This window comes from Ambystoma mexicanum, chromosome 6q, assembly GCF_040938575.1.
Source record: "Ambystoma mexicanum isolate Mex_15411 chromosome 6q, UKY_AmexF1_1, whole genome shotgun sequence".
Classification (NCBI taxonomy): domain Eukaryota; kingdom Metazoa; phylum Chordata; class Amphibia; order Caudata; family Ambystomatidae; genus Ambystoma; species Ambystoma mexicanum.
The window spans coordinates 1,327,011,683-1,327,083,771 of record NC_090937.1 but is presented as its reverse complement, the minus strand read 5'-3'; positions in this window follow the sequence as shown (position 1 = coordinate 1,327,083,771).

The window sequence follows — 72,089 nt, the reverse complement described above, 5'->3', positions numbered from 1 at the left end:
AGAGGTACAGCTTACGATAGTTCACCGTTGTAGATTATTGCAGGAAAAACTCCAAAAAAAGGCAGAGGACAGGAAGATATACAAAGTGAAATTGGGGCAGACAAATCTATCTAAGTATGCAATATTAGGGGCGGTACTAACCAGCCCCACAGGGACAAAAGCAGCAGCAACAATAACCATAGCAATTCACACCACCCAGAGGGATGGAGTACCTGCAGACAGGGTTCAGAGGAAAAGGGGGCCAACAGAGAGAGCGCAGGTTTGGACCACAGATGCATCATAAACAAGGGGGCTTTCCAGAAGGGTTTCGGGCATATGGGCAGCAGATGCAGCAAGGCCCAGCGAATTTTTCAGGGGGTTTCCAAGTGCAAGGGAGGGAGCCACCAGAGTGTTGGACATGTGGGCAGGTAGGACACATTTCAAGAGTGTCCAGCAGCAGGGGGATGCCAAGGAATTGGGGAACACAGGGCCAGCAGCCCTATCAAGGGGACCAGGCCGATTACTATACACAGGACCAACAAGAGCAAGAACAGGTGCAGGGCACACATCAACAGATGCCACAAGCACAAGGACCAGCACCACAAGCATAAATGCAGGTACCACAGATGCAAGCACTGATACCACAATATTTGCAATACCGCAGATTTGAGGGAACGCACAGCATTTGGCACAAATACAGAACAATGACGCAGCAGCACACGTGGACTCCATGCTGATGGTTCTTGTCAGACAACTGGGAGGAGTTACCATGGTAGAGAACAACCCCTTTACAGGGAATGGGATGTCCTTATATCCTCAATAGGACAGCCCACAGATAAACTTGATGTGTCCCATCCTGTCGATCACACCCAAGCCTGCAGAGAAACCTCACATAAGGGTGGCGATAGGTGACAACACATTTTCCTTTCTTGTTGACACATGGGCAACTAGGTCCTGCATTAGGGAACAGGCATTTACATTGTCAGGTAATGGCATGAAAATGCAAGGATTCTCTGGGGCTCGGGAAGTGGTTCCTTTCACAGACAACATTTCACTTTCTATAGGAGATCACAATCTATCACTGACTTTACTTTACTCTCGACAGACACCTGAAAACATACAAGGATGATATATTATGAGCAGACCGAACATGACAATTTCACTCGCAGACAAGAGAATAGTGTGCTCTACAACAGGAGTGCACATGTTCAATGTGAGACAGATTGTTCAAGCCTATTGTGAATGCACAATACAGAGAGGGGTTCCAGTGGACACATAAATGTTCCAGTATGGGACTGACATTGCTAAGTGGGCTAAGGGAAGCGGTGGCGGGTTCCAAATGAATACTTATTGAGGCTTGAACTACCAGTGGAGTAGGAGGAGGGAACTATAGTGCTAATAGAAATAGAGGCAGTGGTGGCGAGAGAGGACTGGATAGCTGTACATGGGATGGATGACACAGGACAGGCATGAAGAGCAGTGATCGCAGTGGCAGAGGGGTGAATGTTGACCACAGAGACAGACAAAAGAGCTATTCAGGGGAGGGAGACGAGAAGGTTTTCGAGATGAGTGTGAACTACCGGCTAAGGATATACTACAGGAAAGTACCACAGAGGATTGCAATGGCCCTGGAAGCGCCACTCCCATTCTGGTGGGAGGACATAGCCAAGGTACCCAGCACGCTATGGACAAAAAGTCCCTATGATGTGGGTCACATGAAGAGCATGGGGGAGTGAAGATCAAGCTGAAACCAGGATTCTACCAAGAGTGAAACAGTACCCTTTAACTAAGGAGGCAGATTAAGGCATGTATGAAACAACACAGCACTGATTGAGATAGGCATTCTTGTACAATCAGAGTCCCCATGCAACACCTTGGCGTACCCAGTAAGGAAGGCAAAAGGGGGGTTGTGGCATTTGATACAGTATTTAAGGCCTCTTAACCACATTGCAGAAGCAGAATATCCTTTAGTTGCAAACCCAGCAACAATTTTGTGCAGCAGTCCGGCGGCAGCTGCCTGCTTTGCGGTCATTGATTTGAAGAATGCGTTCTTATCAGTACTGCTACACCCAGACTCACAAGACTTGACTAACTTTGTGTATAGAAACCAGAAGTGGAAACATACAAGGCTTACTCAGGAGTACTGCGAGTCACAATCTATCGTTAACAGAGTGATACAGATGGACTGGAGCAATATACAGATGGAGAGCACAGTCTTGCAATAGATAGATGACATTTTGATTTGCAGTGAGACAGAAGATCAGTGTAGGCAGGACTCAGTGCACATGCTGACTGTGTTAGCTGACAAGGGATACGCGGTGGACAAGGCTAATTTACAGTACTGTCAGAAGAGGTACTATGCATTGGACAGACAATATCCCAAAATGGCCAACAGATCCCTAGAGATTCTTTCCTGGAAGCCATGCAACAGTTCTTAGGGTTATGCAACTACTGCAGAAGAAGGATCTTTGAGTACAGCCCATGCACAAGCCCCCTACTGGGTGTTCTGAAGGAGGCGCAGAGAGTAAACAATACAATAACATGGACCACAGAAATGACTGAGGCATTGGACATGCTGAAGGTGGAAATAAGCACACCATCAGTGCTAGGGGTTCCAGATTATACAAAGGAATTTTCCTTGTTCTCACACACTGATGGTGTAGTGATGAAGGCAGTATTGGCACAAATTACAAGCATGGGACACAAGCCAACAGCTTACTACAGTGGGAAGCTTGACCCAGCAATGAGGGGACACTATCAGTGTGAAGAAGCTTTGGCAGCTGCCACATTTGCAGTGGAGAAGTCAGCAGCAATAGCAATGGGGTGCACTACAACTTTTTATGTGGGGTACACCCTCTTTGCAATACTGCAGAATCCAAGGAGCACACTGATAACACAAAGAGCATCAGGGATACTATTGAATACAGCCCTGAAGATAGTGAGGTGCAGACTTGTCAAACCAGCAATATTCCTAGCAGACATCCTACAGGTAGGAGACTATGCACACAACTGCAGAGCAAACATAGAGATGTTCAGTGACACTCGCAAGGTAGAGGAGGATGCACTTGAGGGGGAGATGTGCTCTACATTGACAGGTCGTCAACAATTGACCAGACAGATGGAGTCTGGTATACAGAAACTGCAGTAGTAAGACTGAAGGGAGATGGGACAAGTGAAGTAGTAGCCAGTTTGTGGCTACCATCCCATTACTCAGCACACGCAGAAGAACTAGTGGCCCTAATACTAGCATTGGAACACAGCAGAGAGAAGGAGGTGACAGTGTACTCTGCCTATGTGATTTCCACAATATACTCAGGAATGTCACGGTGGCTCAAGAGAGGATTCAGGAAGGCTGATGGGACTCCAATTTAGCATGCACTTCTATTGGGCAGATTGATCAAAGTGATTACTTATCCAGCACCAATAGCAATACTGAAGTGCCAATGAGATGTGCCAGCACCTCTCTACACTGCTAGGCATTCAACACAAATTTGCTTGTGCGTACCAAGCGAATGGGATTTTGTGAACGCCTGAATGGCCTCTTGAAGGAGTCCATAGCAAAAACATAGCAGAGCACGAAAAATAATTGGTGTCACTCCTTGCTTTGTTTGCATTGCGAAATAAGCCTGGGTCCGACCACCATTTAACGCCCCATGAGATGGTGACAGGACGATGCATGTATCTCTCAACGGCCCTTCCCACAAGAACACTGAAAGACGGTGAGAATAGTCAGATGTGTTAGGACAAGAAATGCCTGAGTACATCACTTCCGTCATTGCTAGCACTTCTTTTATCTCTCACCTGAGTCTCTCAAAAGACTCAGGATTTAAAAACCCATTGAATATGGGGGAAATTGTCCTCCTGAGTAACTTCATCAGGTGCTGAAATGTGCCATGGTTCATGGGTCCACACGTGGTTGAAAAGGTGGCAGACTCTGCTGTCAAACTCAAGGGTTAGCTGGTCTGGAACCACATGGCAGACATCAAGCCCTACAGAGCAGCGACTTCACCTGGCAACGTGATCACCGTGATCAGCAAGGGCCAACGTCCAGCACCTAGGAGAGCTCCAAGTGCATTCTGAAATTGCACAACCAAGTGGAGGACAACCAATGGTCACGCGCTCGCGGGCAACATAGTTAGGGACAGGTCTGCTCATCGACTTAGAGTGAGGGAGCACAGTGTGTTAAATTACTTTTCTTCATAAAATCGATGACCAAGCCAATGTAACTGTTGATAATTGTTCATGTTGCCCTCCACCCGTCACCCAGATACTTTCTCAAACCAATTTGTCCATACTGTGAGAAGACCCAGTAGATTTCAAGCATGATTCCCCAGAGTATACTATCTTGCCTTTATAGAATACTTGGCCTAAACATACCCTCAACATGAGCATGGCAATCACCCTATCCTTGCCACACTGAGAGACCCACCCGTAAGAAAAGTGTGGGAAGAAGTATTTGCATTTTTTATAAGTGATTACTTGGTTTGTGGAGCATAAGAGTATTTACACTACTAACACACTAATGCATTTCTTAGCGCATTTCAGGTGGGCAACTATATCTTCAAGCTTCAAGGATCAAGCAGCGTAAGGGAAAATGAATGACATATTAAAAAATGTAATTTTTCTGTTGGTCTTACTTATTCCTAGGGTGTTTTTGTTTTTGTATTTTGGAAAATTACCTACATTGCTAGCGCTACCGCTGTACCCTCCACTTACATTCCCCCGACCCAAACAGGTGCAACGACCATGTCAGGTGAACAGGAGAGCACTGCAGTAATGGTAAAGAAAGGTAAGCACAGTGTTGACACAGACATGAAAGGGGTAGACATGTATCTCACCGACACTGCTCGAGTGTCTAACAACATATGGTATAAGCACATGACCAAAGTAGCTAAGCAAACCTCCAGGGAGAGCTAATATGTCTGCTCATTAATCCCCTATGCCATGAGTGCCTCCCATTCATAGCAACTAACATACCAGCAGCAAGAATACAATGCTTAATGTATCTATCAATCTATCAATGGTGACCGCTCAAGGAAGGTATACAGGGGAAGACAGCAACATTGAGATGGATGTCCAGAGGCATGTTCCTATATGAAGATAATTATATTAAAACATTAGACATGGTGAACAAATATTGGCAGCTAGATGAAGCTATACAGTACATAACTGATGGGCCTGACAAGGGAGAAACAAAGACTATCACACTGAAGGAATTGCCAAGTCCATGGACGAGAGGAAAGGAGCCAGGAGGAGAACCTGGCTGCTGGGAGAGCCCGTAGATACTTTTGTATGGCTGGGTATACACTAGAGATGGATGGAAGGATGGAGTGGTGGGGAGCAAAGCACTGACACCAGCACAATCCCCAGTGTAACAAGCTACAAGAAGAAAACGACAAGTGCCTGAAGGAATGGGAGGCGAGTGCAAAGTTACTGACATGGATAGAAAATTAAGCTGGACTGATGCCAATAATACCCCTGAAGATACCAGTACTGTGCTATCAGAACAAAACTGAAGTTGACGTTGGTGCGAATGTCGGATGCAGGAGCATTGAAAACATACAGCTATGAAAGCAGGAATAGCAGTACTGATGGACCACTACTGGGCTTGCGGATCGAAGGCACACGAGAAGCTACCGCCTGACCGGTGAGGAGTTTGCTCATTGGTACACATCAACATGCCTTTGTTGGTCGTGCCAAAAAAAGATGTGAAGCTTTGTGAGTTCCTGAAGATGGACAATAACAAAAGGAAGAAGAGGTGGATTGAAGGGGTACCAACAGCCAAGGCAGAGAAGCCAGCTGGATTGAGCAGAGTAAAGAGAGGTGGAAATTACTGCTCAGACGCATCAGAAACAGCACTAGATGAAGTGCCAGCAGAACACAGATTGCTCAGTAGGACGCAGATCTTCTTTGCTTCATTAATGCCATCCATACAGATGTACACAAATGCAAAGTAGTTACAAATTACCTGTTGGGAGCTGATGGTGACAATTAATTCCACAGTGGGTTGAACGTGATAAAAGAAGAGCGCCGAGCGGTATGGTTGGTGGTGCTCCAGAATAGGTACGTTCTGGATCAGCTCACAGCTATGATAGGAGGAGTTTGCTAAAAAAATGGGATTTTCTGTTGCATGTACACACCTGCCTACAACAAAGACAATGGTACCCTGTCAGAAGCAGTACTCCAGCTATCGCAGATGCATGCTAAAATGGAGGAAGAAGCCAATGGGACAGGGAATGACCAGAACTGGATAGCATACATTTGGTCATGGATGCCATCATGGCTATTAGACGGACTAAAGGTGATAATGGGCGCATCAAAACTAGTAGCAATTTCAATGTGTGGGATAAAAATATGTGTGGCAAGGTGCGAGAAAACGGCAGAGGAGGCTTTTAGAAGGCTGATCCTGATGGATGTAAATATAGGAGGAGCAAAGGATAAGATTGTGGCAGAAAGGAACAAGATCACAAAGAGAATTGTGCAATGTGAACTGTTCCCACTTAAAGCAATGAAGGTGGACAACCCATTTGATGCAAAGTACTATGAAGGAAAGTGGGTGTGGTGTAACCCCGAAGGAGTATGCTGTTACATGAACTGGTCATTCGATGAACATACAAACTACTATGGGCACGTCGGAGGAATAACGAAGATAGGGCAGCCAAGAGCAAAAGGACTGTCATATAAGGATGTGGTTGGCAGGTCTACCAGAGGAGGGACTGAAGAGGGAGTCGGGATCCTGCCACAACCCCCCTCCCATCGAGTTCATGACAAGACGAAAGGCCAAAAAACACTGCAATCATCAATTCCATTTTGGACGAATTCCTAACGGACCAATAATTGACAGATATGTTGAGGGGTATCCCCTCAGCCAGCCATAAAGAACAGGTGTGGTACAGATCTATTCATGTGTGGATGAAGAGCCACAGGCCATGGTCAGAGAAACCTGTATGGACAGCCTAAACTAGAGCACCAAGAAGCCATATTGCTGACATTGATAGAGACACCATGACATAGCAGCGGTAGACATGGAGCACACGTGCCATCCGTACTTCGGGACACAAACACACACTAGAATACATTAAGAACATGAGTGTACAGTTCTATAGTTAGAGGACAGATACATATACATACTGTCATTGCTTTTATTATTTGTGCCATTAGCCAAGTACAGCAACACAGAAACTGCAAGGAACAAGAGATCCTGAGCAAAGCTTGCAGTTGATTAAATGCAAATAACCCTATTGAACTGCAAGGAAACCTATGGGACCTGGCAAAGCCAAGTGTGACAACCCATGGTGAATGTAGTATAGCATAGACAATGTAGAAACCGCATTATAAAGTTTAGGAAAACTACAGCAGGCCTCAGGCCTGTGAGCAAGGGACGAGCTGAACTGATTCAGGCTGAACAGAGTGCAAGATGTGTGAGACAGGACCCGGAGTTAAGGTCAAGAGATACGGATGATATTCCAATCCCCAGATGACAAAGGGGCCAGCTGCAGAAAATGGGAATAATTGCTCATAATTCATAGCTGCAGAGCTCAATTTCGTTGTCTCCAAACACGTGATACAGCTAAAGCAGAGAATGGACAGTGATCGGTGGTGAGAAAGGAGAACGGATCTCAGGCAGGCAGACACAGACTGCAACAAGTATACAACAGTATACAAGTGTTGTGCCAAGCAGCGGAATATCTCATAAGGCAAAGGTGGTGCACACAAGTTACCACACAGACACATAATCATTCTCATCACCTTGAAAAGGTACACAGTGAGCTGAGAACCATTTCGGGTCCTAGGCCTGGGTATGTCAGCTCTAGCCAATCACAGTTTAGTACCCTAGGGGTGGGTAGCAACGGGCAAGAGCCAATGGTCGGTCCACTATTCTGCAACAATGTAGTAACTTGGATTTTGGGGAGGGGACAGGCCAGCCCCCTGATGCGTAAGAGCCAGTAGAATGAGACATATAGGTTCCTGTATAGGTTATCATGCTCCTGACGGCCAATCCCATGCTGCAATAGGTTTTTGGAGAACGGCCTGAGTAGTGACGGAGTAATGACGAATTTTTGAACAAAAGTGGACTGCGCACCATTTACTGTGTGACATGGTGAAATTTCTTGGAGTACTTGTATCAATCCCTGTTGGTTTTGGCTGTAATAAACCGCAGTTTGAACTTTTCGTTGACTGAATCCTCCCCGTATTCTGGGGGAGGGTGTTGGGCCCTCCAAGTCCGCAAACTTCCAGTATCCCTCTGGCATACCTGGCATACCTGGGAGTTCTCCCCAACAGCTGCCACTCTCACAGTTGGCAGAGTCACCATTTGAACAATGTCCCTCCCCCATGACTGCCACATCCATTCCTGTTATGCTCCATATGTCTGCACAGGTTGACTGCCAGCAGTAGGTACTCCAGCTCCCTAAAATAATCTACAGCCTGCCAAAAAACAGTAGGTCCCTTCATGCTGCATAATCTAGTTCAGGGGATCCAGCCCAAAGATCAATGCTAGTGGTAACACACTACACCAAACTGCTTTCAGGAGCGTCACCTGCAACAGGGGCCTGCCTGTCACTGGCTACAATTGCCAGTGCCACTGGCGTAGACTGAAAGAGTTCATGGTTTTGGACACATTGTTTCTGGTGTTGCCACTGTGCTGCACCCTGGTCTTGGGAAATGCTAGCACCAGCATCACCCCCTCTCCACTGCTGACGGGAGCGGTGGGGCTGAATGGTTGCCAACCGATTCCAAGGACATGTGCACCTGTCAAACGGCCATTAAATCTGTAGCATTACAGGACCTATGATGAGGAGCATCTTTCTTGTGATTGACTGATCTTGTTGCAAACTACTGCCAGACTTCACATTTCTTTAGGTCTTCCAGTAGCATTTTTCCCTTTGCAAGGACACTATTCAACCTAAATCCTTGTAGCAGGGCTAATTGTGTTCTTGCATAATGTACAGAGATGGCATGAATAGGAGATTACACTGCAAATGGACTATTCCACTGCATGATTCTCTCCTGCTATACAGTCAAATATGATATTGCCCACAGTTATGTCACTGTTTGCCATACCAATTGTATTTTCTGTATTATTCTTAGTTTATCTATTGCACATTGTTCAGTGTTTCTCTTTGCTTGATATAGCAGTGTTATATCTCTTGTACATTTCTTTCTATATCTACCGTACATTTCGTAGTACCACTCTGTGTTTGGAACAAAAGTGTGTTGCCATTTTCATTTCTCCTGCAACTAAATTGTTGTGACTCCTATACATTTCTTTGGGGTTTGCATCTGCACTTTGCCCATTGCCTTTCTCTGTTTGGTATAGCAGTGTCTTCTCTCCTGCACACCACAATGCGTCTCTATTGCATAAAACCTCGTGTCACCCTATGTTTTCTACATTAGTGACATATGTCCTGAAATGCTGTGTCTCTCCTGCACTTTTCTGGTGTATGCATGAGTTTGGTACAGTGGTAATGTGTCTCTAGGATTTTGATCTAGGTCTCTTGTTGCACATTACCTATTTTCTGTACCTATTTGGTACAGAAGTGCTATGCCCCCTAAAAATCCCTTGTTGTATCTATTGACAATGGCATGGCATGTCAATGTGTGTGATAAGGCAGTGCTATATCTCCTACAACTTATTCAGTGTCTCTACTGCACACTACTTGATTTCTCTCTGTGAATAATAAAGCTGTGATATGTCTTCAAAACATTAATTTATCTCTCTCTGGCAAATTGCCTGGTATCCCTCTGTGTTTGATACGGAAGTGAGCCACCACCTGTACATTGTTTTGCGTCTCTCCAGCACATTGCCCTGTGTCTTTCATTGTTGGGTAAAGCAGTCCTATGTTCCCCAAACATTGGTGAGTGTCTACCCTGCACACTGCCTGTGTTTTATTCATTTTATTTGGTAAAGCAGCACTTTGTCTCCTAAACATTACCTGTATTCACTTCTCACTTTGTGTTTCTCTTTGTTTTGTACAGCAGTGCTGTATCTCCTGCCCATTGATTGTCTGGACAATGCCTTTTACAACTCTTTGCTCAGTACTGTAAACATACATTACTCAGCAGTAAAAGGCCTGCTGTACATTGTTGTGCTTATCTCCTGCACATTGCTCAGTATTTGAGTTTGGTGCAGCAGTGCTATGTCAACTTTACATTGCTTGGTGTCTCCTCTGAATTGGTGTGTGTTTGTATTCGATTCTGTGGGGTACATTTACCAGCCCAACAAAAATGCCTGCCTCACAAAACTGCCTTTTAGCAGTTACAGAAATAATGGCTGCGCTGTGGCGGCTGAGCAAATATTCCTTTGCATCAAAACTACATTTTTAGCAAGTTACAGAAACCATGGCTGCGCTGTGTCTGCTGTGCACACATGGGGTGAGATGGAGCACAGATACCCTGAGAATGGCTGCAGTTATGTTCTTCATGGGAATACAAAAAGAGAAATTCAAAGACATCCTGGCTCAGTGCTGCTATGTTGTCAGCTCAAAACTTCAAACTGCAAAAGAAAATGTCCTGCATTTAAAAACGACCTTGCACTGCTGCTATACTCGTTTTTGAACATCACCCAGCTTGGGTTTTAGTACAACACAACAATGTTCATCCATATTCAGGTTGTACACCAGCAAATGGGGGCATTCCTCGCAAAATGGCATGTTGTGTCAAGCAAAATCTGTGAAGAGCAGAGAAATCCATTTAAGGCTGCACAAGCTGCGTTCACTATTGCAACAAAGTAACCCAGGCAGAAGACTTGAAAAAGAAAGATTTTTCTCCCTGGCTATATGATAGGTTATTTATAACGCGCTTAATACCCAGAGGTTTCTAAGCGCGGACCCGGGGATCGAACCTTTGTTGCTCCGTAACGTTTTGCTTCCAAGGCATGCACGTTGCCACTGAGCTATCCTCCCGAGACCTATCCTTCAATTACAAAAGAAAACAGACTATTTCCAGCATCTCTCCATGCCCTGAAACTGATCTAATCTGTCAAGGCTTTTCTGAAAATGTGTGTTAAAGAAACCACAACTTGTGAAATCCCCATTTAAAATGAGCATGTGTAAATTTGTTTTGCAAAGGCAGTGAAATAATACTTTTTAAAGCTGGAAATGTGAAATCATCCAAGATACCCGCAGAAAAACAGTATGTTATGGGAGGAACTGCGTTGGTTTAAGTGTATATTATATTTATTTACTAAAGACTTAGTTTCTGTGAAAGAAAGTAAGGAAGGAAAAATGAGTGTTTGAAAACAGAAGAATAAAGGGGACTGGGCAGGAAATTCAAATGCACTAAACCTTCCAGGGAAAGGAATCTCCTCCACAAACTATGAAAGGGTGAAGGTGTGAGAATTTGCGTCCTCGTCAGACTGACTGGCATTTCTCCAGCAAGGGACAATGGACCAAGGGAAATCAGGACTTCACAGAAAAGTGTGAATTCCTTGTGACACCTCTCCTCAGCTGCATCTGCCAGAATCAAAGGGTGCTATTATAACCCTGCTGCCCAGAACTGACACAGAGGGGGCAGGATGGCTGTGGACATTTTAAGGACCACCCTCCAGTGACAGATGCCATCCATTGGATTTAAAAGAAGTAGTAATGTGAAATTATGACCGTTTTAATGTAATGTGTGTACCATTAAAATAAGACCATGTGAGTCTTCTTGACATGTGTTGGGCGCGAACGACAGGAAAAAGACATTTCTGGAGAAAGCGTACATGACACAGTTATGAAAGTTGATGAAGCTATCCCCAACATTGATAGGCTTCTCTGTATCCATTTGTAGATTTTTAGAGGAAATGTTTTCATTAGAAATGGCAAAGGATTGCCAGAAGGACAAAACAGCCTTGCACAAACTGCGAGTTGCAACGGCATGTTCCTTGTAAAATATGGAGTCTGCCCATCTGATTTTCAGGAGGCTAACAATTGTAAATATTGTCTCATAACTGATTTTGGCAAAAGTAACTGTGGTATAACAAAGCACATCATAAAAACACCCACACTAAAACTGATGTCACTTCCCTGGGTCCAAACTGCTTACAGGGAGGTGGCGACATCCACAGGCTGACCTATCCCATCTTAGAGGTATGTGCAGCTTAAGTCTGCCCACATAGTATAAATCCTCTGATGTCATCCGGTTTATAAAAGGAGGAAGTGATGTCATCTGGTTTATAAAAGGAGGAAGCTTAGGGAAAGGGAGGACATTCAAGAAACAGACTTCCAAAAATCAACATCCAGAGATCCAGGCATTTCACATTCACTCTGCAAGACTCCAGAGACAGAGGGAGTAAAGGAGGAAAGGCTGCAGACCATGTGGGAGAATCCAGTGACCAGACCTGTCTTTACCCAGCTGATTCACCCACTGTCCAGTGAGACAAGACCCTGGTTGCTTCGCTGTGTTCCTAGAGGAGAGCCTATCCACTGCACAGTGACCAGACCATTGTCCCGCTGTCCAGAGACCCCGTTAGCTCTCCAAACTATCAAATTTAAGTGCTTCTTTTAAGTATAACCCCTCCCCAATATCAAAAATCTGCATACACCATACTGTTATGTTGCAATTTGTCTAACCCTATAAGAAACCCTATATGAAACCCTATAAGTACCCTAGTAACTTCTTAAATGGTCAGAATTCTCCGTGTGTCCTGTCCTTAAAAGAATCTGTGTTAGTCTCTATGTGTTCGCTCACTTCTTTCCAAATCATTTCAGTATGTTGTGTAAGTCCTTAGTGCCTTCTCAAATAAATTAATTAATTTCCCATAGAGATGAACGTGGGATGGATAGGTTAACCTTGCAAATTAAATTCTCCTTGTACCGTGCCTTTCTTTAAAAAATACCTAGTCACTAAAATATAGTTGCAGTAGAACCAATCATTTTTCTAACAAAACCGAGTTGCCTGTGAGAGTGTTGCCTATTTCCACTAAGTATTTGGTGCAGAAGTGTTGCATGTACTGTGTATTGCCTAGATGCTCTCACTCTCTCTCTCTCCCTCTCTCCCCTTGCCCCTATCTCCCCTCTCTCTCCCCCTCACTCTTTCTCTCTCTCTATCTCTCTCTCTCTGTCTTGCTCCTCCTCTCCCTCTCTCAATCTCTGTCTATCCCTCTTTCACACACTCTATCCCTATCTTCCTCTCTCTTTAACTCTTTCTTTCTCTCTTTCACTCTCTCATTCTCTCACTCTCGCTCCCTCTCACACACTCTATCTCCCTCTTCCTCTCTCTTTCTCTCTTTCTCTCTTTCTCTCTGTCTCTCTCGCCCTCTGTGTGGTACATAAGTGAGTGTTATGGCTATGCTCTTTGCTCAATGAACCTCTATGTGTAGATCAAAAGTGTATTGTCCCTGCTCTTTGCTCAGTGTCTGCCTTTGGTTCAGCAGCGTTATGTATTCTGTACATCTCATTGTGCTTCTAATGCACTATGGAAAGCCTCCCAAGAATAGTCCCAAGAATAGTCTTTGTCCCCTGCACCCAAATTCCTACAATGCTGAATTTGTGCCAGTTATACGAACAAATCTTCGTGCTCCAACGGAAGGTAATTGACCGCATTGACAAACTGCTATATATAAAGTGAGAATTAAACTTCTCATTAAATGTATGTGAAATGTAAGATGTCCATACACTTTTTTTCTGTGGACTGTAAATACCTTACCCACTAAATCATATGAAAACACGGTGGGTGGCACTTGCACACTGAGGTTGAGGCAGTTACAGGACATCCCAATTTTGCAAAGTGATTCAAGCCATCTGGAGTGAATGAGGTGGTAGACAGGAAACATATGTTTTCGTACAATGCTTAACATAGAATATTTGAAGAGCATACATACATTTTACCAATAATTGTTTTACTGCTCTGAGTTAGATTTCATGTGTGTGCAGCATGGCATAAACTGCTATCTGATATTGCTGAATATGCCATTGATCTGTATCAACCTAGATTCCAATGTTTATCACTGGTTAATGTTAAGAGATATACTATTCGACTCCCAATATTTTCAATTCTCAAATTCCTTCAATCATGTATGCTGCTATCCCTTTAACCAATGTTATTTATCATGTATATCAATCCATAAAACCACAGTCAAAATAACATATGATATTAAACAACATTTGCATGTCAACCTAAAACACAAAGTTGCACTGGAAAGATATCAGAGCAAAAACAGCACAGTGTCATCAGTCTCATAATGCTAAACGGATAGAGTGTCTAATGTTTTCAGAAGTAGCACAAAATGCCCCGTTTCCTTCTAGGAGCTATATATTTTAAACTCTTTTCTATCTCACTTCATCAACCCATCTCTAAACAGGTTATGTCCATTGTATTGGCTGTAGAATAAAATTATTGGAACTCTTACCAGTGTTCTGTCAAATTACATTTTAGATGCACTACCCCACCATAAAGCATGCTAATTCTCGAATGCTAGCCTACTTTTGAGTCAGTCCAGCAGCTGTGTGTCAATGAATGCTGTTTGCTACGCTTCAGAGGAAAGTTTTAAGATTTAGATAGGACATCAAGATCTCTGAGCCTATGTAATAAGCAGAGGTGCATATTATCTTTCCTCATCATACTAACCTACTTTCTCCTCATAAGGGGCATAGGGAATCTTACCCGTAGCGCTTTAGATATAATTGAACTTTCGATTCAACTGGTGTTACATCAATAAAGACTATTGTTAAAGGCTTTCAAACGATCTGTAGATCAATATTGTTCTACAATTGACTTCAATGCATGTGAAATTAATTCCTTGCTTTTATCATCTCGTATCAATACCATGCAATGGTGGGTACTAATATTATTTTTAAATCACCATTATCTCAATCCTAAATATTCCAGCTACGTTAAATACGTTTGAACTAAGGGTGTACATCAAAACCTGGTTGGGTGAGAACTGCCTGGAACAGGACCCCATATAATGTCCTGCCCTCACCCGGGATATGTTTGCAACAGTTTGCAGCAGTCTTTTAGCAAGGATATTAAAATACAATCCAATTGATATAGCCCACACTTACTTCCTGATATGAACTTTCAATTGGTGGTGTTACCCACCCCCTCAATAAAGCCATTCAGTGATAGCAGCAAAGACTAAGGCATTACAGAGCACCGAGGTTTGGCTTTTTAAGTGGCCAGCTCCACACCTTGCAAGTAAAGCAAGATAAAGCATCATTTACCAGTTAGTTTGTGATTGTTAACAGGCCGTTATTGTTGGCAATGCCCTACCAATATTTTATTCCCGGATAACCGGAGCCCATGCTAACTATTTACCCTTCAGATTTCTGGACTATCTTTATAGAAAGTGAAGAAGAGCTTTTTCTTCTACGCATGAAACATATCTTTTACTTCACACATTTAACTTCAAGAAATGCATCGGTGTAGTATACATTATAGCCAGTCACCCGTTTTTGGAGTGGATTCTCCGTTCTTGTAACCTTCACTGCATGATAAGTCGACAGAAGATGCAACATTGATCATTTTCCTACTCCATTCCTAAGCCATCATGTCAGCCCTCACATTCCAAACCAGCACACTTAACTGCAAGTTTAAATGAAGATGGGACATAATTCAACCTTTCCCCACCACCCTCTCACTTTAAGAGGATCCATACGCTGGCCTTTTTTGGGCCAAAGTGTATCATGTTCTCTGTATCCAGCGTTTCCAGCAGGTGCAATATTTGTTCTACCTGCCCAATCTCTGAAACCATTGTCCACTTTGCTGTTTAACTGTATCAACAGCTACTCAAGCATCCATACAAGCCAGCTTTAATTGCTCCTTTCGAAGGCTCGTGTCGTTCATAATCAATGTGCCCATATTAAAGCACCAATCCCTTGCCGAGAGACTGCTCTCAATGTCGACTGAATCACAGTCATCAAGCCAGTGCTCTCCACCGAGTCATGCAATGTATCCCACCCTGCGTTCTTGAAATGAAGCAAGCACTTTTGGGCTAGCTTTGTGAAACTGGTGATATGGCCATTTACAAGAAGGGAGCCTCAAAGCATGAAATACCAGATTCTTTGTTGATCAGCCCTATACACGTGCCATAGTGGTCACAGTATTTAGGATTTTATAAAAGAAACGACACTGTCACAGCAATGATTTTCTGATCAATTCATTGAGCGACAGTCTCTTAACATAGCAGGACGTTCTTACTGTAGATGCCTCATGAATGCACTTTATCTGGGGAGAGCATTGTCCTTTTATTTCGAGCACATGGTGCATCCCCGTGCTATGTACATTCTGTCTATATCCGTGAATACTTGGTAAACCCTGCCGGACAGTGCAGAATGTTGTTGCGAGGTATGCTTTACAATAAAGTAGTTACGCTTTATACAAAGAAAATGATTAAAGGTAAATATGTTTTCAGTAATTTCGAGAGAGATGTTCTTTCTTCTAGTAAGGAAGTAGTCGTATTATAGTTAAACCAGAAGCCCAATCATGTATTTGATATGCATGTTATTCAAGTGTTTATACGGCTTGTAACATATCGGCTAAGGAAAGCCTTGTTAATGTACCCATTTCTATTATGCTTAAAAAGCTTGGTTAAAATATCACATAGGGAGATTATGGGATGGGTGTATGAAACGTGTAGAGGAGGAGCCAAGTACCCACACTCCTACTGCCCCGCCTACATTATCTGAAAAGTATGAACCAAAGTATGTGGCGCATACTAAACAATTAAACCACCAAAGAGAAGAGCGTGGACTGTGTGCAGTACCCATAAGGCTACCTATGCCTAAGAGAATATGGGAGGTAAAGGACCCATCGAGGAAACCATACCTGCATACAAGACAATATGATCGCCATTTAAACGAGATTCCTGAAGAAGCAGAGAAACCAAATGGCAAAGATGAATGGTGACATCATACAAAGTGAATCGACTCCCAGATAAAAAGATAACCAGACCAGAGAGGCAGACGATTTATAAGAACAAAGAAGAACCAACGATAAGTGACATCTTGGGATCAAGATGAAGAGACTTATGCTGCAGACCTGATGAAGATACTTAGTTTAAATGTGTACAGATGCAATGAAACGCAAGCAGGAAAGCAATCATGAAGCTAGCCACATGCTTTTTTAATAGATTAGGCCGCGGCAAGCGCCAAAATATATATACACATATATACCTCTATAAAAACATATGGACAAGTAAAGGATGGATGTTTCCACTACGCATATGTGCAGTACTGAACGAAGCACGAAGGCCTCATTTCAGTGTCACAGTTAAGAAAAGCAATTGATTAAACAGAAAAAAAGCTCAGCTAAGGAGTTGGCTGAGCCAAGAAAGCCACGGGGGGTCATTCCAAGGTTGGAGGTAAGGTAAAAACGATACCGGTAAAGGATTACCGGCATCGCTTACCGCTACGGGCTATTCTGACCAACCAGACTGCTATTTACGGCACCGTAAAGTACGATGCCGTAAATAGCGGTCAGGGCACGCGAGCGCCACACACCAAGCCGACATTAGCAGCATGCCGTAACCCGGAGCTGATCCCAAGTAATGCGGTCATACAAATAACGGCCTCCTGAAGGCCGAAAAAGACCTTACCAGCATGGAGAAAATACCGGCCTCTCCGAGAAGGTGTTAAGAACCCTGAGCAGTGTTCACAAGTGCCACAGGTGCACACAATCAGCAAAGGTGGAGGCAATGGAGTCAGGGCCAGTACAAAAGGAGCACACCCACATACCACACACCCTCCCACACCAAGATGATACCAATAGTGGTAGAATTACTGGAGCAGGAGGCCCTGCTTGCAAGACCTCAACAACAACAACAGGCCCCACCACAGAGGAGACACAGGAAGAGAAGGAGGGTGAGACAGGCCCAGCATGCCCTACCAGTTACCATGCCGGCAGCCCCCAATCCCTCGCATCAGAGCCACCCCCTTCAACCTAACACCTGAGCAGATCCACACCCTGTACCGGCTTGACTGTGACACCATCACCACCGTAGCGGACCTGATACACAACGACATAGTGAGCATCATAGAAATACGCACCGCCATCCCCCCTCTACTGAAGGTAGTGTCTGTCCTGCACTTCCTTGCCACAGGCACCTACCAGCACACAGTGGGGCACGTGCATGGCATATCACAACCCCTATTTTCCCGGTTACTGACCCAAGTGCTGGATGCCCTCCTCAAGCACACAAGGGACTACATATCCCTACCACGGACTCCCCAGGAGATATTCGATACAAAAGTTGCCGTCCATGTACTGGCAGGCATGCCAAATTGTGTAGGTGCACTCGACTGCACCCATGTGGAGTTGGTGGTCCCGCATGCCATGGAGGTGGCGGATCGCAACTGCAAGCAATACCACTCATCAACGTGCAGATGGTATGTAACACCTGCAAGACCATCACACATTGCTGTGCCCGATATCCAGGATCAACTCATGACTCTTCGGTACTGCGGGACTCCACGCTACAACGCTATATGAAGCAACATGCTGGACGATGTGCCTGGCTGCTTGGTGACTTGCCTGACCGGGCAATGGCAGTGCATCGGGGTTGTGAGGTGGGTGGCTGCATACTCCACCTGGGTGGGAAGGGGGGTAGATGCATACTCCACCTGGGTGGAAATGTTGAAGCCAGTGCACGATGTGAAACTCACTGAACACTGTGCCCCAAAGCAAGTGAAACGGCACATGACTACCAAATTCCACAGTGAGGAAGTAAGGCCTACACCTAACACTACATGACTAACAGGTAACTTGGCCGCATTCAACAACACATGCACCACTCATCGGCGGCCCTCACACATCGTAAGGGCTTCCATCACTATGCACTGCATATGCATTATGTCGCTGTCTCCAGCATATCACCCCACAGGACAGTCATCCGTGGGAGTGCATTGAGGTGAGCCCAACAGGGATGCCACAGCGTGTCACTGGGTCTGCACACCCATAGGAGTGCTGCAAGTCACCATGGTACGGATCAGTGCAGAATGACGAATATGCTACTGACTACAGCCAACACTCCCTACTACCAAATCTCACAAAACACAGCACATCAATGATGTTACCGCAAGACTGCTGCATGCATATACGATGCACGTGCTACAAGATGTGAGTGCACACCATAAACCATCTTGAAGATGCTACCCCCTCCATCATTCCATTGCACAGGACACATAGTGGGGACAGAAATGGGGTCAATGCATCCAGGGACATGTGCGTATGGGCAGAAATCACCTGCTGACATGTAAGACTAGTTCAGTTGTCCACCATGAATGTACATACACTTACCTTCATTTCCCTCTCATGCAGGTGATGGTGGCTATCCCTTGACGCTGTGGCTCATGACCCCTGTCTGAAACCCACAGAACAGGCACGAGGAGGACTACAATCGTTCCCATACCCGTACATGTGTGGTGATTAAGCAGACCTTTGGCCTGTTGAAGGCACAATTTCATTGCCTCAGCCGGTCGGGTGGGGCACCCATCTGCAGCCATGAGAAGGTGTCCAAGATCCCCATGGCATGTGTAATGCTGCACAATATGTGCATCTGTCGGAACTTGCCCCTGCCCCCTGACATGGAACTGCTACCACCTGATGATGATGATGGGGAGGAGGAGGAAGAAGGGGCAGGACAGCATCATGATGCCGATGCACAGGAGGGACGTGCTGTGCGGCAAGCATTGATTGGATAATATTTTTGACACACAAGTCAGCAGAGGGTGTGGGGATGTGAGGACATTGGGACTGGCTGTGGGGATACATGTACACTATGCACTGTGCAATATTGAATGACACATGCGCAATGATGAATGGCCACTCTGTTTTTTTAGATGAACAACAGGTGTATTGAAATTGAAGGTTCAAACATGAAAAACAAACCCTCCACCACCCTCACCCCCTCCCCCTCCCACCACAACTCCCAAACACACCCTCACTCCCCTCCCCCTCCCAACACAACTCCCAAACACACACTCACCCCCTCCCCGTCCCTCCACAACGACCCCACACTAGTCCCATAAGGACAACATAGGCCACATGTGGATGGCACCATTGTCACTGTGCACTCCCATAGCCAGGGGGAGGCATGTCGTAGCGGCGCATTGTACGTTGCGACCGACGGAGCGGGCTGGTCTGGGTGGAGGACCATAAAGAAGGTGTGTCCTCTTGCTGGGGCTGTCGTGCAGGAGGTGCAGCCTCCAGAGCATCTGCTATCCGGCCAAGGACCTCACAGAGGCGGTTTGTGCTGTCTGTAACGACCTGGCCCAGTGCCCTCAGTTCATTCCGCCACTCCTCCCTGGCCTGCCGATTGTCTTGAATGAAATCATTTATGAGGCCTGTGAGCTGCTGAGCCTGCTCTGCATCAATGGCTGAATTTGTTGGCCCACTGGGAATCGGGCTCACATGTCTTTCCGGCGCTTCACTAAGGGAACTGGCCACAGGACTGGCATGTCCCTGTGTTGCTCCTTGCCCCGTAAACCCAGGTGTGTCACTCTTACCAGAGTCACTATATGAGACCTGGGGTTTGGTTTGGCCATCAGGGGTATGGACAATCTCATATGTGTCCTCCTCAGTTGCTCCGCATATGGATAAGGGGCTGTCGGCAACATCGAGGGGGGCCGTGGCGTAATCTCCCCAGCCACACTAGACTCCTCAGAGCGCGGCGTAGGGCATGTGTCTGCTGCTAGTGCAGGGTGGGGTAGGGGTGGTGGTGGGGATTGTGCACCCTCCACCGGCCTTGCTGTAGCCGGTGGTGTGCCTTCAGGTGTTTTACTGATCGCAGGTAGATGCGGGCCCTGACTTGGCCCCTGGAGGTGCTGGGCTGGTTGCTTGCCTGGTCCTCACTGTCATGCTCGCTGCCTGTGGGGATGGAAGAGAGGGACGGCATGAGTGATGATTTGAGAGGCAGCATTTGGACATGCCTACAATATCACAATCATATTCTAGTGGGTTATCAGCATTTGGGTGGTGAACGGCACATTAATCTATCCTTAGGTGGTAAATGCATGCATATGTCTGTGTCACTCATGTTGGCCGGGTACTGTGCTGGCTCACATGCACACTGTTTACATCAACTGCCCTGTGTGCCTCACGGAATGGGCCTCTTTGTGTGGTATATGTCATATAGGTTACGGCCTCGCACCTGGCACTAGCCTGGGTCGCACTTGTTTCGTCATGATTTAAAGGGGGGGGTGGCCGACCATGCCTTGACACCTTGCTCAGCCCTTAGCAGTGACTTACATAACATTTGCGTTGGCAGTATTGACTTTGGACACTCACCTCCATCAACGGATGATGTTGCCCCGCACTCCATATCTCCAACCCCTTCGATGGCTTTGGGGCCTATCATGGCCGCACACGTCTCCTCCCACGGCATTAATTTCATGGACGCACCTGGCCCTCCTCCTGTCTCCAGGGCCTGGCTTCTATTAGACGAGAGGATGCTCTGCACCCTCAGCCGCAGGTCGTCCCACATTTTTTTGCAGTCCTTAGTGGTGCGCGGGTGTTGCCCACGGCGCTCACCTTCTGTGCTACCATAGCCCAGATCTCTTTTTTTTTATATTACCACCACCCTCCGCATGTCACTGCTGAAAACGGCGTCGGCATGCTCGTTGAGTGTATCCACCATCACTTGGAGCTCATCAGGGCTGAAGCGCTCCTTCCTGAGGCGGGCAGCTCCCTTTTTTGGTGCTTTGGGCATTCCTCCTTGATGATGGGATGTTTCCACAGTGTTGAAAGTTTGCCTGGGGTCCTGTCTGGTGAGGATGGCAATGGATTGTGTTTTTAAAGATGGCCGCCGTATTCCTTCCAGTTCCTGTGCGATGACGCTGTTTCTGGTTCCACAATTTGACGGTGACTGTAAATAACAGTGACTGCTATTTACAGTCACTGCTAATGCCGCGTTATTCTAAGGTGGTAGTGTTCGCTACGGTGCGAATCATGCCGGTAGAGGGTTTTTCAGCCATTTTTTCGGAATGGCGCTAGGTTCATTACCGGCATGGCGCAAAGCTTGTGCCCGCAAACTCGTAATTGAGCGCTTTTAGCGGTCTATTGCCAGCTCAGACACGCTATTTGCACCATGCCGGTATTGAACGGAACTTACATCCAAACTCGGAATGAGGGCCAAGGTCTTATCAGACTGGAATTGGCTGACATTGGATACAATTAATGGAAAAGAACAGAAGCTCCTGTTCAGAGAGGTCAAGCAAAAACAAAGACGTCAGAGGACTATTGAAGAATAAAATCGAATACATGAAAAGGCTCAATTTTATGGTGTCCAGTCATGTGATAGAAGGAAGTTGGACGAACGAGATGATCACACCTACACACGGAGGCCGGCTGGTGCCAATCCTCCTTAAAAATTCCCAGAGAACAGTACAAACTCAAGTCCAATTTCAAAGCACTAATTGACACTGGACCATTGAGGTGATGATGGATGATAGGTGGGGAAGCTGGTACTGAGACAAGCTCACCCTCACCTGGTTATTCAGTCTGCATGCTGTTAACGTAGGTGGAAAAGTACTGACAGGGGTTAGAATTCAACCAATTGTAGGAGACCACGTAGTTGGGGGTCCTATAGCTTGCGTTGCCAATGGGATGTCGTACATTTAGTGACATTCGTAGTGGCAATTTTTAGGGAAGGGCTTAGTTGCCTCACCTGATGTTAATTATCCTACCACCTTCTTTCATTACTCCACATAGACATAGAGCTTATACTTAGTTATTCACTTAGAACCAATCCCACCTCCTGTTAGGTTTGTGTGGTTTGCCACGTAGGATGATGTTGGTAATGACGCAGGTCAAAACGTCAATGATGACCAGTTATAGGTATAAGAGCCCAGGTTTTTATGAAGAAAGTAGAGTCAGAGTATCGAGCAATTGCTGATGTTCGTTGTACTCCCTGTTTTAAATACTTGAAATTAAAACAGACAAACTTTGCCAAACTATTTGTGTTGTCTTGATTATTGATGTATGAATGAAATCTGTATCCCCATCCATCTCCAGTGTATTGCTACTCATTTAAAAGGGCTGTTTGGGAACACCCATCTCAAGCGTATTGTGGAATAATTATATCTGGCCACTAATGCAACCTTGTTCAAAGGGCTACTGGATTGATTGCTATAAGTTGCCACCCATACCTTCTGCCTTAATTATCTTAGTCTTGTTTTTGTTACTCTGTGTGTCAGAAGTTTTTCGACACCTTCCTGAAACAACCATAAACATATTCGGGTGTAGCCACAGTTCACTTTACACCATAATTGCAAGTATTAATCACACAATAATTGGCAAAATATGTGTCTCCAGCACTATATGGAAGGTCCATGTTCCCTGAAGATTATAGGGATTGGTATTTGAAGGAGCACATCCAAGGGTTCAGGTTGCTGGTAGCATGTCCACGAAGAGCTTTCAATGACTACTAGTTGATTTCTTCTGAGTTAGAGCACCATGGATAAGAAAACACCATGTCCCAGAATGCAGTAGCATCTAAGTACTCCATTACTTGGATTTCATTGTGACCATCTCTGGTTCCACTCTGCTGACTCTGTAACCGCCCAACTCAGTTCAATGTGACCATCACCTTCCAATGTGTCCAAAATACCTTCAGTTATCCCTCTGCAAATACTTCCCCTCTCGAAGCTCTTCACTCCTCTACCTCTAACTCCCTCATGGTCAGTCGTTTTTCAAAGAAACGAGCTGGGGGTAGATCTCTGTCTTCGCTAGGGCATCCCTTTGGAACAGCCTCCCTGCCACTCTAAAACTTGAGGAGAACCATCACCGTTTCAGGAAGCACCTTCCTCTTTGCTTCTGCCTTCGCTCCCCCTCTCCCCTACTCATCTGTTCTTTCTTGGCTCCATGCACCTGGCTACCCTCTGTCCTCCGGGCTCAGGTACCTGCTCTCACTGCCACCCTCCCGCACTGCCTCTGGGCCATCCCTTGCACTGCGGTCTGTATCTGTACCCATACAGTCCCCCCCTTTTCTTCCTACACTTATCAGACCTACGCTGTCTGCTGCCTTTAACCCAGCACTTGCCAATTGATGGCTGCAATGCACTACCACTGTTTGTTGCCTTTATTATTTATTTATGTATTATTTATCTGTTTCTCCTTTGTTCCGCACTTTCCACTTCTCCCTCCTGCATGCACTTTTCCCCATCCTCTCTCCCATGCACTTGCATGGTCTCAATGTCACTGGGCCTATTAAGATCGTTGTTTTTTTCATCCCTGTTCCCCTCCCTTGCCTTGTCGCACTCTGAAACACTTGTGTATGAGCGCGATAGAAATAAAATATCAATATCAATATCTGTGTCGGGACAGTACACACTTCAACACCCATTTTTGATGATAAAAATCACTGAACATAGGCAGGTGTGGTTCTTGTAGAGACAGTCCCTAAAGGTCTGCCACTTGAGATATGTTTTGGTGTCATGCATGTGCAATGCATGACACCAAAACATTTACATGGGCATCCTCTTCATCCTTTATGTTTACATGATCTGGGAATCAGCACACAACTGGATCCTCTTTCTGTCTGTGTCCCAAGTGATGCTTGCATAGTGTTGTGTGGCCTTCTCGGAGCAGATGCTACTGACCGCCATGGTGGTGGGATCCTGAGACCCACAAGCAAGAAAGTTTACTTTTTTTTTCTTTTTTAAAAAATTTGTTTTAGCTGGTCGAGACCAACTTTTCAAATCAGAATAATCTTCAAACTTTTTACCTTTTTAAAACAGGACATAAAAAAGAAAAAAAGTTTGACATAGTAATACAAGTAAAATGTTCAAAAACGCATACATAGCTTTTCACATGAATGTACAGTTGATTTATCAAAGAAAAAAATGTTAACAATAAATTAGACTAGTGGTATCTAGTACCGTTAACAGATAAGGTTGACAGATTCAATGCTATTAAAATAAAGGCATATGCATTTAGTCATAGATTGATAACTTAATGATTTGTGTTAAATTTACTAATCAGGACTGTCAATTGCTAGTAGTTCACTCTAGTTCAGTCAGATTCAAGGAATACAAACATTGGACTACAGCTATATTGGTCCTCTGCCGTTGAAAATTAAATATAGCCCCCCACAACATAGGCAGTTGTGGTTCTTGTAGAGACATTCCCAAATGATCTGCCACTTGAGATATGTTTTGGTGTCATGCATCTACGATGCATGACACCAAAACATTTACATGGGCATCCTCTTCATCCTTTATGATGACGTGATCTGGGAATCAGCACACAACTGGCTCCTCTTTCTGTCTGTGTTCCAAGTGATGCTCGCATTGTGTCGTGTGGCCTTCTGGGAGCAGATGCTACTGACCGCCATAATGGTGGGATCCTGAGACCCACTAGCAAGAAAGTTTACTTTGTTTCAGTCCGAATCCTCATTGTCTTCCCTAGAATCCTGAAGACCACCATGTAGCTGTATTTTCTTTTAACATCCTTTTAAGGATAAATTTGTTTTCAGGATATGTCACCCTGTCTCCAGGGCATATTCCCTGGTAAATGTTTACCAATCACTGTATTAAAATCATGGATTAAGTAGTTCACCAGTTTGCAAAAGCAGCTAACTTCACTCCAGTCAGGTTCATCTGGCTACACGTATATTGAAGCTGTGCCATTGTTTCTGCAAGCTTGAAGTGTTAGGCAGAAAGTGGATAGGACATCATCTTGCAGCATCTGTAATGAGTTAGTGGACAAAACATATTTTAATACTAGAGAATCGTGAGTGCATAGGATTGCAAAAGCAGGGATCCAAAAAAGCTAAAAATTTTCAGGAAAGCATTTACTGTGCAATTGAACATGCCACCCTTGAAATATAATCCGAAAAAAAGTGATACTTATTGTCCAAATGTGATGCACTATCACCAGATGATCAGCCCTTAGGTTCCAGACCAAGAAAATAGATCTTCCCTGAATCTAAATCCAACAATTCAAAATAAACACCCCTGATGTATTCCAGTTTAATGTACCGCAACCTGGGCCCTCGGTTAATGCTACGAAGACTTCCTATACCATAAAACAATGTACACAAATCACCCATCTATCTGCCAACTACCCATTTCCTTGCTCCTACCTCTCCAGCAGCTCTTTCAGTTGGAGGAATCAATACACGCTGATTAATAAACTTGACAAACCGTCCCATCAATGATCCAGGAACAATCTAATGTGATCTCCTTTTTAGTTTGGGCTATTAGGTGGTGCTGAAACGGCTACATTTAAGCCAAAACTATTGTGATTAAAATAACAGCTTTAACTTAAGAGCTTTACATATGTGCTTTAAATGAGGGTTTGCAATGATTTTCAATGCAGATGACATTTGAGGAGGTATACACAGTGTATTCGGTGTTGTTTGATTATTGAATCCCTCCCATTCCCGGACCCTAGCCATGCTAATCCCTATGGCTAATCTCGGCCATCTTTGAACTCTTTGAGCTCTGAGCTCTTCAATTGAAGCAGCCATCTTGGATGACTGTCGTTAAGGAAGCTCTCTGGTTTCCAAAGGTGATGGCTGGTCCATCTTCTTTCCCACGCTGCCCTCAGTATGTCTTTACCTTTCTTCTGTGCTTACCTGACCCTTTTCCGGCTGCTAATTTGCAGGCATTAAGAAATCAAATCTGATTGTGGCTTGTTTTGTGTTTTAAAACTGTCCTGAATGTTGCCCTTTAGTGCCCCCGCTGTATTGAGGGGGTGTATTTCAGGGGTCTGTGGGTCAGCAGCAGAGTCTCCCCTGAGCCCCACTTGCCCCATGGTGGGTTGGAGTTGCCGGCTGGCGCGTGCACCGTTTCTGTTTGTGTGCATGTCTGGGGTCCAAGCTATCCCCACCCCACAGGTGTCTTAAACACACATACACGTATCTTGTTCACGCAGATTGGTGTTTGATGAACTATGGGGTGCACATGACATTACACACACACACTTATACTGTTCCCCGCCCCCAAAACCTGCAAAGTTGCCGCCCCTGAATCCATGAAAAGCGGCAGGATAAAAGAAACACTGTAGCACAGTTAAGCATTACAAAAATGAGTTTCACCGAAACAATAAAATGATTACATTTATATAATAATTCAGGGGGGGGGGGGTTAAACATAAACACTTCTTTCTTAGTGGAGCTGCGATGGCGTTGCGTCTAATTTCAATATGTAGCAACCTTGCACATATAATATGTGTAAAGTTATGTACCGTATTATAAACATTCACTGTTACAGAAGGAGGCAATTATTGGCTGCATCCAAGGTCGCTGTATATTAAAGGTAATTAGCCCTGCTTTGGCACCTGTGCATTTTTACTACCTCTTTCCGGTAAAAACCAGAGCTTTGTGTTTTTCCTACCTTGAAGTGGGGGCTGGCCGAGTTAATGGAAAGCCCTGCCACCCCCTTCCACTGCCACCACAACATACAGTCACAGTCAAGAGTTAATGCACCGGGTTGAGAATAGACTCTAGACCTGATTTACAAAATGCAGTGGGATTTTCCCATCGAAAAAACGCGTTGATGAATCAGGCCCGTGTGTACGTGGTGCGAGGCCGAAGAGCACGTTATTGCGTAATATATTCAGCAATAACGTAGCTAATTTGGGCGATACGGGGTGTGATATTTGTGAATATATCCCGCATTTGCAGGTGTTTACCTTTGGGATGCAATGGAAATACATTGCTTATTCAACAGAAGTCTGTATGGACGGGTATCGGGTCCATATTGCCCGTGAGGGCTTATATCACAGAAGGCCCAGTTTCGACCAAGTAGAGCGAACTATCACTAGCAAGAATCCGAAATTCGGAAATGATCGTCGACGTTATGAGTATAGAATACATCACTTATTAAACAGGTGTGCATGGGTCCATTATTAAAAGCGCACTTCAGCGTTCCGGAATCAAGAAACCAGGCCCAATTCATGGAAATATCTGTGCAGAAAATAGGGACTTTGCGCACCAAGCTGGATGCAGAATCCTGTTTGTCGATTCAAGGAACTTTTTCCTACTTGGCGGGGACTTCGTGCAGGCTCGGCACGTCACTGCGAGAGTGTGTGGCTTGCGCAGAGGGCAGGGTAGGGGCAGAACTCGGAAATTGAGGAAGAACAAAGGAAAATGTGGACATTACAATGGTCCACAGGCAGTCCATTGCATGCCCACTAATGCGTTGAATGATAGCTATTTCTGTATCCGAGCGCGCAACCTCTCGGCAGGGAAATGGGCATGCAAAACCCTCATACTATCTGCCTCTCGGTGTACAGACACTTGCGCATAGGGTTCACAGCACAGAGGTAAAATTGGGTGTCGGATTTAGGGGTCTATGTACACAGCTGGGGTTCCGATCTGACTTAGGGGTGCATGTACAAAGTCTAGCGGGATTCAGGAATGGCTTACAGGGGTTCGCACACAGATTGTTCACCTTTTTCATGCACCAGAGCCATGATGAGGCAAGGGCAGCCCTCAAGGCAGGTGCCACTATGGAGGTGCAAAGTGTGGTCTGCCATCAGATTTTATCCCTTCAGCTCTGGGTCCTCGAGAGGTTCTACCCAGGGCTCCACACCCATATCCTTGAGTGGCAAGCATGTCTGGTAGGTGCTTGTGAGTACCCATGTGGTGCAGTGCTATACACTGTATTTCTGTCATACATGGGAAGGCATCATTGCAGGTACTCCCTGCTGTACACTGGCATGCTACCTCCTGCCGATGCTGGCTGTCTCTGATGGCAGATATCTGGGAAGTGGGCAAACTGTTATTTGTACTGTGCACTGTCATTTCTTTGTGAGTTGTTGCACTCATGGGCATGCAATGTGCGATGGTGACAAGTGCTCTGACAAGTACAGAAGGCAGAATACAATGTTGGGGCATGTGAGGGACATGCATGCATGACACCTCTATGGGTTGAACATTTGCAAGTGAAGATTGCATCATCCACATTCAGCAGCTGAGACTGACACATGTCTATTGATGTCTGGAAATGTCATGTTGGTGCATTGGCCTCTCAGGGACGGGAGTGTGATCTGTCAGCACACTGCATGGGGAGCCTGTGATGATGTGTGATCATGCCATTTGTTTGGTCTGGGAGCAACAGCATAGGTGCATGTACCTCAGCAATGTGTGCCTGTATGTGTTGCATGCTTAAAGGTCAAACTGTCAGGGGTGCAGGTTTCTATATGTAATAAGTTGTACAGTTGCCCAAGCGGGTGTCATGACACCTCTCCCCCCACTTGCATTGTCATGCTGTGCGTAATCAAATCATGACAGTCTTGTGTGGTCATGCATAGAACAGGGTGGCTTTTCAGCTATGGTGGTCCCAGCATGGCACCATTCATGCCTGGGGAGTACCCCAAACCAGCTATGCACCCATGCATTCAGTGTTTGCCCAACCTACCAAGTGACTCATTGCTCACCCTCTAGCCCTGTGTTGTGCCTCCCGGGGCCATGCATCGTGGGGTGTATGATCTTTGCCAGGAGGCCAAGGCCATGAGTACAAGGCCATGAGCTACTTAAGCCCACTTTGCTACTTTGAACTACTAGGTCATCTGAAGTTTTACTTTGTGAAGGCATGTTATATCCAGAAGGCTGGCCCGCTTTGGAAGTCTGGATGAGCCACAATCTGGAATGTACTCCTGTTGTGTCCATGAGGAGGCATAGCACCTTTGGCATGTATTCCTCCTCTGTCACCTATGGTACACAGTTTACAAGTAAGCATATTTGTGTTCCCCTGGACCATTGTTGACAGATTAATCTCGCACACTTTGTTCATCTTGGGTTGGACTGCTTGTCCAGCCATTGCCATTGAGGCAGACATTTACATGCACCTGCTTAGGGGCGGTGTTGCCTAAGGGGCATGCTCCCTCTCGGAGTGCCCTCTTACATGGATGTTTCTCCCCTCCAAGCAGTGCAGCGGCAGAGCAGATCATGTAGATACCCAGTGCTCATGTGAGAGTACAAGGATGGGGGTCTGACCACAGGGCCTGGCCAACACACAGTGGGTATGGGATCACGTGAGCGATGTCCGTGCACTTCTCTACAGTGCTCGGTTTCCAACTGGAAACTGAGGTGAGAACAATTCCATGGGTGCCAGCCCACTCTTACCCACACCAGTGTTGTGTGAATGGGCAGCAGCCACACCCACTCACAAGATTAGTGCCTTGGCCCAGGCTCTTCCTCCCACCCACCCAGGTGGGCCTTTGGTGCATATATGACCAACAGGGCCCACCTCCCTGCAGAATTGGGCCATCCACTGAGGTCACATGGACAGGCCAGAGGGTGTGATACTTATCCCAGGCCAGCCACCTAGGCCTGTCACGTGGCTACGTACTCATATTAGAGGTGGTGGACTGCTGCATTAGGACATGTTACTTGAGTGGATCATCGTTGCATGTCCAGAAAGTCGCTCAGTCACTTCGAGTGATATGGGAAGTCCACAGTGCACAGAGCCATTTTGGCATCTGACAACGGACACCGGGCAACTGACATTGTGTGGCCATCTTCCCAGCACTGCTCAGGCGTCACAAGTCATTCTGATGGGGCTCAGCTCACATATGGTGTTATGCCACTAGCTGACCCCAGCACAGTGTTGGCGGCTGAAGGCCACACCCTGGCTAACACTGCCTCATGGCCACACGTCCTTGTGTTCTTTCGCCCCTCCAGATGGCCTGAGTTGCAACTGGCCCAGCTGTGTCCCACATTTGTCTGCAGCTGTGCTCCATTGTAATCTATGGTTGGTGTCTCCCTGTGTGATGAACATGGGGCATGGGAGCTTGATGGGTGACTACAGGCCTGTATGCTGAGGGAGTGGATGAGCAGGGCTAGCAGCAGAAGATCCAGGCTGGACACTGGCCCGAGTAGGAGTCCCAAGGAACTGCTAGTGTGGATACATAAGGCAGTTGGGGTCCCCAGCCCTCTTGGGAGGGTATTGCACTAGTGTGTCAATTTTATGGACCTAGGTGTGCACATTGTAGACACAAAAACGTGTGTGCCACTGTGTAGGCCATGCCTGTCAAGTTTCCCTGTCCCATGCATTACTCCTTATGGCTGTTCTGTTTGTTACCTTTCCCATGCCGCATATCTATGCAAGTAGACAAGGTAATTATACAAGACATGCAATGGTGTTGGTTAGCCATGTGCCCAGGTGCACTTCCCATGGCCCTGGCTTCAGGTTATACTTAGGTCACTTTGGCATTGGTATTGTGCCATGTCATGATTTCACGTGAATGTGCTGGGTTGATATGTGCGTATGTCATGGCTGTAGCTCATTGTTGTCCCTACACTTGTCAGTATTCATGCTGATTGCATGCGTGCGTGTGTGTGTGGGCCAGTTGCTGGTTGACCTGTGCTGAGTTAATGGTACTGTTTAAATTTAAATTGTTAAAATTGTGTATGCCACACATTCATTGTCACTGTTGACTGATGTCAATGTTCTTTGTCCACTTTTCCACAGTGGCTTCAGCTGACGAAGAGGGAGGAAGCAGTGCTTTAGAGCGAAGAAGCCAAGAGAGGGCACCCAGACCCAGGGTCCGACCCCAGCCACTCACTGTTGGCACATCCTCTTGTGAGAGTTAAGCGACTGGGGAAGCGCCATCAGGCGAGGCTGCTGAGGGTAAGTTCCAGAATGGGACTGTGGCAGGGGACACCTCAGCAGCATTGGGAGACAGTGCTGCCACACATGGGCCATCAAGGGCGGATGGCTCTCTGGTGTCATCTGGGTTGATGGAGGTCAGAGGCGTTTCTAGGGGGGCTAAGGAGGCTGTAGCCCTGGGTCTTTTGGTTGTAGCCCCCTGACTGAAGTTCAGGGCTTACAACCAAAAGGCTAGCTAGTCTCAAGTCCCGACAGTCCTGACATTACCATAGCCCTGGATCTTTTCCAGATCTAGCAACACCTCTGGGGATGAAGGTGGAGGTGGAGGAGGATGCCATTGCAGCCCAGCCTATGCGGTCAGCTGGGGGTGTTGAGGAGGTTGTTCAGACTGCACCCCTGGCCTAGAGACATGAGGATGTGCATTCTACCGTGGAGGGTGCTGCACAACCTACTGTCCCTGGGCCATCTGCTGTAGTAGTGACCACCCCCTGGATACCTCCACCCAGATCAAAGCCCTGATTGAGGCTGAGGTGGCCATCTGAGATGTGGTGCAGTCCCTGCTGGCTGGTATCATAGGTTGCACTGGATCTATTGGCGATGCTGTTAGAGCTTCTGGTGAGGAGTTTGTTCAGCATCACAAGCAGATGAACTGCTTCCTGTCCCAGCTGGCAACTGCACTGCTCTCGTGTGGTCTCTGTGCACTGTTCCATGCAATTTGCTCCACTTCCTCCTCTGTGCCCCAGTTGTCCCCCAGTCAGCCTTCCGTGCCACATACCATCAAGACCCCCTGTGCCCAGTCCCACCGCCCAGTCTGGTTGTGCCTACGTCCCTTCCTGAGGTGGAAGTCGCAAGAACCCCACATGAGGTGTTCACTGTGCCTGCCCAGGCACCAACACAGTAACAGGCAGTGGAGGGACAGCTGGCACTTCAGGGCACTGCAGGTGCCGTACGCCCCCAGCGAATGTCATCTTGTCAGAGGGCATACCTGCAGTGGTTGCACACTGCCCAGCAGTAGCAGATGGTGACCGTGAGAAGGCAGATTTGTGCAAGCAATTACACCCAAAGGAGGCAATTGGCACATGTGAGACAGGAGGAACACAGGGGAGCTCTACAGGCCATGACTTCTGTGTTTGGACAATACGAGCGGCAGCTGGTCGCAGAGAGGCAGCAGGCAAAGTAAGCAACAGTGATGGTGTCTTGGGCTGAGGTGGCGCAGAGGCAGGCGAGGAGGCAGATTGTCATCCTGGAGGATGCTTGCAGGTCAGCAGAGGACTCAGAGAGGCAGATGTTGGCCACCCACAAGCCCTCCAAGCAAGAACGGAAGCCTGCCTACAGGCGAAGGATAAAGAATGTGACTCAGCCCTGATCGAGGCGTTGTCAGACATTGAGGACATGTAGTCAGCTGCCATTGTATATAGTTACATAGGATTAGGTTTCATTTTTGACTTTTTCTATGTTTCTCCCCGGACAGTTTTAATCTTCCCATAATTTTCTTGTCAATGGTGCATTTTTAATACAAGTTTTCATTTAGTTCATTCCATGCTTCTTGCAGTCTCTTTGTATGTGTGCACATTTAATTTTTTCATGTTCTCCCAGTGCATATTTTCTGTGCCAGTCTGTGCCAGTAGCTTGGGGCCTCACTATGCGCCATGTTATTACTGTGACGTTTGCTGAGGGACGCGTGTGCATGTGTTTGACATGTAGGAGTGGGACCATCAGAAAGCTGGAGGGCTGATTATCAGAAAGCATTCCGAGTGCCGAGGCACTGCATGTTTGGTATCAGTGTGTTGGTGTTTTGTTGTGTGTGTAACGGGGTACATACGGGTATGGTTTTGATGATGTGTGAAATGTCTCATGATGATGTTTGTGGTCTTTCATTGGGGATGGTTACTCATTTGTTCATGTGTATAGCTGCATGTTCCACATGGATCTTGTGGTGTGTTGTATCTGGTGTCATTTCATTCACAGTTGCCCATTCGTTACTGAAGGTGCAGTTCATTGTATATTGAGTTCCTTTCTGGCCTACTGATGTTTAGGTGTTCCTTAGGCACTTGCTTGTCAATGTGTATGTGCCCACACTTCATTCACTCTTGCAGGTATTTGGCATTATGGGTGTTGAGGTAGGATGTGGGCTCACTTTGAAAGAGTGGGCTATACTCATCAGTTGTGCACTCATTGGTAGATTGCTGTGCCCCTCCCAAGGTACGGCCACCTACTTGTACACATCTGCAATCAGCCACTTCCTGCTCTCATATCCTTCATCACCTCTGCCACTGTGATGCAGCTCTGTCCCATGATTGATTCTTCCGTCTTGCTGAACCCATTATCAGTCTCCTTGACTCGCACACTCTCTGAGAACCTTCAAATCACCCAACCAGAAGCCTGTTCTAATTGGGTTTCCAACCCCTATCTACCTACATTTGTACAGGATAAAGTGCACAGACGAATTGTAAATCAGTTGTACAAATATATGATTCTTCATATATTTGTCCTCCAAGGGCCTTTGACTTCAGCAGTTTGAGGCCATTGCAATGGCATAAAGGCTTTATACAAATACCATACAAAAACCACATTGCATTGTATTGGTATCTCACATGTACATGGAGTTGTCCCAGTATATCTTGTGCAACAGTATAGTGTCCAGTTGACATGCAGCTGCATGAGGTCAACCAACGAGTCATGGGGGAAGCTACAGTCCTGGATTCAACTGCGCTGTCCCAGTTGTTCATGTTGGAGGAGGATATGTGGCAGGTGGAGCCAAGCCGGTGAGTCAAGGTAGGATGTTGCTATACATTGGACTTGTTGGGAAGCAGACTAGCAGGGGCTGACTGGAATAGTGGGTGGAGGTGAGTGGGGATTATGGGAGGTGGGCAAACGAGAGGAGGGTTCCTGGGGGATCGGGCAGATGTAAGTGGGTGAATATGTGATGACTTACGGGGGCTGCCTGGGGTAATGGAGAGAGGTCAGTGGGGGTGTGTGGGAGGCGTGAGGACTTGAGGGGCCTTGGGGGAGTGGGTGAAAGTGAGGGGGATTGGTGGGGGGTGTTATGACTTAAGGGGGCTGCCTGGGGTAGTGTGTGGAGGTCAGTGGGGGTGGATGGGAGGTGAAAAGACTTGCGGGGGATGCCTGGGGTAGTGGGCGGAGGTCAGTGGGAGTGGGAGGTGTGAGAACCTGAGGGGGCTACCTGGGATAGTGGGCGGAGGTCAGTGGGGGTGGGTGGGAAGTGCAAGGACTTCTGGGGGCTGCCTGTGGTAGTGTGCGGAGGTCAGTGGGGGGGTGGAAGTTTCAAGTACCTGAAGATGGTGACTGGGGTAGTGGGCAGAGGGGATTAGGGGAGGAGGGCAAACTAGCAGAGGCTGCCTGGGGTAGTGGGCGGAGGTCTGTAGATGTGGTGGGAGGTGCAAGGACTTGTGGCGGCTGCCTGCGGTAGTGGACGGAGGTCAGTGGGGGTGGTGGGGGGTGAAAGGGCTTGAGGGGGCTGCCTGTGTAGTGTGCACAGGTCACATGTGGTGGGTGGGAGGTTTTGCAAGGAATTGAGGGGGCTGCTTGGCTTAGAGGGCAGAGATTGGTGGGGGTGGCTTGGAGGTGTGAAGACTTGCAGGGCATGCCTTGTGGAAGTGGGTGCAAGTGAGGGGGATGGGTGGGAGGTGTTATGACTTAAGGGGGCTGCCTGGGGTAGTGTGCAGAGGTCCGTGGGGGTGGATGGGATGTGCTGGGACATGAGGGGAGCTGCTTGGCGTAGTGTGCAGAGGTCAATGGGGGTGGGAGATGTGATGACTTGAAGGGGCTGCTTGGGATAGTGGTCAGATGTCATTGGGGGTGGTGGAAGGTGTAAGGACTTGAGGGGGATGCCTGTGGGAGTTAGCAGAGATGAGCAGGGAGGGTGGGAGGTGTGATGACTTGAGGTGGCTGCCTGTAGTAGTTGGCTGAGGTCAGTGGGGGTGGGTGGGTGTAAGGTGTGAGGACTTGAGGGGGCTGCCTGGGGTAGTGGGTGGCGGTCAGTTGCATGGTGGGAGGTGGGAGGACTTGAGGGGGCTGCCTGGGGGTAGTGGCCGGAGGTCAGCGGGGGTGGGCAGGTGTTGGGAGGGCTTGAGGTGGCTGTCTGGTGTAGCGTGCTTGATGTCAGTGGTGGTTTGAGGGGGGGTGAAGGCCCGCAGTTTGGGTGTCACTTGAACTTAGGTGTGATGGTGCGTAGTTTCGCCATTGTGCTGACTTGTGTTGTGGGGGGCGCTTCACTATTTCGCCGGATACTGGCTTGCATTGCGGGAGATGGTCCACAGTTTTGCTCGGGTGCAAACTTGAGTTACGGGGACGGTTTTCAGTTTCAGTGGGAGGCTGGCTTGCGTTGTGGGGATGGTCTGCAGTATTGCCGGGGTGCTGATTTGAGTTACAGGGGACGGTTTGCAGTTTTATCAGGGTGCTGGCTTGTGTTGCGGGTAACAGTCTGCTGTGTCGCCGGAGTGCTGGCTTGCGTTGCGGGGGCTGGTATGCATATTCGCTGGTGTGCAGGCTTGCTTTGCGGGGGATGGTCCACAGCTTCGCCAGGGTGCTTACTTGACTTACCGGGGGCAGTTCACAGTTTCGGCAAGACGCTGGCTTGCATTGAGGAGGTGGGCGGTCCGCAGTTTTGCTGAGGTGCTGGATGGTGGTGCAAAGACAGGCGCAAATGTTGTTTGTTGGCTCTAGTTTTTGTTTATGATGGGTTATTTATAACGCGCTTAATACCCAGAGGTCTCCAAGCGTGGACCCGGGGATCGAAGCTGTGTTGCTCTGTGTCGTCTTGCTTCCAAGGCGAGTATGTTGCAGCTGAGCTATCCTCCCGAGCAAACTTTGTGCTTTAGAATCCAAGAATCAGTAAACCGTGCTAACCTTTTAGTAGGCGCAATGCTCTTTATGGCGCAAAGTTGTTTGCACAGACTTTACACTTTTTTCTTGAATAGGGCCCTTTGAGTGCCTAAAGGTAGGAATAAAACAAGCAATTTTCGAGCTGAGAAGAACGTTAAAACATAGCCTTTTCTGTGCCCTTGAAAACCGACACCTTTCAATGAACATTCCATTAAGAATGCATTCCAAAACTAAAAGCTACAAGTCCTCTCGCTCAAAATTATGGGTCCAGTCAAAAAAAACATTGCTGCAATGTGCATTTTCATGCATTACAGCATCTTAACGTCAGGGTCAGAAAAGGAAAAAAGAGCTGTTCGACATCTAAATACCAATGCCCTTTTTTTAAACGTTTTGCATATTTTTATCATAAGCTTGGTGTTCAGGGAGCACAAATCTCACGCGATTTGACTTGATTTATAAAGCGTTTTTGCATGGCACTTTCCTGTTGAAAAAATCTTTTGTTAATGAGGCCCAATCCATTACCACACTTTCATTACACTAGAAATAAGATGAAATTTGCTCACAGCCCTTTCTGAAAACCCCTAATGTGGGCATGAATGGCACATGTGCAATTTTAATAATTAATAATATTCCAGGGAGAACACCAAAACTCTTGGAAAATACAAGTTAAAAATGAGCCCTCAGATTGTCTCCAGTAGGCAGTCGTTTATCACACTTAGCAGGTTGAGCGTGAGGCTCCAAATGATCACATGTAAGGGATTTCAATCAGGCACACACCGAAGTCTCGCCCAGCATGTAGTGCGCAAATGAAACCCTTATTTATTTTTGTCTAGAAGTTCAATATTCTGAATGATATACCACTCATATCACACCCTTCTCAAAATACCCCCCAGGTTACACTGAACCAGGAATCAGGCTAGTTGTAAAGGTAATTATTTATTTATTTAGAATTTAAAATCACAATATATTTTCAATAGGTAACAAACATCACCAATGGGGTGACAGGAACAATAATAATATCTTTAATGCACTGGGAATCATGTAATGAGCACCAAAGGAATGCAGCAAAGAAAAGAATACTTTTGGTTTGGTTTGGAATAGATAGCACTATGGTTAGAGGTTCCCCCTGCAACACCCCTCAACCCACCAATAGGCAATTTAAATAGATGTGAGGAGAGAGCAGGTACTCAGGAATAAAACAGACCAAACAGAATATCAGTCCCACCTTCCCCCTTTAAACACCAGAGAAAAATGGATTTAACTTTTCAACTGTCAGATGGCTTTGAAATTGGCTGAGCAAAAACACTAAATATGTTCAAAATTGCTTAAATTATTATAAATTCCTATGGGAGCCGCTTTGAACAGATGCAAGCAAGCACAAGCAATGATTTAATCAAAAGAAAACAGTTGGAACCTTAAAGGCCAAGTAGGAAATAATTTAAAGGCAATTCACACGTGTAAAACTTTTTCAAATGTATATTTGCGGCAAACTTTTACTTTATGGTTGTGGATGTAGCTAACGATGTTAGGTATACATGGGAGTGGTGTTTTTCGAAATTAAAGACACGAATTTGGACAAGGACTTCAGTTTCAAATCAGAAAATATGGCTTATACTTTTACTCAAGACTAGAGCGTTCAGACTAGACCACCAAGTTGGGACAAAGTAAGCTCTGAGACTGATTCATGACTTCAGTAACAGATCCCCATCACCTTCCCCGACGGAACCAGTCCAAACACTCGAAGTAGGATTTTTGGATCAGAGTTACACAAATAAAAATGACTATGAAAATGATGCTTTTAGCAAGTAGACAGAATAAGATAGCACTAAGATTTTGACACTGCTACTGGTTATGGAGGTAAGGGTAGTTCAGAGATTTAGGGTGGAACAACATAAGGCAAGGTATACAATAGATCTATAGCATCCTGTTAATACTCACAATCCAGTGTGAGTTAAGATTTTAGGCACGTCACGATTCAGGTCAATGGATCGGGTCCAACAGGGAAAGAAAGCACATCAGGCACGGGACTGGGTCAGCTAGGCCGGTTACCCGAACTGCACGGGATCTGCCCTTCTTGTTTCTGGATATTTCAATTCAGTGGGATTGCGAGTTCATCAGGCAAGCATTTATGTTAGCAAGCCAGATAGTTTCTGGATGCTTCCCTACACCACAGCGCTCCACTGGGTTGTAAGGATTAGTTCAGGATTAATTGAGGACTAGCTGAAAATGGTTCAGCTACTGCTTGGCCTGGTCACTGCCATCTGGATCTGGAAGGATGTTGAAGGCTGGATGTTGAATGCTGGATCAGAGTGCTTCGCTGGAATCAGAAGAAAGAGTCCCTGTGTGCTGTCAGCTGTCTCTATTTATCCTTTCAAATGACATCACAAAAATGGGTGTATGGGCCGGCTTAACTAAGCTTGCCCCTGTGAACTGGGATTGGATCAGAGCCTCATCTCTGTCTTGCATCTAAGTGATTGGCTCAAAGACAGATGATGTCAAATTTATGGATTAGTGTTTACAATACTTAGAAGCCTCCCCTAGCCACTAGTATCAAAACCGAATTTTGTCCTAAATACATATTTATACATTGGGAACCTCTACAAAAATCACATACAAGGATTCCATATTTTATGGAGTATCTGTTCCTCAAAATCCCGCAGCTGTGAGATCTTGTTTCACCTTTTTGCAGCATTTTGTCCATATCACCATGAAAACATTTTCCGAACTTTCTCCAAATTTACACAAATATGTGTGTTTACCATAGGAATGTGTGTGCAAACTTTAACAATTCTAGCATAAATACAGTTCCCAAAAAACACATATATTGCCATTCCTGTTCATAAATGCTACACAGTTCCACTATGTTTTGAAATGTAGGGCCAAACATTTAATTAACAACTCTGCCCTTTTTATATTTTTCACCATTTCTGATAGCAAGTTATGAGTCTCTAAAATGTTCATTACATATTCTTTAACAGCAAATGGTCTGCCTTTTGTCTCTCTCAGGAGCTCAAGGAGTAGCCCCCTCCTTTTGGATTTCCTTTAGCAAGCCAAGTTTACAACCTCTTCACATGTCCATTTCCTGGCCTGGAGGATCTGCCATTGTTCGGTCTCTGGCTGCAGACAAAAGTCTGTCCTACCCCACAATGATGATGTGTCAGTGAGTATCTGCTTAGAGGAATGCCCTCCCCTTGGGTGGAAACCTGTTTTTCAACTTCTGGCAGGCACAGCCATGCTAGTTTATTCTTATTTTTTTAACTTGAAATCCACCATGAAAAAAACTGTTTGCAGCAGCTGACATAGGTAAATTACATTCTTAGATTTATCCTGTGGGATCAAAAACTACTGAAATCTGTGTTCCTTTAAGCAACAGTCCTTTTATATTTGCTAATCCGGCAGACTTTTAGTTTTAGACTACTTTGAAGTTTAATCAGGAGAGCCTAATTGACAGGGGCTGTCATTCACAGGTAGCCCAGTGTGGCTACACACAGATTTTAGACAGGAACTGTCATTCACAGGCAATCCAGTTTTGCTGAGAAGGTGTATTGCTCTTAACATTTCAGGACTTTGTACATTCACAGTGCTTCCTTAGATTAAATGAATTTTAGCACCAAGCAAGATTTGAGAGTGTTGGACAGTATTTTGTACAGGCATTTTGATGTTTCAGCAGCCACGTAAAAGTCATTTACAGGCACATTTTGGAGTTTCACTTGCAAAGCGCTGCTTCTCCCTCTGTACTCCATGTTTACTTGTCATGGAGCCCACTGGCACTTTTTCTGCAGCGTGTGCTCTGTTCCCCCATACATGCACCATGGGTGGAAGTTTTGTGCAGCCATCTTTTTGTGTGTTGAAAATGCGGTTTTGGAGGTTTTGGCGCGCCCAAGGGTTTTGCCACCATTTTACTGTTTCTTGCACCATAGATAGTAGAGTGATGCCACATAGTATAGCAGAGGAGGTCAATACATCCCGCACACAGCGGGACACTTTACAACTGAGAGGTAAAGAAAAGATGCATAGTATTCAGAGGAAACTACAGGTGAGGATTGTGTTTTATCTGGTCTGCCAAAGCATGGGAAGTGAGCACCAGTCCAGGCCTTACTCCAGGAAATGTAGCCACACCCTAGAGGTACCTAGCAGAGTTTTACCACCAGGGTATCTTGGAGGGACTGTAGACTTCTGTAGTAGATATTTATGGGAAATTGCGGTGAGGGTAAGCATCCAAACCCTAATCACTAAGTCTCACTCATTCAAATTTTATAGCAGCTACATGATAGTATTAGTTCCAGACTTGATGGTATGAAACATTGTTCAACTCTGGGGAGCAATACTACAATTCTGAAATTAATACATTGACAAGAACCACGTATGTAATTCTATTTCCCATAACCTCTTTTTTAATCTTTTCTTTTTGTATATATTGTGCTTCACAGCCTCTAAGCACAGGACCAGGATTCAAACCCATGACAGAAAATATGTTGCCCCTTAGGTATCCTACGAGCTTCCTTCCTTCCTTCCTTCCTTCCTTCCTTCCTTCCTTCCTTCCTTCCTTCCTTCCTTCCTTCCTTCCTTCCTTCCTTCCTTCCTTTATTTAAACTATCATTATGTCTCTCTTTTTATCTTCCCTTTTATAGTTTCTCATATACTTTCATCATTCTATCTTTTTTAATTCCTTACATCGTTTTTCGTTTCTTTTTAATTCTTCTTCCCTTTTTTCTTTTGTTCTGTCCTTCATCCATCTTTGTTTACTTCTTATTTCTCTTTCTTTTCTTCTTTGAATTGACAAACAACATTATCTACATCACCTTCAACTGTCTTTCAGCTATTGTGTGCAATTATCTAGTGAATGACACATTTGAGGATATGGCAATTCGAACTGAAATCTTTGAGAAATTAACAACCAAACTTTGATCTTGTCTCTACATTTCATGTTTACAGCAATCATGGATCAGCCATTTATATGGTTTGCAGCATTTTCTCTGTACTTCTCCTAAAAAGTACAATGGCTGCAAGAATTACCCATGAAAGAAGCCTATTACATATCACAACACTTCAAACGTTAATAGAATCCGTTCCTACTAGGTTTAATGCCAATTTCTAAGACAGTAAAGCACCCATTTCCCACTGATAGTTAGATTTGTTGGATACATGCAATTTGTTGTTTAGTTCTCTTGTCTACATGCAGGATGGTTACTGCTTATGAATATTGTTTGAATGTTTAGAATGTGTTTTCTCTTTTAAATACCTTATTTCAATGTTTCTCTATTTTGTAGAGAGACGTGACCCAAAACCTGTACGAAAAAAATAATCAAAAAAGTCCAAACAACCACTGCACCGCTTTGCAAGCAAAACAAGGTTTATTATATGCAAAGGTCTCAGGCTGACCTGTAGCACCAAAATGACACAGAGCTCGTCACATCCCAAGAAGTCACAGATTATATAGCGGAAGCTCACACATTATTAGACACAGGTTACAATGTCATCCCCCCACCCTAAGTGATTACCACCTATATGACATACTATTACCACCTTATAGTCCTTGAACCGATTGGCCACAGCTCATTTAAGCCCATTTCCCTGAGCATGTGTCCCACTACATCATCACTATTCAATTCTTGTACATGATTGGTGTAACGCTCACCTGATTCCCGCAGAGGCGCCGGTCTTGACTGGGTGAATGCCCTATCTTCAAAGGTGACGTGTAACACACGGTTGGCTCTTTGGGCTGGACCTCTGTGCACTGTATGTCTGACTCGAAGAGTAAGATGTCTGCAGATAGAAAATATGGGATTAATGAACTGGGGTTATTGGGTGCCTCTCTCCTCTTCCCTTTCTCTTCTCCTGTAGAACCCCAAAGGTTAACGCCCTCACCTTAGGTAAGTGAACGCCGAGCTCTCCATCTGCCTCGGGGCAGGGTGCCGTAACCAGTTTCTTCACTGGATAAGGGTGCAGGCCTCTTGACCTCAGAGGACTGCTGTCCATCGTTAACTGCACAAACGTTAAGTTCTGGGCACTTCAAATGTCTTAAAAGTCTTTTGTTATGATATCTCTTGTTTTGCAGGGTTCCGGCGATGGCGTATGGCGGGCTGATGAGAGTTGAGGATCGAACCCACGTGAGGAATAGAAGCGCCTGGAAGCACGTAAGTAAGCGCTTGTAGCCTGCTTCACGATGCGCACTAACTGTCCCTTTTATCTTGCAGGTACAAGTTCGGAGCTTTAGAGAAGCTGAAGGGTGCTGGACTACCCACTGGATTCGGCGTGGAAAGGAGTAATGGCACGTGAGTAATAAAGTTGCCCAATGTCTTTAAACGCACCTTCTTTTGTCTTTCAGATGCGGGATGCAGCGCCGAAGGCCTCCGGAGCGTGCGAAGAGCTGGTAAGCTTTTGTCTTTCAGATGCCGGAATGCAGCGCGAGGCGTTGGTGACAGCCGATGGACCAGGTAAGAGATGCGCTGCCACTGAAGACCGTAGTGCTAACCTGTTCTTTCTTTGTCTTTACAGGTGCTGCTGAAGACTGGATTCCAGGATGGTAAGCCTTTGTTCCCTTAGGCCCAGGATCAGAAGCAGAAGACACGATGAGCGTTCTGCTGCAGAGAATGCAGAATAACGCAAAGCAAGATTCATCCATCGGGTGTGGTTTAAATAGCCTCCTGTAGTGCTTAGGTGTCTCCTTCCACAGCCACGCCTAGGTAAGAAAAGAGTTCCTGCTTTCCAGAAGAGTTCCAGTGTTCTGAACCTAGGGAGTGGCTCCTGCCCCACCCAACAGGAAAAGTAGTCCCAAACAGAAGAGGATCAGGGGTTCAACTGGCAGGTAAGTAAGCAGCATGGTCTGCTGCAGGTAAGTCCACCCAAGCATTATGAGCCCGGCGCTTCCAGCGCTGGGACTGGGCATTTTTATGAGCCTGGTTCCACTGGCGCCAGGACATGGTCCAAAAGGTCCCAATTGGGACTGGCTGGCACTCGGAACCGGGGTTATGGGTCTGCTTCCAAGGGAGTCGGGCAAGTCCTGATCTTTTGGAAGCAGAGATCATGACAGCACCCCCCCTCAAGGCCCCTCCCAAACCGGGCTTCTCCGGGGGGTTGGGCTTGTTAGGAAATGTTCGATGAAATCTTTTGATTAGACGAGGCGCGTGGACATATTCTGCAGGTTCCCAGGATCTTTCTTGGGGACCGTAGCCTTTCCAGTCAATCAGGTAAAATAGTTTAGATTTGGAGATCTTGGAATCCAGGATGCTTTTGACTTCAAACTCGAGTTCTCCATCAACTAGAATAGGTTTTGGAGATGTAGTTAGTCGGGTTTGAGGTTGCACGGGTTTTAATAGAGAGACGTGGAAGACCGGATGTATCTTCATGTGAGGGGGCAAGTCCAACTTGACCGCTACTGGATTTACTATGGTAGTGATGGAATAGGGACCAAGGTATCTTGGGTTGAATGTGCGTGGTCCTTTTAGAGGTAGATATTTGGTGGATAACCAGACTTGATCTCCTACTTGATATTGGGGGGCTTCCTTCCGATGTTGGTCTGCTCCTTTCTTGTATTGTTCTTTAGCCCTTTGAAGGTGAGAAACGGCTTCCTTAAAGGCTTGGGTGATTGTAGAATGCAGGTGGTCTACTGCTGGTGTTCCAAGATCTTGGAGTGGATCCAACTCCGAGGTTCGAGGGTGACTACCGTATAAAAGAAAAAACGGGGTCTTCCCAGTTCCCGAGTGGACAGAGTTATTGTAGGCATATTCGGCTATCCAAAGGATATCTTTCCAAGTTTTTTCAGTTTGTTGTAGCATGCAGCGCAAATACTGTTCCAGAGTTTGATTGGACCTCTCGGTTTGTCCGTCGGTTTGAGGGTGGTGGCTGGTCGAAAGTCTCACATCAATTTGAGCCGACCGACAGCAACTTCGCCAAAAATGAGAAATAAATTGACTACCTCGATCCAAAATTAGAACTGAAGGAAAACTGTGCAGTCGGACGATGTTTTCGAGAAATTCTCAGGCCAGAGTTGCTGCTGTTGGTAAGCCTTTGAGTGGAATGAAATGCGCCATCTTGGAGAATAGGCCCACGATTACTAGGATCGTATTGTATCCGGAGCATGGAGGTAGATCGGTGATGAAGTCCATAGAAAGCGTATGCCAAGGGCGAGGCGGGATGTCAATAGGGCGTAAGAGGCCGGCTGGTTTTTCCTTTGACTCTTGTTTTGGGCGCATACTCCACAGGACATTATAAAGTCTCTGATATCTTTTTTCCAAGACGGCCACCAGAAGTAGCGCTTGATCTTTTCCGAGGTCTTGGTCATACCGGGAGGTCCTTCCATTAAAGAATCGTGATAACAAGAGATTACCTTTTTCTGTAAATCTGTGCTGGGCAGGTATAACCGTTCTTGGAAATATAATAGGTTGTCCTTCACCGTAAAGTCCTTTCCCTGCAGATGCCAATTCTGTATGTCTGCTGGAGTTACCAGTAGCCTGGCTTTATCCTTAACTTCCTCTATGGATTGTGTGGCGATTACACCTAGAATTCTTTGTTCGGGAATGATAGGTACAGGTTTAGGATTGATCAAATGTTCTTCCACTCCCATCCGAGAAAGGGCATCAGCTTTACCGTTTTTTGTACCAGGTCGATAGGTAATTATGAAGTCAAACTCGGCAAAGAATAGTGCCCAACGGAGTTGCCTAGAGGATTGAGCTTTTGCGGTTTTCAAATATTGCAGGTTTCGGTGATCTGTAATCACAGTAACGGTGTGTCGGGCCCCCAGAAGATAATGCCGCCAAGCCTTAAAGGCGGACTTGATAGCTAGAAGTTCCTTATCAGTAATAGTGTAATTGATTTCAGGAGGCGAGAATTTGCGGGACCAAAATGCCACGGGATGCAACTGATTGGTTACTGGGTCCTTTTGTGATAGAACTGCCCCCATGGCAAGGCTCGAAGCATCAGTTTCAACGATGTAGGGGAGTTCTGGGCGAGGATGTTTTAAGATCGGTGCAGAGATAAATCTAGTCTTCAAATTCTGGAAAGCTTGTTCCGCCTCGGTAGACCATTCAAAATGTTTGTTTTTCTTTAACAAGGCGGTGATGGGCTGGACTATTCGAGAGAATTCAGGGATAAACCTGCGGTAAAAGTTAGCGAAGCCTAACATGCTTTGAACACCTTTTACGGAGGATGGCGATGGGCATTTGAGAATTGCATCGACCTTCTTTGAATTCATACGCACTCCGCTAGGTGATATTATGAATCCCAAGAATTCAACTTCAGTCACGTTGAAAACACATTTTTCCAACTTAGCGAAAAGTTTGTGTTGACGCAATCTCTCGAGGACCATTTTCACGTGTTTCCGATGTTCAGTTTCCGATGAAGAATAAACGACGATGTCGTCAATGTAAACAACAACACACACATCTATGAGCTCTCTGAGGACATCGTTCATAAAATATTGAAAGGCGGCCGGGGCATTGCAAAGTCCGAAGGGCATGACCTGATATTCAAATAGCCCATACTTGGTGCGGAAGGCCGTCTTCCATTCATCGCCCTCTTTTACTCGTACCAAGTGGTAGGCTCCTCTAAGATCCAGCTTTGTATATATGCATGCTTTTCTGACTTGGTCCAGGAGTTCAGGGATCAAAGGTAACGGATATCTATTCTTAACGGTGATCTGGTTCAGGGCGCGATAATCTATACAAGTTCTAAGGTCCCCTTCTTTTTTTGGAACGAAGAACAAAGCTGAGGAAGCAGGGGACTTGGAAGGACTAATAAACCCATTCGCTAGGTATTGATCCAGGTATTGTCGGAGGTGAAGATTCTCAGGCTCGGTGAGGGCATAAATTCTACTACAAGGAGGAGTAGATCCAGGTATCAGGTCTATCTGGCAGTCATAAGACCTATGAGGAGGTAGAGAGTTAGCCTGATCCTTCCGGAAAACATCTTGGAATTCTAGGTATTCAGGAGGTAACTGGGGAGAATTGCTGCCAGTGCAACACCAGGTCGAGGGTGACAAGTAGAGACACATTCTGGAAACTGAACCGTTCTTGCTCGCCAATCGATCTGAGGATTGTGCTTCTCTAACCAAGGAATTCCTAGAATAATCTGGAACTGAGGGGCCTTGATCACATCGAACACGATCTTCTCATGGTGTCCATCTTGACTTACTAGCGTCACTTCTTGGGTGGTATGCGTTACTGGTCCGGAGGCTATCTCCGTACCATCCACCGTAGTAATGACGTCCTTTACAGCCTTTGGACAAAGAGTCAGATTCATCCTCAAAACCATTTCATGATCCACATAATTGCCGATGGCACCGCTGTCGACGTAAGCTTCAATCGCATGTAATCGATCCGGATGTTTAGGGCTAATGAGGACCATAGGTATCACGAAATGCGAGGTCACGGAACTGGTTTTAACGCTCGGCAAGAGGACCTCTATTCTTGTCAGGTGAGGTCGTTTCCCTGCTCAGAGTTTGTGACCCTGGTAACTGCAGCTCCTACTGCCTTCTTGGCTGGTTTCACCGGACAGTCTCGAAGAAAGTGCCCCGAGTTTCCGCAATAGAGGCATAATTGCAGCTGTTTTCTCCTTTCCCGCTCCTTTTGTGTTAGTGGTCCTTTCAGGCCCCCTATTTGCATGGGTTCCCCGGAGTCTACTCCTTTGGTAGGAGTTGATGGTTTGGAAAATACTCGAGCATCAAACTTGGAACGATCGGCCTTCCTGTTCTGCAGTCTGTGGTCAATTTGAACGACTAAGTCAATATAGTCCAAACAGTCTTGCGGGGGATTCACTACTTGGGCTAACACATCTTTGAGCTCTCCACGTAGACCTCTATAAAACAGCGTAATCCTTTTGTCCTCAGGCCATCGAGTTTCCACTATCAGTCTGTTGAAAGACGCAATATAAGCCAAAAGGTCTTGATTACCCTGTCGCAATGAAAGGAGCTCATTGTCCAAGACCTGCCCCTGTGAATGTCTTGCAAACAGTTTTTCCATACTGAGCTGAAAAGCTTGAAAATCATGGAGAACCGGATCATCTTGATTAACTAGAGGGATCGACCAGTCTGCCGCATTGCCACGAAGGTACGAAAGCACGAAAGCTACCTTAGCTTGATCAGTTGGAAAGGCTGCTGGCCGGCATAAGAAGTGCAACCGGCACTGGGTAATAAATACTGCAAACCTCTTTGGGTCACCAGAAAATCGTTCGGGCGGAGCCAGAGGTACATTCCCAGGTAGGCTGATCTGCACTGGGTTCGTAGAGGATGTTGAAGGAAGATTTGCCCCTGATGCGGGTAACGGAGTTTGTCCGGCTTGTGACTGTAGCAGTTGTCTAGCGAGATCGTCTGTTCGCTCCTTGGAAATAATCAGTTCCCTTCTTAGAGCATTCGTTTCCTGACGGGCTGCATGCACTTCTGCTCTTAGTTCCCCAAGTAACTGGGCTAGCTGGTCGGTATCCGAGGTTTCCATAGCGCCTGGGTGGGAGTTTTGCGGTAGGCTTTGCGTTCTGTAACGCTCACCTGATTCCCGCAGAGGCGCCAGTCTTGACTGGGTGAATGCCCTATCTTCAAAGGTGATTTGTAACACATGGTTGGCTCTTTGGGCTGGACCTCTGTGCACTGTATGTCTGACTCGAAGAGTAAGATGTCTGCAGATAGAAAATATGGGATTAATGAACTGGGGTTATTGGGTGCCTCTCTCCTCTTCCCTTTCTCTTCTCCTGTAGAACCCCAAAGGTTAACGCCCTCACCTTAGGTAAGTGAACGCCGAGCTCTCCATCTGCCTCGGGGCAGGGTGCCGTAACCAGTTTCTTCACTGGATAAGGGTGCAGGCCTCTTGACCTCAGAGGACTGCTGTCCGTCGTTAACTGCACGAACGGTAAGTTCTGGGCACTTCAAATGTCTTAAAAGTCTTTTGTAATGATATCTCTTGTTTTGCAGGGTTCCGGCGATGGCGGATGGCGGGCTGATGAGAGTTGAGGATCGAACCCGCGTGAGGAATAGAAGCGCCTGGAAGCACGTAAGTAAGCGCTTGTAGCCTGCTTCACGATGCGCACTAACTGTCCCTTTTATCTTGCAGGTACAAGTTTGGAGCTTTAGAGAAGCTGAAGGGTGCTGGAATACCCACTGGATTCGGCGTGGGAAGGAGTAATGGCACGTGAGTAATAAAGTTGCCCAATGTCTTTAAACGCACCTTCTTTTGTCTTTCAGATGCGGGATGCAGCGCCGAAGGCCTCCGGAGCGTGCGAAGAGCTGGTAAGCTTTTGTCTTTCAGATGCCGGAATGCAGCGCGAGGCGTTGGTGACAGCCGATGGACCAGGTAAGAGATGCGCTGCCACTGAAGACCGTAGTGCTAACCTGTTCTTTCTTTGTCTTTACAGGTGCTGCTGAAGACTGGATTCCAGGATGGTAAGCCTTTGTTCCCTTAGGCCCAGGATCAGAAGCAGAAGACACGATGAGCGTTCTGCTGCAGAGAATGCAGAATAACGCAAAGCAAGATTCATCCATCGGGTGTGGTTTAAATAGCCTCCTGTAGTGCTTAGGTGTCTCCTTCCACAGCCACGCCTAGGTAAGAAAAGAGTTCCTGCTTTCCAGAAGAGTTCCAGTGTTCTGAACCTAGGGAGTGGCTCCTGCCCCACCCAACAGGAAAAGTAGTCCCAAACAGAAGAGGATCAGGGGTTCAACTGGCAGGTAAGTAAGCAGCATGGTCTGCTGCAGGTAAGTCCACCCAAGCATTATGAGCCCGGCGCTTCCAGCGCTGGGACTGGGCATTTTTATGAGCCTGGTGCCACTGGCGCCAGGACATGGTCCAAAAGGTCCCAATTGGGACTGGCTGGCACTCGGAACCGGGGTTATGGGTCTGCTTCCAAGGGAGTCGGGCAAGTCCTGATCTTTTGGAAGCAGAGATCATGACAATTGGCTAACAGCTATATTAATACCTTAATAAATCTTAACTGTCACGTGATCTGCACCCCTCCAACCCATGAACGTTCAATGTAAGACTGGCAAGGCCAACTCTGCTTTGATAAGACAATGGGACTTCTCATTTTACCAGACCCTGCGACACACACAACCTGCACCCTCGATTGTGTACCAAATTTAATGGCAGCACCTCTGCTCTTCCTATGCCAAATCATGGTACGTTCCAGACGCAGCTCCCCCCTTATCTTCTTCAGACCCCAGGTGTCCAGTAATAACGTGAGCACTGCACCACGTATGGGTCTGAATTCCAGGGATTAACATTCCATTCCCAATACCTTCGAGCCCTGCAGCTGTATACAATTAGCGTTTATCTGTGCTGTGCGGCTGCCTCTGACCTCGGCCTCTCTCTTGGGGGATAGAAAGGGAATTTGTCTTGGGACTGAGCTAAACAGAGTCCCGCTCTACATCTGGCCCTTAAATGTATTCATCGTGTGCTAGGGCTTGAAATCCAATATGGTGTCACACTTGCCATGCCGACCCACCAACCTTGTTTTACAACAATACTTTTCTGATTTCATCTTCTCTCTTCACCTACCTCAACTGCCTTCTCGCCCCTCACTCAAAACATAACCCTGTGTGCTGTTTCTAAACACAGGGCCTATAACACACTACCCTATCTATGTCCTCTGCAACTGCAACATTTACACATTTGTTCCTCATTCTGTGTTGCTAAATGATGTATCTATTTAGGTGTCAAAACTAACTACAAGTGATACATGGACCTTCTGCCATGTAAAACTGAAACTGCTCACACAGTGGTACTTACTAATAGATTTGTCTCAGCCTTATACGTTTTGCCTAGCTGGGATGATGTACATGCATCCCAACACTTCATATGCTCAAAAGGGCAAACAACCCAACAAACAAAAATTGTTTTGACAAATGCACAACAAGTGCATTTCATAGTCATTGTTCTTATCATAAATGACAGGTCTCTTTCACTTGCCCACTGCTCATCTATAGGTATCAATGCTCAAGAAATCTATATCACAGTGTTAGGGCAAAGGTTTAGTATGTCCATGAGAAAAGCCTGTCTCCAACCCCACTTGACCCAAGCCCCCGGCAAGAACCCATGATCAGTTCTAGAGAATGCCAAACTGAAGAGTGTTAAGCACCACTGAAGATCTCCCCAGTCTTAAAGAGAGTAAGAGACCAGGGGTTAAGAGGGTCAAATAAATACACTGTAAGCGATATTCAATCAACACTACAGCTAATTCAATGCCTAGTCTGGGATGCTGAGGAAAACCCTTATTGATGTATTTTTATGTCCAGTTCAGTACTCTTGATGACAACCCTTGTATAAGACCCCCCTCTTAGAATCCCCCTGACCCCACTGAGCCAAGAAGTAGGTTTGTTTTGCAAATTAAAAGGTTTATTTGAAAAATTCACAAGATATATATCACACTTTTATAATAAATTAATAATTGATATCACACTTATGGATATAATGTTGATCAACAATGGGTAATCTGGCACTAGCACACTTCTTTAAAATCAATGAGGAGTTAGTATAGGATGGATAAGGTAGCAAAAATACTTTTATGGTTTCAAGGGAAAAGCAATGTGGAATAACATGCAGTACAGAAATAACTTGATATGATTTTAGCAAAAGATAAGATAATCACTTTTTCTCTGGCAATTCACCCCCCCCCTTTTTGCAATATAAGGAGATGGAAAGAGGAGCACACAGTTCTCAGGAATGCAATCAAATACAATACGAAATTCAGTTCCGCCCCAGCAAGCTTAGAGGAAAACAGGTAGAAGTTTGAAACACAGGCCCAAAATGCTTTGAATGTGATGACAATGAAGTGAGAAATGTGCTAAAATGCTTTTAATTCCCTCTAGAGATTCAGGGTGGGTGATATCTAGTTTATATTAGTTCAGGCTCACTTTAGCAATGCTCTATGAATGATTGTCAGGTTGCACACGAATTTCAGCAAGCAAAGCAAGGACAAATATTTTGCACGTGGATGAAATTGAGTAAAATGTCAAATCGCTGCAAATTTAGTTGCGTGCGTCGTGCGCGATTACGGAGGCACTATAAGGAGTTGGAAGTCGGTCCTAGGCTCGTTGGAAAGCTTAGAATCTTAGCTTTAAGATATATAATTTCGCTCCTAGCACAAACGGTACCGGAGATACAGCCGATTTTGTGAAGGTAGTTTTTCGGATTTGAAATTTTAAAGCTCAGAATGACAGATGACAGTTTTCAGTTTTAAAGATGACAGAATGACACGATTCTGGGAGGCAGTTCTACTTAGGTTTAAATAGTTTGGATTAGATTATTTTAACTAAGAGATTGGGTTCTGCACAGTTCTGGCAGATACTCACTCCTAATTTTGAAATGAATGGGCCTCGTCATGGATCTGGTCAACTGAACGGGACTTTGGGCGGTTCTGCTCACAGCGTCTGGGTCAGCTCTGCTCTGCTGGTCTAGCCTCTCTGGATACAGCGGCCCCTGGTTCTGGATACTGCTCTGCTTTCCGGTCTGGATCAAGTGGATTCTGGATGTAACACTGCTTTCTGGGTACTGGCAAATGTTCTTGGCAAAGAATTCAAACAGCACGCCCGGCTGTTGAATAGTTTGGTTAGGTTTGCTGGATTCTGAAGGCCTGCTGAGAATACTTTTGCTTGCAGTGAGCCTTCTAGGTTCAAAGTTCTGTAGTCTATGGGTCTCAATTCTGGTCTCTGTCTGGGTGGATGTCGGCCGTCAAAATGCTCCGCAGAAATGGAAAATGAATGTCTCTACCTGTCCCAGCAGTCTCTTTTTATGTGTTTTGGAAGTGGGTGGGTCGGCTCAACCTGACAATCATTCATAGAGCATTGCTAAAGTGAGCCTGAACTAATATAAACTAGATATCACCCACCCTGAATCTCTAGAGGGAATTAAAAGCATGTCATCACATTCAAAGCATTTTGGGCCTGTGTTTCAAACTTCTACCTGTTTTCCTCTAAGCTTGCTGGGGGGGAACTGAATTTCGTATTGTATTTGATTGCATTCATGAGAACTGTGTGCTCCTCTTTCCATCTCCTTATATTGCAAAAAGGGGGGGGGGTGAATTGCCAGAGAAAAAGTGATTATCTTATCTTTTGCTAAAATCATATCAAGTTATTTCTGTACTGCATTTTATTCCTCATTGCTTTTCCCTTGAAACCATAAAAGTATTTTTGCTACCTTATCCATCCTATACTAACTCCTTATTGATTGTAAAGAAGTGTGCTAGTGCCAGATTACCCATTGTTGATCAACATTATATCCATAAGTGTGATATCAATTATTAATTTATTATAAAAGTGTGATATATATCTTGTTAATTTTTCAAATAAACCTTTTAATTTGCAAAACAAACCTACTTCTTGGCTCAGTGGGGTCAGGGAGATTCTAAGAGGGGGGTGTTATACAAGGGTTGTCACCCAGAGTACTGAACTGGACATAAAAAGTCATCAATAAGGGTTTTCCTCAGCATCCCAGACTAGGCATTGACTTAGCTGTAGTGTTGATTGAATATCGCTTACAAAGTGGGGTCTCGGAGCCGGGATATTCTGGGTTAGATTTACCATTTATGTAGCTTAATACAGTGTGCCAACTGACCGGATACACATATCCGGTTAGATCACCACGCTGTTTTACACTGTGAAAGCACCCCTCAAAGGAACATTCTAAGGAAACGGTCTGTTTTGCAAAATAAAATACAAACTTCGGTAAGTCAGGAAGGAACTCAAATCTCCAGAATGACGACACTGGTAGACATCAAAATAGCCAGAGAGCACTTCTTACATAAGCTATTTGTGAGAGGTGAGTGGACTCATCAGGACCAAACGGTCTGGTTGCAGGCAATCGCGCAACAGGTCACTGAAACAGGGTCAGATAAATGGAGAGATCAGGGTCCATTACATGTGGCCCTGAGTGAGTTATATATGACTCCTAAGGCCAAAGATGAACACAATAAGATTGCCAGGATAGTGGCATATTTGTATCTATATATGGGAGCCCTGAAGGACAAATGTGCTGAAGGCCAAGATCTGGCAAATAGGCAACTGATGGCATTAGAGAAGGCCCAATCTGGCCTGGTCTCTTCTGAGCAGAGGCTGCAGAGGAGCCAGGAGTCAGAAAATGATAGTAGGCAGTATATCATTAAAATAAAAGAGGACATGAATATACTGCAACAGGAAAAGACAGACCAGGATACCAGAATTCTGGCTTTGCAGAAGGAGCACCAAGACAGTTTGGACTCCTTATTGCACCAGAAAAAGCCGGAGCAACAGATCAATTTTAACAGGGCATGCACAGAGCAGTTAGCCACCCTGCAAATCCAACTAGACAGAGAGAAAGAGGAAAGCAATAAATTGATTTTGAAAGACCTGGATACCCAGGCGGAGTTTGATGAAGAACTCCAGAAAGCTGGTGCCTTTCAAAGGCAGAGGGACGACCTGGCGTCACAATTGCAGGCTCTTGGTCAGGAAAGGGATACCTTAGGCCAGGAAGTCTGCCATTTAAAAAGAAAAATTGAAGGAAATCACTTGGCCCTCAGGGGCTGGGTGACCCCCAAAAAGAGCATCATGGCTTGTTAGAGCACACCAGGAGGGTGGAAGAGACTCTGGCAAGAAAGGAGCAGGCCAGTAGGGATGGGACGCAAGAGGTAACCCTCCTGCAGCAAAGACTGGCCCAGTACTCCAGGACCAATCAGGAGGCACAGAGAGAGAATGAGGCTCTCTGCCAGCACAATGATAGGCACGGGGCCACAGGGATGGCAGATTACTATCCAGCTAAAGGTATGGGGCTCATAGGCCAGTCCCACCCAGGAATGGAGGGGCGGGCATCCGGGCATGGGCACCCAAGCACAGTGCAATTTAGTGGGGAACCCCAAAAGAGTAGGCCCATTAAGGGCATCCTGAAAACCTCTGCCCAGTTAGGTCAGTGGGGGGGTACCCATCAAATCCTGGCAGCAGGGAGGGATCTGAAGACTCCTCTGAGCATTACAGGACACAGGAGACCAGGTCCCCACATTCTGCCAGCCATTCCCAGGCTCGCAGAATCCGGGAAAACCTGGAAGATCAGACGGGCACCTCTGGGAGCAGTGCTTCAGAGTCAGAGGATGAATGGACCAGGGTTACCCGAACCAAAAGGGCCAATAAGGCAAAAAGGGCCTTGCTTAAGGACCCATTGAAACAAATAAAGGCAATAAGGAGTGTCATCACGCCTTATCATAAGAACGCCAAGTATTCTGTTTGGGAACACTTGGAGCTCTATGAGCAAATGATGGAGACTTTCCATTTGAAGGACAGCAGTAGCTGCATCCAGTACGTCAAATGGACATTCTCCCCAGAATACTCCAGTTTCTTTGCAGGGCTGGAGGACCAAAACCATTCAAGATGGTCCGCATATAGGACGGCCATCTTGAAACATTTTTCTCTTCATAGAAATCCTCAAGAGGCTCGCAATGTGGGGAGGATCAGGCCCCACAAGAATTTGTGCAAAAATTGAAGCGTGCCTTTGTGCAGACCACTAGAAGGGTGCGCACAGACAGCAGAGAATTTGTCAATACTTGTTTCCATGCCTTGCCCAAATACATCATGACCCAGCTAGTGAGAGATTTTCACGAGAAGATGTCACTAGACTGGGTCATTGAACAGGCTACCCGGATCTATGAGGTGCAGAATCCCGTAGAAAATAAAAGTAATGTGCAGAAAAAACCCCAAACCAACAGCACCCCTCCTGCTGCCAAGGTGGCGGAGGTAAAGGTTGCCCCTGATTTAGATTTGGAGATGGGGGGGCCTAAAAACCTGCCTGCACCAAATAATTCACAGCCCAGAAGGCCCTCGGGCCAGTCACAGACAGGGAGTCGAGGAGGTAGTCCCACAAATGGGGTCCCCCGCTCCCCTGATTATGTAAGTGCCCGTTACAAGGGAAACCGACCCATACTGGGTTATGTGTGGACTCCTCCAGCCGAAGGGAGTGGATCTAGCCAAGCACCTGACCCAGGGAACTTCCCTCCTAACTTCCCCCAGGAGGGCATAAATTCACCAAATCCTTGGCAGAACTTTTTTCCCAGGTATCCACCCAATTTCTAACCCCAAAATCATCCATCCTTCTTTCCCCAATTCCCTGAGCCCAGACCACCTAATCCGGGAGAGGAGAGGCCAAGGGTGGAGGGGTACCCAAATCTTCCCAATCCGGGGTATTACCAGAGAAGGGATAGCTACCCTTCCCGGGATCAGCCCAGGGGAGAAAATATAGCCCCGTATCAGCCTGAGCGGGTTTCAGAACGTGAGCGCCAGGTCCAAAATATGGCACGGGATCTGGGTCACATACCGAGGGCTCAACAGAACCCTCAGATGAGCATGCCACCGCAGAATGCTCCAAACTCTGGGCCTGGTGCTCCAGAACAATGACGGGGGCAGCACCACGATAACCCACCGGTTCCCAGGGAGGAGGCACAAGGGAAGGGGGGTGTAAAGCCTTGGAGGAAGCTTCCTTCCCAACTTGTAAACAGCCCCTGGAAACCCAGGAACCGGAAACAAAATCTCCTGCCCCTGAAAGTCTGCCACCCAAGGAGCAGAGGGGGGGTAGGAGAAACAAAGGACCTGAACAGACCCACTTTGTGGAGGAGGTACAGGTCTTCCAATTTGAGGGAGAGGGATCCCAAGAGGATCCTGAGGAAAGGATCTTCTCCTTTAGAGATGGGGGAACTCCTCCCAAAGAAAAATGGGTCCCAAGGGATTCCAATCCAGACTGGGGAGATATAGAGACTGAGCTACCGCCGCCCATCATCTCATCCCAGAACCCACAATACCGAAATCCCCTGGTTCAAACCCATCCTGGTGACTGCCTCCAAAAAGGGGGGGGCAGCCCAGAACCGGAACCAGGGGAACCCACAATGGCTCTGATCTCCAGTTGCCAACTTTTTCTTTTAGATTCCCAAGGCTCTCCACAGAATTCTGCCCAAATCTCTTCTCTTGCAATGTCCAAATCCAGAAAATTGGCCCACCAGTTGTCCAAAAATGTGCATTATCTGTGCCCCCTTGAGGAGAAGGAGGGAAGATATTATGCCCCGGTACAAGTACAGAGTGATGAGGTAGGTTTATGGTCAGAGGATCCACCCCTTGTCAATTTGCCCACAAATCTTTATTTGATTCAAATACATATTTCCCAGACACACAAGTGGTTGACATTACATGTACATATTACAGATGAATTAAGACAGGTCTCTGTTCAAGCCCCATGTTCCTGCGAACTGGGATTCAGAAATGACAACATTTTGCGCTTTTTGGTCGGTTTACCAATATCAGACATTTACAAAAAATTACACAAATGTGCGCAAGGAGTATGGACATTAATTGATGAAGTGTCAGATTTTTAACATGCAGACATTTGGAGTAAGACCCTATTTTCCGCTAGCAACCCCCCAGAATACACCACAGGGTCCTAACACCTCTTAAAACGTGCACAGAAAAGTCACAAGAATAATGATATTACTTATATAATTCTGACAAGTCCGTACTATGAATTATCCATCTTTTTTAAAATTATGCTCTGGTCCAGATGGGTGTGGTTTAGGTTCCAAAGCACATGGGGGAAGCTTCTGTCTGTCTCCGCCTCCAGCTCAGTTGGCTCCCAGAGGCACTTCTCCTCCAACTTCTCCCAAGAGGAAGCTATTTTACGACCCCCCAATATAACATTTGCCTGAGCCCAGGACAGTGCATTGTTCTGTGTCTCTGCCCTCTGTAGGTGCCCCTCCCCGAATCTAATCAGAGAGGTGTCATCTCCTTTTGGTGGGGAAGCAGGAGGCAGCCAGGCCTGGGAATGCAGTTTGATCAAGTTTCAACTCCTGTCGGGGGTTGTTGCCGGGCAGAATTCACTCTATTTAAGCCAGGCTTCACTCCTGTCAGAGTTTAGACCGCTAGCGCTGGCTTGTGTCCAAAGCCGGTACTCCACCCATTGTTGGGAGTTGTCTTGAAATTAACAGGAGAATTTTGCTATTGTTTTGATGGGCATCTTTACAGTCGAGTGGTGATGTGGAACCCCCCACAAGAAGGTTGAATCTTTGAGTGGTCTTGTGCCCATGATTTTAGCAAATTCTTGACATTAAGAAAATGAATTCCCAACAGCTCTGGGTTGCTTTTGGCAATCAGCATTGCCATTTGTAGCAGGGCTTGGATGCATGGGTAAAAACATCCCACAACACCCAAAAACACTCCACATCCTACCACTTAGGAAAACCATGAGATACTTGATGCTCAACCTAGAAGCCGGCTACTAAAAAAGAAAACAAAATCAAGAACAGGTCAGTACTAAAGGTCCAAATAATCACCCTGAACACCAGGCAGATACACAAATACGAATACTCCTTAAGGGGACCTACTAGGAAAGCACAAAGAAGTAGTCTAATGGAAAACCAAGAATACTTACAGCGATATAGATGTCCGAGGTAAATTCATAGATACTTATTCTAGGAGACAGAAGTCACAGGGTCCAATAACTAGTGGATGATGAGGACAGTAGAGGTACCAAAGGAGTAGCTACATCAGACAAGGTAGAAGTTTGTGATAGAAAAACCAGGTGATTAAATAAGGAGAAAGATACCAAATGGACTGGTGGAAGCAGGTCACACGACAGGATCTGGGATAATTGCACAGGTAAACACACCAACATGAATAGACAAGAGCAAGGTGGGACAGACATCACTTTCAATCATGGTCTTGACATACTCTTCCCCTTAAGTAATTCTAGACCACCTTTGAATGTCAAAATTATGCATCACGTATCTCAGGACTAGAGTGTACTGTGTTAAATTCAGTGTAGCCTGTTATCAAAGTGAACAAAGAGTCTGTCCAGGCAGATGTATTTTATGATGCGCTTCAGTGATATTCTCAGTAGTCCCTGTAGAACAGGGGTCTGCAAACTTTGGCTCTAAAGATGTTTTAGACTGCAACTACCATCAGCCCTAGCCTTAGGTGTGAGGGATCCTGGCTGGGAGCTGTTGTCCCAAACATCTGGAGCACTACAGGTTGCAATCCTGTGTTGTAGAAGAATTCAAAGGTACCGATCGGCTTAAGAAATTATTAAACACTAGACCACCATGGGGTCTACTGCTCACCAAGGCACAGTAAAGTCTATGCATAAAGGGTTGCCACTGTGGTACATATAATCACCCTAAACCGAAATGCAATGAAAGTCTAGCTTCATTGTTCATGACTTGAAGCATAGACGTATTCACTGAATAGGAAAGGAAAGGGTCCTGATGCTGCAAGTAAGTTACATTTGAGGTAGTTGCAAGGTACATGCTAACATGGTAATTTGGTTATTTGATGCTAGTCTGTACTTTATTGTTGTCCTCTTGTTGAAAAGGCAGAATGATTCTCAAAATCAATGCAGGAAAAGTAAAATGTGGACTATAAAACACACAGTGAGCTGTGAAACACTTAGCAATTAGGGTTACAAAGTGATGTGGACATGCTCACCAGGATCATGTGCCTCCATTAGCTACAGATGGTTGGTTGAATAGGTCCTTCCTGGTTGGAGCGGCAGAATGAGAATGCAGGAATGCTGTTGAGGTTGGAGTATGTTTCAGACCTTAAGGTGAAGATGTGATACTGTCACAGCAACAATATCAACTGTTAAGTAGCAGACAGAGAACCAACAGTGAGCAATCTGTGAAGACAAACCAAGGGGCTGCAGTTAGCACAGGATGGATAACACCAAGGCATAGTCATGTAGTACGTAGGAGTTGCAGTTCAACCTACTACAGGTTGCCTTTGTTTTTGTTTTCATGGATTCCTAATCCCAGTGATAGATGGCCAGATGCAGAGGAAACTACAGTTGAGGCTTGTGCTCTGTCTGGTCTGCCAAAGCATGGAAAGTGAACACCAATCCAGGCCTTACTCCGGGAATGGTAAAGCACACCCCAGAGGTACCTAGCAGAGTTTCACCATCAGGGTGTCTTTGGGGGACTTTGGATGTCTGTAGCAGATATGTATGGGACATTGGGTGAGCTTCCAAACTCTAATCACTAAGCGTGGGTATTGCTAGGTCTGGAAAAGACCCAGGTCTATGCTAATGTCGGAACTGTTGTGACTGGGAGCTAGCTAGACTTTTGATTGTAGCTCCTGGGTTATATCCGGGTCTACAGCCAAAGGACCAGGGGCTATAGCCCCCTCAGCCCCCCCCCAGCAACGCCTCTGTCACTAAGTCACACTCATTCAAACCTTATACCTTATAGCAGCTACACGTTCAGTGAAAGTCATTAGCATTCAATGTTGTATTTCTGGGGATACTCACAGCCATTCTGTCTGGATTTGGTCAGAACCTCTAAAGCTTTTGGGTATTCCAGGAACATAGCTCTTGATCATAAAAAGGAATATCCATGTTGCATGTACTCTATTACATGATTTCAGGTGGGACAGCTGGTAGGCTAATTTCCCAGAATAAAGCCCTGCTATGTCCCCTGAAAAGGATAAATCTGCATTGGTTGAACTTCTTCAGCTGCCAAACGAAATGGCTCGCCTGGGCCTAAAAGGGGCAGATTATGTAACCATACCCGGATCAAATCAACATTAGTTCTGGGGGCACCCATCATGTATTGGATCCTTTATGACCCTTTATGATCCTTTATGACCTTTAGGTATTATAGCTGATCAGGAAAATGCCATTATCACTGGTGGACCATGGAGAGAAACTTGAGAAAAAGTCAAGAATGCTGCACAGAGGAGGGAAGTACAACACACCGGGCCTGATTTGCAAAACACTTTGTGAATCAGGCCCTATGTCTTACAATAGAGTTACAAGCATCTTGGCCATGTTGTGATGCTTATAAGAGGCATATTTAGCAAATAAACATCAGTATTTCTGTCACATATACAATATGGTACTAAATGAGATCTCATTTCTTCTTAGTGGCAACTTTGGGTTGCAAACGAATCTCACTGACAGCCTCCGTTTTTTGTATAAACATTCACTCATTTAACCAACACATAGTGTTGTTAAAAGCAAGATTTGTGTTTGCTGTTTTATTGTAACTGTTCTTCATACTGGATTGACATATAAAACCAGCGACCTTTGTGTATGCATTTAAAGTAAGTACCGCTCATTTTAGAAAGCCTGTAATTGCAGATTAATGGAAGCAGCATGGAAAAACAGACTGCTGCCTTGGAAACCAAAGCAGAGCTGTATCACTGGGTGTTCAAAGTCAGTGGCTATTAATGCTTATACATGTGGTATTAATTCTCCATTAATTCTGTCAAAAAAGTGATATCATACCTCGAACTCCAAATTATGACATCAGTAAAAACAACTTAGCTCTGTATGGACTGGAATCCCACTCTTGCCAGAAGGGGCCTTGAGTTCATTCATCAGGTTGAGTGTGACAAGTTAAGGTTAATTAGTTAGCACTCTTATAATGAGCAAGCGGCTATATGCTGTCCATGTGCCAGAGGGCGTCCTATGCTCTTCAGCATAAGTGCCAAGTGCTTGTACCCCTTTGAGCCTATTTATAGCCTTGCTGTAAAGACCGTTCCCAGAGGTGTGATTGTCCTTTCCATGCGAGTTTCTGCAGCTGCCAACATGAAGATGTAAATAGGTTGTAATGCCGTTGCTATGGGGTGTAAGACTCCCACAGCTCATATCCAGACCCTTGTATAATAAAACTCATGTAAACATTCCATTTCCTGTCAGTGATTGTGGTCTGCAGCAAGATTTCAAAAGTAGCTGAGTAAGTTATCACTCTGTAATTGGCTGCTGAAAATGAAGCCCTGCGGCATAAAGCAAATGGTATTGTTTATTGTAGCAAGTTCTGTTAAGTGGGCTGCTATTGGAAAGCAAGAATGGACACAGCAGCACATGCACACTGGTGTCTTCTGTGGAAAAATATAAGCTTTAGCCCAAGCGCATACATGCTCTTAGTTTGTGTGACTCACGCATGACAGAATCGTTTTTCATTTCGCTGTGTTAAAGTGCAGCTTGTCTAAATACTTTCAATTGGATAGAAGAAGGCGAGAGGAGTGTGAGAACGTGAATGTGTGAGTAGAAAGCGAAGCGAAGAGAAGGCAAATCAAATAACCATTAACTAAATTGCTATTAATAGGCGCAGGGCAAAAGTTGGAGAATAAGAAATAAACAGAGACATAATCGTTGTGTGATTAAAGACAATGGTGCCTAGGTTTTATGGATACATGGCAGCACACGACTTTCTTTAGATAGATGAACATGTTCTCAAAACTTTCTTAGTCACTCTGCAAATATTTTCTAGGGATAGAGATCAAGAGCCATGCAGAGACACAGGTGAACCGGTCCAGTCGTGGGCAGAACCCTTGGCATAGGTTACCTTCCGTCAGAAACAGATGCTCAAAACTTAGTTCACTAAGTAAGGGGCTAGTCTTAGAGGGTGCCCACAATGAAGTATTCAGCTTGCACACAACACCATTCATTTAAGTGCATTGTTCACTCATGGTGATGAACTTGAATGGTGAGGAAAATGTTCTGATAGTGAAATGGTACTAACAGGAAGTTGAACCTGAAGAGGAATATACCTCTGCCGGGTTGACACAGTAGTTTTTCCAGGTCCAGGTCATTTGTGGCCGTTCAGAGGGTGACAGATTGGATTGCATTCAGCTAGCACCTGCTGACTTTAAACTGTCCCTGTCCCTTAAACTGTCACTCGACAAGATGCACTTGGTCATTTGTGGTCATATTTACGTTTAACAAGCATTGTCATCAGTTGTCAATGTCCAAAATAACAGTTGTCCTATCAACATCATGGTTGGTGGCAACTTCCATTGTCAACTATGTTCTCACCACAGCACATATAAACCTTGACTATGGGCTTCAACAAACTCTACTTAGGTTTTCCCTTAAAACCTGTATATGTTCAGATGGCAAATTCGTCCATCCCCATAAAATGCAAGGCAGCGCATGACAGCAGCCACCTTTGGTGTTCACGTCTTCTAGGCCCATGTGCTGTGTTTATTACTGAGGGAAGGAAATTCCAGAGTGATGACATATGCGAGGTTCTAGAAGGAGACGTGCATGAGAGCTGGTTGAAATAATAGCAGTGCAGTGGATGTCAATACTGGTATCTTATGAAAATGTGATAATACAGTTTGTTTGTTTTATTATTTGTTTATTTTATTATTTATAATGCGCGCCAGACCCGAGGTTATCAGGGCGCAGAAAGCAGCAAGAATATTTTCAGCTTGGTTACAGTGTTGTACAAGAATATTCAATGGTACAATATACAATACAGGGTAAGGTCTATAGTTGCAGAAGAGTGGCAGGGATATTTCTCGTTTAGTTACAGTGCTGTACAAGCATATAAAATAAGGATACAGTCAATAGGTATATACAATGAGGATAGAGGTCAATAAGTTCGGTACAGTAAGGGGGACAAAAACATTTTAGGAATTATATACAAACAATGTATGTAAAGTGTACAGACAATGAGTTGCAGAGAAGCGGACATTATATACAGTGTAAAGTAATAGGGAGGAGCTGATGGGGTCCGCCCTGTGTTTAAGTGATGTGTCTGAAATGAGGGTAAGTTTGGTCTTCCCATAGGACTAGGGGTAGGGAGTTCCACAGCTGACCGGCTTTAACTGGGAAGCTGCATCCTCCAGTTCTGGAAAGTTTAAACATGGGTACTGTCAGGAGGTTAGAGTTCGCCATTCTTGTGGGTCATTTGGATGATTGTCTGTTAAATCTTACTATGAGGTAGCGTGGGGCGGCGTTCTTTAGGCACTTGTGTGTAAGTGAGGCCATTTGTAACAAGATTTTATCATTGGTGGTGAGCCAATTGTTCGATCTTCTTGTCTCTGAGATATGCTCTTTTTTAGCTATACCTAGTGCTGCTCTAAGGGCGTTGTTTTGTAGAATCTGTATTTTATTAATGTTATACAGTGAAGAGAAGACACCACCTAGATTGTTCAGGATGGCATCAAGATGAATTGGACACAACAACAAAGTAGAATTTAGAGAAGGACAACATAATAATGTTGCAGATTGTTTATCAAGAATACCAGTTAGAGAGGCATGTGAGAAAGAGATAGTGACATGCCAATACAAGAGATGCAGGTATGTAGTGGAGGGGTGGCTTCTACCCAAGAATCAAGTTGTAGATGTCAAGCCATTTGGAATGGTGGCTGAGGAGTTATCCACCGAAGGAGGAATTTTGAGCACGGGGGCAGAGAGCAGTACCTCCAAGCGATGTCAGAATAGCTATCGAGGTTAATGCACATGTGGGTCACTCAGGCATGATAGGTATCATTAATTTGGATAGGGAAAACCTCCGGTGGCTGAGAATGGATGAAGAAGTTGGTAGGTATGTCAGAGGATGTTGTCAACGTAATGAGAGTGATATGATTTTGATCACGAAGGTGCCACACATTGGTGTTAGAGTGGGTGACATGGTAAAGATCAAGTTGCTCTATGCATTGCATAAGGGGGAGTCCAGGTTTAGTAAACCGGTCCAGAAGGAATACATTACTGTTGATGGATTATTACAGTTGTTGGCCTGAAGTGCTATTTGTAGGAGAGGTGACAACAGAAGTGGTAATAACATTTTTGCATGGTATCTTTAAAAGGGAATGTGCACCATGGGAGATCATCACTGACAATGGGAAACAATATCTGTCAGTAAAAATGTTAGATTTTCTGAGAGAAAATGGAATTGAACATTTCACTACTCCCTTATAATATCCGCAAGCAAATGGATTAGTGGATAGATTCAATTGGGTGATTAAGAATATGGCACAGATGTGCAAGTGTGCAAGATTGGATTTGGATGAAGAATTGACAACACTGTTATAGGCATACAGAGTGAGGAAGCATCCCAGTAAGGGGAGATCCTCATTTGAGTTGATGACAGGAAGGTGTCAAACAGATGTGATATGCCCCAATTGGATTGAACGGGAAGGAAGCGTACTGGATGTTGGAGTTGATAATACTGATGTGGTGAGGAAAAGGAGCATGAAGTAGGAAGGGTATAACAGAAAAAAAGGAACAGGATAAGATAGTGTTAGAGAGAGTGACATGGTAAAGATCAAATTGCCCTATGCCGTGCATAAGGTTGAGTTCAGGTTTAGTAAACCGGTCAAGATGCTTAAAAAATATAGGGGGTTATTAGCATGTTCAATAGTTGGTAGCCATTGAGGGTGGTGGGATAACATTGTAACCTATGTATGCTGATTTACGTTTTTCCGCTATGTGACCTGTAACTTCTTGGGGCATGATGAGCTTCATGTCAGTTCGGTTCTATGGTACAGTCTGAGACATTTTTTGCATGTAACAAATCTTTTTTTCCTTTGCAAAATGGTGCAATGATCATTTGGTCCCTTGGATTATTTTTACCACACAGGTTTTGGGTTGCTATTCTCTTTTCAAATTGGTAACCCCAACATGATCCAAGACTCTCCGTAAGGTCGGAGCTGTCCCAGCCATGCATTCAGTGGTGCAGCATCCATCTCCAATGACCAGTCCCCCTTGCACGAGTTGACGAGGTCAGCAGGCGCTGTGTTGACAGAAGGTCATTCAGTGTCCGCTGACATCATTTCGATTGCAGGGGGTTCAGGGTGAGTTTTATAAGTTGACGGTGTATGGAACGTACTTGTTATATGGTTATTTGTTAATTGTATTGTTGCGGTTGTGGCCAGTGGCCAGCTTCTTGGGGGCATGGCAAGGGCCACCACAGTAGTAATGTGTATAGTAGCTATAGTTAATGTAGCAGGAGTATGGCCAGAATCACCATAGTAGTAATATGTGTATAGTTATTATAGCAATGCAGTGTGAGTATGAAGTGTTTGTAATCTGGTGGAATTATATAATTGGACCGTATATGGTACATATGATTGTAGTACTTATAGAATATGTATTTTATTATATTTTATTATACTCTGTATGGTTACTTAGTTCCATAGCGGTATGAAGCTGGAATTTGTGACAAAAGTATAATTTGTTAAGCAGGATAGTTTAAAAGCTTTAATTGTATACAATTTTACATATACATTTACTTTTTTAGACCCTCATAAACAGTATATTCTAAGTACTATGTTTGGTACAACATTAGTATATGACACACTGATGTTGTACTGGCAATAAATAATCATTAGGTCATTGGGAAAAGAGTTCCATACTGGTTTAAAAAAAACAATTACAATTATGTGAGTGTAAGTGTGATAGTATGTTTGTTTGAAGTATGTTGTTATTAAGGGTGTGCTTAAAGTACCTAGACACCGGTTGGCGTATTCTAGAGTTTAGTAGATGTTTTGTCTTATAAGAATTGTGAAGGCGTATTTGAAGTGAATTCCAATGGTGGGTTTTTTAAGTAGTTAGATTTGTGTTGGCATATTCTAACTGTTAATTTTGGGTTGAAGGAATATTAAGTAGGCATTTGTTAGGTTTGCTGGTAACCTATGTTTCAGAGTATCGGAGATGTTGTTATATTCAAATCAGCCACTTTATTTTTGACATATGCAGTATTGTGTCCTAAAGTGGTCGTGGCACCAGTGTAGTAATTATACCTACTGTTATGAAGGTTTTCTTTCCAAGAGATACTTTGCCGTGTGTGAAGCCTGTAAGTTTACCATTATTTTTGGTATATCTGCGTTTTGCCTAGAAGCATTGATATGGCATATTGGCTATGTGAGTTCATTTATATAGTGGAACGATTGTTGGAATTGCAAAAAGGGCATTCTGCAATATTTGGTAAAAGGCAATGGATTCAGAATTGGGTATGGATACATATACACATCGTTCATTAGGGATGTGCTCTTGTGAAACATGGTTGCAGAGAGTGCTGTAAGGATCTCATGGTGGCAACAGTAAAGACAGACACAAGTGATCATGGTTCAAGGGTGTTTATTGAACAATGAATACAGGGTGGAAAAATGCCTACGCTAAACTTAAATCTAAGAAGGAAGCAAGCGTAATCCATCAAATGAAAAATAAGGCAGTCCTAGTGGCGTTGTGTCAAAATAAAAAGAGCCTGAACTAAGAAAAACCTATTGCCAATTCCTTACAAATAATTATAGAACGAGTGTGGGATAGAGTTTCAATAAAGGAAAGAAGTGTTCCAAATAATAAGTCAGGATTTGATTACCAGGGATCTCCCTTCCCCACGTTTTCAGCACAGGACACAGTGAGACCTTGGCGCATAGAACACGCTCAGGCTTTCTCAGCACGAGACGACAGTCTGTTCCAGCAGGCAGAGCACACACTCGAGCTTTCTCAGCATGAGCCAACCGTTCCGTTCCAGCTCTCAAGTTCTTCGACTGTAAAGTCTCATAGCATAAAAAAGCCTCTTGCCTTCGTAGCCTGATGCTCTTTTCCACAGTTCACGTTGGGTGATGGTTTCACCCATGGTCACCCTCTTCCGGGCGCCGATCCCTCATGTATCGCACTCAACCAATCAATTGTACAGTTCCTTTCTGAATGAACTTTGGGTGATGACTTCTCATCCCTGGATCTCCCTTGACCAGGCTCGGACCCACTTGACAAGGGGCACAATTCACCTCCCCTGGTCTTTCAATACCTCTCACTTTTACCAGGCTTTTTGTCTTTGTAAACAGTATATCTGACCTTGTTTCTGATTGTCGGCTTCCCTCTTCCAGGTTCACCCTCGCCAACTTTTACCACATAATTCACTCATTCTAGGGTGATGGTTCTTCACCCCTGGGTCCCCCTCTTCCGGGCGTAGACCCCATTCGAATATATGTGTATCGGTTCTCTGCCTCCCTCTTCCGGGTTCACTATGGCTTTGCACAAAGACAGTTCACCTTATAACTTTCAGCAGCCTTAATGTCTTTTCAAACAATTGCCTGGACATCCTTCTACCGGGTTCACTTTTGTCAACACACTGTTTCTTGAGACTTTAGACTTGGCTCCTCTTGATTGGCATCCCTCCACCGAGTTCGCTCTTGCCACTTCTCAATTCCCTTTTACTTGTAATGATTGTGGGATTCACTACCCTTGATTATGTTGCTCATACGCTCCTTCCATCATGCAGGAATCACTTCCCTTTTCTTTTGCAATTATCTGCCAGTCAAAGACTTTCGATGGTATAGAGGGTTTTACAAGACCCCTGTGTGACCACTTTGACCTTTCTTCACCTCTTCCCAAGTGATTCTGGTTAGAGTAGTTTCTATGTGGTGGCGTACTCCTCTGTCTCTTGTTTTCCCCCTTCGTTCCTCAATTGTATCTTTAAAAGATCAAAATAGCTGTTAGCTAATTTTCACTGAACACAGTTTGGTTTCTTATTGATTCTCCCCTCGACTCAGCTGATGGACCGCTTGCCTTTCTTCATCCTTGGACTCAAGTTTGGTACCACCGAGACCAGCGTCCTTCCCGCTTGGTTATCGGCGTAGGAGGGTCTTGCGTACTGTATACATCTGCTGCAACACATGCTGGCTAATGTTCACGGTATTATGCTTCCATCTGTGGAGGTTTCACAGGCCTTGATCGGAAAGGGCAAGGTTACTTCTATCCTTGTCACCCTCTCAGTATTTGCTGTCTTTTGAATCCTCTTGAACTCCCGTGCTGAGTTAGCTCTCACAAAGTGCGGTCTGCATTGCTTGAATTGTGCTTTTCAGGCTCCATCTTTTATCCCTGTAGGGATGGGAAAGGGCCATCAGGTGTGTGATTTTGATCAATTGCCTGACCCTTGTTTTGGGCCATGTTAGGTATGCAGCTCTGGTGTTAGTATGTTGTCTTCTGTGCTGTTTGAAAGTGTTTGTGTTGGAAAGGGGAGGGGGGGTGTTTTGGAATATCCTACGTGGTAGGATGGGGAAAAGGCATTGAAAGAAGGGGACATTTTAACAGTACACATTTCATAAATATAGATGCATTTTGGCAGTACATGTACACATTTCATCATTACAGATGCATTTTGGCAGTACACATTTCATGCGACAGGTTAATAGCAAATCATGCAGTTTGACTTGGGTCCGTCTATGCTGAGGTTGTCATATACACAGTTTCTAAGAGGATGTGATTGTGATTGTGATAATGGGCTGTGAGCTCTGAGAAGCTCTAAACTGCAGATGCAGGAAAAATACCTAAGGTAAGGGTTTCCAGCGATTAGGCCGTAAGTGCCACTACAGCAGGTGGCTTAGACACTAGTAATGGCAATTTCTCGTGTAGCAGGTAGTACGTTGCTTGAGCGGGTGGGGATCTCCAGTAGGTACAAGTGTGACAGCTAACCGCCAAGAGCTGATTCAGCTGTTACGAGTCAATTGAATAATAGTACTAGCAAAATGGTAAATAATTGATTGTGAAGCACGTGGTTGATCCAATCGAATAGCGAAGTGCTTACCGTGCCTAGTTGTGTTAATCAGGGGTGTAGGGCCCCTGGGGCAGTACGATTTTTGAGCTGATGATGATTCTGCATGTGGGATCAGCAGCTAGGAGAGGCCTCATGGGAGAGGTAGCAGGCACCGAACTGTGGGATACAATGACCCAATCAGCAGAATTCCCATCCATAACCAAGCTGCACTTCAGCAGATAACAGCAAAATGGCTGTGCTGGCTCCTTTGAGCACTATTGTCTCGCATCAAAACGGCATTTTGCAGCTACAGAATGAGAGTCACACTGTCTTGCCAAGCACCTATTGGGCAAGTTGGAACAGGGAGCAGACTGAGGAAGGCTGCCAGAGTGTGTTCTTGTGCGCACCAAAAAAGCGAATTGAAAAGCAGCGCTTCTCTGCTGCTTGCTAAAAAGTTCCCATTGAAAATTGAATATTTTACATTAAAAGGATGCTGCCCTGAGGCTCTTTTCATCTGTCCAACATCACACTGCTTTTATCAGTGAGACCCTACCCTGCCCATCCATACTCAGATTGTGCTCCAGCAGAAGAGAGCATTATCCCTGAATGACAGGCTGTGTCAGACCACATCTAGGAAATCCACAGAAACGTCACTTCCAGCCGCACGGTAAAACCTTTGAATTTTGGGCTACAAAATGTCAAAAATCAATGCTTCAAAAGAAACCCTATTTCTATGGGCATATGTCAATTTCAGTGGACCTGTGTCTGAACAGATTGCTGTATGAGAGAAACTGACTAGGGCTGCAATATAATGTTGGGAATTCAGATGGAAGAGAAAACCTTTTGAAAGGGACATCCCAGCAGACTTCACCACGTGTTATGTGCTTTTGCAAATAAGAAAAATACCTGTTTAAAAGTGTAATGTTGAATAAGGCCCTGTCCTTCCCTAGCAATGTAAAGGGGTTTTGCTGGGAAACATATATGGGATGTTTTATTTCAACAGGCTTACTTTTGATTCACAACAAAATAAAATAATATAAAGAAATAAATGTATTGGCTGTACTGGGAAATCAGCCGAAACAGGTTTTCTGCCACGGCTCAAGGGACATTTGGGTGTTGACAACAGGATTTGCCTACCCCCAAAGGAAGCCACAGGGCATTTCTGGGACACTTACGTGTTAATTGTGCCCTTTGAAACTCTAAATAGACCAGGAGGCAGAATATCACATGCTCGTCAGACTTCTGTCTGTGTTCCAGGTTGACACAATAGTTTCTGGGACGCCTACCTATGACTTTTGGAAAATCACCTCCCCTCCACTTCTGCTGGGGAGCTTTAAAGCCAACTCCAGCGAAGCCCAGGGCTAAACTGACATTTGGTAGTAGCCTGGAAAATGGTCCCAGCTGGAGGACAAAGGCCAGCCCATTTTGGCTCAAAGACTATTTAATGAATATACTTTAAAGACTGCTAATTCTATAACTAGACAAGGCAGTAATGTCAAAGTTTTACAGTTTAAAGTCAATATTTGTGGCTTTCAAACAAGATAGCGTGGCTGTCCATAGCATGTATGGGACGTAAACGCCAGGAGAATGTGAATAATGGGAAAAGTACATACAATGGAATGTTAAACATTAATGGAAATATGCTCTACGATGATATGTACACATACCTAAAATTGTGGGAATTTGGGTAAAGCGTTTCCCACTAAAAAGTGCTAAAAAATATTAGAAGGGCGAAATAATGTCATACAGACCTTGGAGTGGGAACACCATGCTCTGTGTGAAATATGTAATCTGCTTACATAATTTGTGAAAGTGCCACAACTGTACAAATGTGTGATTTAATTTAAGATTGTTTTTTTGGCAAAAAGGACTGTGGGATGGCTTTGCAGCTCATAAAATACAAACCCATAACCTGAGTCCCTTCCTAGAGGAGGTGACCAACTTAGGCTGACCTGTCCGGTTCTTGGGAGTAGGTCTAGCTTAGTTCTGCCCAACAATATACCCAGTGATGTCAACCACTTTATTTAAGGCATGGGAGCTCACAGGGACAGGACACTCTCTCTCTCTCGAATTTCCAGTGCCTGCGTATCCAGACATTCCAGATCCATCTTTGCAAGATTCCAGACTCTACTGCCAGGCCAAAGCATAGCTGGTCCCATCCCAGCAAGGCCATTGATCCAGAAACCCTACTTAATATACCAATAACAAAAGGGGAAAAACTGTGGTACCCTTTGGGGAGTATCCTATGACCAGACCAGATTTTTGCCCACTACCTGCATGCCCGCTGTACCCTTGCCATCCAGTGACCAGACTTGCCCAGTTGTTTGCCGTATGGGGCACATGCCGTGCTGTGACCAGAGTCTATGAGTCCAGAACTCAGTTGGCTGCCCCAAATCCCAAACTCAAGTGCGGATTGTGAGTATTTCCCCATCCTAAAGGAACACATTGCCTGTCCTATCTTGACCCTTTGTCTTTGTCCTACTCTCTTAGTAAATCTATTCATACCCTGGTAACTTGTGTAAAACTGTTAGAATTCTCTGTACATCCTGTCCTTGATTTCCTAGTGTTAGCGCCATCCTTTCATTCACCCCATCTTGTAACTCCTTAGCAATATTTTGAATAATTTAATTAATTTCCAAATAAAGAGACATGCAGCGTGAAGGGGGTAATGCGGCCGCTTAACCTGTTTCATGGGCAGCGCTATCTTCTTCATAATCTAGTTTAAGTAAAACTTGTCTTTTTTCTTTCCAAACCGATTTTCTCATTTTAACTGCTTTATTTTACCAAAACCCAATTTCTTTCACCTTGAAGATCTCATCCAAGTTTTCAGCTATAGTCACTCTTTCACTTCTAGATTGTCTCTGTGATGTGCATCTATTCCCCAGCCTAAAAACCGCATTCCGATTCTGTATCTTTCTCACGTTTAAAAAAAAAAAATTTGACATTTAAAACTGCAAAAGGTGTAAATTGCAACTTTTCCACGTGTGATTTTGACTGCACTATGTTCTCCATTTCAAGTTGCTTTTGAACTTTATGCCTTTTGTGATACCTTACCTTGTAGTTGCTAGTGATATAACATCCCTGATATGGTGATAAAACATATGTACATCATTATTTAATCACATATATAATTAATTATTTGTCAAATTCCGAGTGTCATTTTATGCCATTGCTAGTACAATCAAATATTGATCTATTGGTCGTCGTACTCCTACAGTGTCTACATTTTCTTTGAGATCTAATGGCAAATGCGCTAGTTTGCCACGGATGCCCTTTAGTAAGTCAGATGGAGGTAATGTGGTTGATTTCAGTTGAAGGTGAACTGTTTGAATTATAATGTTCTCATATAAGTTAAGGTATTAATGATAGCATATGATGGAATTTGGTTATTGTCCAACTATTGAGGGGTCAGTTATTTTGTGTTTAGTTTCTGCTATCAAATATAAAGCTAATTGAAACCATTGGGACTTCTCTTTGCTCCTCTATTTTGTAGGCTATATCTACTATTTTTGTGTTGTTTTTATAAAAATAATTCTGCAACATCAGACACATACTTGGTTTTGTATTTCAGAAGATGTGTTTGGAAGCTTAGCTAATTCTTTTTTG